Below are 72,089 nucleotides of genomic sequence, written 5' to 3' on the forward strand. Positions count from 1 at the left end.
TGCTGGTGTGAAATCACCAAGGTAATTATGCAGACTGATACTCTGGGATTTCTATGTCTACTTGAAAGGCAGAAAGAATTAGTGTTGGAACTGTGAAGACAACCAGTGACAGAAAAGAAAAACCAGAGAGTATAGTGTCCTAGAAGTCAAGTAAAGAAAGTATATCAGTGATAAAACAGTAATCAACGCTATCAAATTCTGCTGATATATAGCAAATTTTGAGAATTTATCAAGCATTTAGCAAATGCAGGTTATTGGGTACATCGCTGACAGCAGTTGCAGTAAAATAGCAGGGAAAGATTTTGTTTGCGCAATATTTAAGAGAGAATGGAAGAATAGAAATTGGTGACTAAAAGTCTCTTTCAAAGGAGTGTGATTTAAAATTGCAGAATAATGTAGTTGGTCTGTAGAAGGAATAGAAGGTCAAGGGAAATTTGTTTCAAAGAAATTACATGTGATATTGCTGGCTGGTTTGATTCAGTAGAGATTTAAAAAATAGGTGATCCAGAAAAATATTGAGGAATGTCTGAGAAAGGGATGGAATCCAGCGTATAATCAAGGAGTTAGACTCCTTAGTAACAAGAGGAAAGAAAGGCTGAGCATATGGGATTAGCAGCATGTAAGTGACTAGAAGTAGTTCTTATGTTCTCTTGTAGTTGTCCCATTTTTTTCAGAGATATAATAAGAAAAATCATTAACTGAGAGTTAGAATGGAGAGATATTATTGGTGTTTTCTAAGAAAAGAATAAGATAAGAAATACTAGACTAGGAAATGAAGCAATAGAAATATAATAATTTTGCTGGACTACACTAGTCAACAATTCAGCACTTACATATTTATTCAACAAATGTTTATTGTGCCTCTTCTGAATTCTAAATGCTCCTGTAGGCACTTGTGATATAACAGTAAACAAAAGAGATTCTTGATGTTATAGAGCCTAGGTTAGTGGTTATAAATTTTAAATAAGAGCAACTGTAATTTTCTTCAGATAGGTTCTGTTTGGTAGGTTTGTTCAAGTAGAAGGAATATAGAATTAACCAGAATTGAGATTGTGCTAGACAGTGACATGGAATAAGTGTAAACAGAAAAGAGTGATTTTAATCATGGCATGGAGTTTTAGCTGTTAGAAAGTGAAGAATTTAACGTGTGAGATACAACAATATCAGCAGTATTATGGCAGATTCTGATAAAAGTCAAAAGATTTCTCAATCTGGAGCAGTAGAGGAACTAGGCTAGAATAAAGTCGTACTTTTTAAATAACTGGATTCTTGAGTTTGAGATTACAATAATAACAATAATTGATAATGTGAATCACAGAGATTCTTGATTTTTTGTGAATTATAACAAATTAAAGCAGGTCAGAAAACACCAGCATGGGTCCTGAGGTTTCATATTTTTAGGTGCTCCACAGATGACTCAAGTTTACAATCCGAGTAGAAAACCTATGGTAGGATTATGACCATGAGAATGAATGGCTAAAGTAGGATAGAAGTCAAAAATCACTGGAGTATCTGAGAAACCAGAGAAAGAATAAGCTACGTGTCAACCAGGACTTTAAAAGTGCCAAGATTTATAGCAGCTCTAGTGTTGGAGAGTGATGGTGATCCAAGAACTCTACAGGAGAGTGATTCTAAAGTGGGTATTTAATAAATATGTAGTTGATGGCATGTGATTCAAAGCTGGGTGGTTTCCTTTTTGTTTTTGAGAGAAAATGGCTTTGAAATATCAATGAGGAATTTAAAGATTATTTTATCTACTGCCAACCCAGAGGTTTGAGGGATGTGGGCAGATAAAATAAAACAAACAATAATGATAACAATAACCAAAATACACGCCATAAGGAGGCTGCAGGAGGAATAATGCATCACCTCAAGGAAGAGCCAAAACCTTTTCTTTTTTTAAACTGATGACATTTCATAAGTTCTAGAAGGCACTCGGCGGCATTCCAGAATTTAGGGAATGTGAGAGTGTGGTCACAAAACAGATTGTTCAGAGCCAGATGAAGACGGGGGATGGAATGCGAGTCTGAACCTCTTATGGTAACAGATATGTACAGGGCTAAAAGGGCATAACTGTCCCTGGTGTCAGCCACTTAAGAGTACGAATAAACTGTTGTGTTTTGTTTTTAAATAATAAGCACACTCCCTAGAAGATCTGATTTTTATATTAAAGCTTAACAAGCAAATTAAATCAAAATTTAAAGTGATTACTATAAACCAATTATGTGGAGATTTAGATAGCTAGTGACCTAAAATTATGCATTTAAACTGTTTTCCCTGAGCCACAACCTCTCAGCCAAGTAATCCAGTGGTTTCTGTAATTGGTTCAAGCCCTGATAGAGACTTCAGGCTCTTTTCTGTTAACAAAGATAATATTATCATTTCTCCTCCACGAGTAAAGCAGCCTTTGTTGTCAGTGTTAAACAGTAACTGTGACATATAAATCCTCCCCTGTGCTACACATTGGCCAGAATAGTGATGAGGAAGATGGTCTTCAGTGTCTCAAATACCTGGATTTAAATTCTACCTCTGCTACTTCCTAACCAAGTGACCATGAGCAAATGACTCATTGTCTCTGGTCTTCACCTTTGTTTATAAAAATGGGTCATACTGTTGATAATTTCTTTTGCTGTGCAGAAGCTCTTAAGTTTAATTATATCCCATTTGCCAATTTGTGCCTTTGTTGTGATTGCTTTTGGCATCTTCATCATGAAGTCTTTGCCTGTGCCTATGTCCCAAATGGTATTGCATAGTTTGTCTTCCAGGGTTTTTATAGTTTTAGGTTTTGCATTTAAGATTTTAATCCATCTTGAGCTGATTTTTGTATGTGGTGTAAGAAAAGGGTCCAGTTTCAATCTTCTGCATATGGCAAGCTAGCTCTCCCAGCACCATTTATTAAATTGGGAGTCCTTTCACCATTGCTTGTTTTGGTCAGCCTTGTCAAAGATCAGATGGTCGGAGGTGTGAGATCTTATTTCGGGCCTCTCTATTCTGTTCTATTGGTCTATGTGTCTGTTTTTGTACCAGTACCATGCTGTTTTCATTACAGTTGCCCTGTAGTATAGTTTGGGTAATGTGATGACTCCAGCTTTGTTAGTTTTGCTTAGGATTGCCTTGGCTATGAAGGCTTTTTGGGGGCTGCATATGAAATTTAAAAGTTTTTTTTCTAGTTCTGTGAAGAATGCCATTGGTAGTTTGATAGGAGTAGCATTAAATCTGTAAATTACTTTGGGAAGTACAGCCATTATAATATATTAATTCTTCCTATCCATGAACATGGATGGTATTTCCAACTGTTTGTGTCATCTCTGATTTCTTTGAGCAGTGTTTTATCACTCTCATTGTAGAGGTCTTTCACCTCTCTGGTTAGCTGTATTCCTAGGTATTTTATTCTTTTTGTGGCAATTGTGAATGGGATTGTATTCTTGATTTGGCTCTTAGCTTGGCTGTTTTGGTATATAGAAATGGTAGTAATTTTTGTACATTGATTTTGCCTCCTGAAACTTTGCTGAAGTTGTGTATCAGCTGAAGGAGCTTTGGGGTCAAGACTATGTGGTTTTCTAGGTATAGATTCATGTCTGCAAACAGGGATAGTTTCAACTCCTCTCTTCCTATTTGAATGTCCTTTATTTCTTTCTCTCAACTGATTGCTCTGGCCAGAACTTCCAATACTATGCTGAATAGGAGTAGTGAGAAAGGGCATAATTGTCTTGTGCCAGTTTTCAAAATGAATGTTTCTAGTTTTTTTCCATTCAGTATGATGCTGACTGTTGGTTTGTCACAGATGGCTCTTATTGTTTTGAGATGATGTTGACTGTTGGTTTGTCACAGATGGCTCTTATTGTTTTGAGATATGTTTCTTCAATAACTAGTTATTGAGAATTTGTAACATAAAGGGGTGTTGAATTTTATCAAAAGTTTTTTTTTTCTGCATCTATTGAGATATGGTTTCTGTCTTTAGTTCCATTTATGTGATAAATTACATTGATTGATTTGTGTATGTTGAACCAGCCTTGCATGCTGGCAATGAAGCCTATTTGATCATGGTAAGTTAGATTTTGATGTGCTGCTGGATTCAGTTTGCAAGTATTTTATCGAGGATTTTTTCATCAATGTTCATCAAGATTATTGTCTAGAAGTTTTCTTTTTAGTTCTGTTTCTACCTGGTTTTGCTATCAGGATGATTCTGGACTCATAAAATGAGTTGGGGAGGAGATCTTCCTCCTTAATTGTTTCGAATAGTTGCAGTAGAAAGAGTATACAGACAATCTACAGAATGGGAAAAATATTTGCAAACTGCATTTGACAAAGGTCTAATATCCAGTACCTTTAAGGAGTTTAAATTTACCAGAAAATACAAAGAACCCTCTAAAATGTGGGCAATGGACATGAACAGACACTTTTCAAAAGAAGACATACATGTGGCCAACAAGCATATGAAAAAAAGCTTAATATCACTTATCACTGGATAAATGCATATCAAAATCACCATGAGATCCTATCTCACACAGTCAAAATGGCTATTTTTAAACTTTTATTGTAAGTTCAGGGGTACCTGTGCAGGTTTGTTACATAGGTAAACTTGTATTATGGTGTGTTTTTGTTATACAGATAGTTTCATCACCCAGGTATTAAGCCTAGTACTCATTAGTTATTTTTCCTGATTCTCTCCCTCCTCCCACTCTCCACCCCCAATAGGCTCCAGTATATTTGTTGCCCTCTATGTGTCCACGTGTTCTCATCATTTAGCTCCCACTTATAAGTGAGAACATGTGGCTTTCTGTTCCTGCATCAGTTTGCTAAGGATAATGGCATCCAGCTCTATTTATGTTTACACAGACAAACACACACACAAATGATCTCATTCTTTGTATGGCTGTGGTAGTATTCATGGTGTATATGTGACACTATTGCTTTATCCAGACTATCATTGATGCACAGGTAGGTTGATTCCATGTCATTGCTATTGTGAATAGTGCTGCAATGAACATACATGTAGATGTGTTTTTATAATTCAAAGATTTCTATTCCTTTTTGTATATACCCAGTAATGATATTGCTGGATTCAATGATATTTCTGTCTAGGTTTTTGAGGAATTGCCATATTGTCTTCTTTAATGGTTGAACTGATTTATCCTCCCACCAACAGTGTATAAGTGTTCATTTTTGTCCACAACGTTAACAGCATCTGTTTCTTTTATTTTTTCATACCGAATGGTTATTATTAAATAGTCAAAAAATAACAGACGCTGATGAGGTTGCAGAGAAAAGGGAATGCTTATACACTATTGGTGGGAGTGTAAATTAGGTCAACCATTGTGGAAATCAGTGTGTTGATTCCTTAGATAGCTAATAACAGAACTACCATTTGACCCAGCTATCCCATTATTGTATACATACCTTGGGGAATATAAATAATTCAACCATAACAGCACATGGACGTGAATGTTCATTGCAGCACTATTCGCAATAGCAGAGACATGGAATCAACCTAAATGCCCATCAATGACAGACTGGATAAAGAAAATGTGGTACATATACACTATGGAATACTATGTAGCCATAAGAAAGAATGAGATTATGTTTTTTGTGGGAACCTAGATGGAAATACAGGCCATTAGGGTTAGAAAACTAATGTAGGAACAGAAAACCAAAGACCAAATGTTCTCTCATAAGTGGGAGCTAAATGATGAGAACTCAAGGACACAAAGAGAGCAAAAACAGACACTGGGTCCTAGCTGAGGGTGAAAGGTGAGAGGAGGGACTGGAGAAAAAAAATTATTGGGTACTAGGCTTAGCACCTGGGTGATGAAATAATCTATACAACAAACCCCCAAGACACAAGTTTACTTATATAAAAAACCTGCACATGTACTCCTGAACCTAAAAAAAAAATAAAACCCAAATGGGTAACTATAATACTTACTGAATGTTGAGATTATGAAAATGAAAAAAAAATCCATGTAAAAGTGAATACTCAGCATGCACTACCTATTTAATAGATGTTGTCACCTTCTTATCTCTTTCTCCCCACAATAATCCTATTATGCAGATGCTATTAGAACTTTACAGATGAAGAAACTGAGGAAATACAGCTAACAAATGACAGAGCCAAGCTGGATTACTGTCTCTTCACACTGTACTTTACTTATTTTTAGTTAGCACAGTAGCATATTACCTTCTCTCTCAAGACTGACTCACAGGCATTGAGGACAATGAGGGCACTGGCCTAGAACTTCTCCAAGAGTCCCTTGCAAAGGAACCAAGAGTTAGCATAGGGAAAGAAGCCTCTATGTTCACCACCATATCAAACTTGGCAATAACCTAATATCCCTTTAATCCTGGTTCTTCAGAAAACCCAGAGGCACCCAGTCATACATTCTAATTAACTCCTAGGATAACCAAATACATACATACATACATACATATGTATATATATATGTGTGTGTGTGTGTATATGTGTGTGTTTCTAACGGGAGACTTTTCTGCTAAATTCAAATAATCATCCTGGTATGATCCCTACTAAAAATAAATAACATAGACTGATTTTTTTAAAACTATAGATTCCAAAGATTTTGTAATATGAAGAGTTACGAAGCAACTTAGCTGCTATGTTAGACTATGGATATTTGCTTCAGCAGTAGCTGTTTTACAGAAATCTATCTGGGAGAACAAAATAAAAACAAAAACTATTTTCATTCATGTTCAGCCTAACTTCTCTCTTCATATATTTAATAAAATTATTTTTAAATAAATAGGATAAGTTCGAACAGCTATATTGTCTTACATTTTCCTTTCTAAGCAGCATTCAAATTAATTCTTTTTTTTGGAATATGAAAATCTGAAACCTGCATACATTTATTTTTAGAACCAGTTCTAAAGGAATAAACAAAACTAAATAAAAACTGGTCTCTTCTGATAAATTTCACAGCTTCGCTGAAAGAGAAATATCTTTCTCTCATACAGAATCCAAAAATTCAATTGTAATAAGTGTGTGAGTATATAGTATAATGACTAAGAGCCTGTTGATCTGATGTGGGACAATCCTAAGTTGAAAGTATGACACTATCACTAATTTAAAGTCTCTTAGCTTTCATTTCTTCACTTTAAAATGATAATGATATAATTAACTCATAAAGTTGTTGTGATGATTAAATGGGATAATGTTTTAATATAGCAATTAGCATATGATGATCACTCAATATTATTAGCCATGAGTTGTAGTAGGGGTAATAAGGTGGCTGAAATGTTTTCATTAACAATAGTCTTTCTGGTTTATGGCTTTAGACTGGGAAAGAATAAGAGTCCCCGCAAAACTGCAGCACAAAAGAATTTCAGATCCACTCACTCAGAAGTCTGAAGCCAGTGTGGCTCACCCTCACTGATCTCAGGGTCTGCATTTGCAATGTGAGGTGCATTTTGTTTGTTGTAATGCTGCTACTTTGGTCTTTCTTTTTTCTATATTCATTGCTCTGAACAGAAGTAATTAAACAAAAACAAAACAAAAAATGCTAGCTTGGAGAATGCAAGACAGGTTGTGTTGTAAAAAATGCAGTCTAGAAAGCCATATTCAAAGCATTTCTAGTTTACAAAAACAAGACGTATGAATAGAGGGCATGGCCTACACCAAAGACTCATTCAGTGCTTACAAATTTCGTCAGTGGCAAGGAGTGTGTACACTGTCCTGGGCACAGGACTAGGCATTGTATACTGTTTACATGTTTTAATTCTAGAGGAAGGTTCTAGTGTCCTCTTAACAAAGAATGAAAATGAGATTCAGAGAGGTCAAGATGAGGAGGACCAAGGTCACACAATGGCTGAATAAGCATCCTAAACTGCCTCTTCTTGACTCCAGATACCAACTCCCTTTCTCTGTGCCAAGCTACCTGAAAATTTTCTGAAAGTGCTGTATGAGAGTTGTCGTTAGATAGCTGAATTTTCCATTTGAAAGATGGAAAACAGCAAAGGGAGGACATATGGTATATTTCTCATGGCAAAGATAACATTACACTTTTTGAAAAATAGAAAAAGAAATAAACTTTACATTATAATTACTAGGGTTTCTTACAATAATGAGAAACATCAAGTTTAGCATTTCTCACAAATGTAAATGTGTGTATGAAATTAAGTAAACAAAATGTGACATTTTCGTAAGTTAAAGTTATCAAACATTGGCAGCTATCTACAATCAAAAATATATTTGAGAATCACTTTTATTCTTATTAATTTCCAGACATGTAAAAATATTTCCAAAGTAAATTATATAGTGGATTAATATCTTCATTATTTGTTGTGTGACATTTGAAAATGTGATTATATCCCTTTAGCATAAAGAAAATAGGATACTACTTTTCATAAAGTTCAATTAAAACTTTATCTTTTTATCCAAAGAGATTTTTGATATATATGTCAGCTATAAGATTGAAGGGAAATTAGCACAAATGAAATATTTAAGGAAGGAAGAGAATCAGAAATGTTCAGCAAGAACTGGCTAGCAGTTATAGGACATAATATAATGTTTATGAGTAGATGTTGATAAAATTGTAATATTAATTAAGATATTCTCTTTTCCCCAAGTTGTGTTAATATCTTAAAATATATCTTATTATAAATGGAAAAAAAATGAAGGAAATTATCAATATTATTCCACAAACTTAAAGAGTAGAACCTAATAGGAGATTGTTGAAATTTTTTACCTAAATGAATAAACAATTTTGTGCTTAGAAGTTTATCAAGAAAAACATCATAAGCTAAAAATATGCCTTCATGTGATTCTGCAATAAAGAAAATGAGATGAAACACATAAGTCCTTTATAGTATACACTTATTATCATATTATTATAAAAATTATCATAGTATAAATTATTATTATAGTAGCAGTAGAAGTATCATTATTACTACTATCTTCTAGGCAGTGGGGCAGGAGCAGTAATGACCTCTGACTTTGTGTGTATTTTAAATTAAAAGATAGTGTAGGATAGCTACCTAAATTTATCGTGTCTCTTATATTTGTGAAAATCTCAAGACAGGAACACGTTCTGTGGCACATTATCCCATTAATGGATCATTTCTTTTGGCAGCAGAATATGCTCAATTATCCTCAGATTTGATCTCCTATTTCTGCTAGATAGAATATTGTATGCTCAGAGCTTGATAAGAAATTAGACATGTAAGCAATCTATTTGCATTATCTCTTCTTCTTAATTTAATGTGTAATTTAACTCTCCTGCAGTCTCTCTCTTAAAATCCTATTGACTTTCTTAAAGGGCTGGCAATGGAAAGAGAAAAGTCCGTGTAACCAACAGTTAAATCAAGTGGTGGAGAACTGTATTCATCTAGTGCCTTTAAACCCTTTCAGCCCATAAAAATCACTTTAGCAAGGGCCTGAGTTACTTTTCTTTACAAACAATGAGAACTCATGGACACAGGAAGGGGAACATCACACTCCGGGGACTGTTGTGGGGTGGGGGGAGGGGGGAGGGACAGCATTAGGAGATACACCTAATGCTAAATGACGAGTTAATGGGTGCAGGAAATCAACATGGCACATGGATACATATGTAACAAACCTGCACATTGTGCTCATGCACCCTAAAACCCTAAAGTATAATAAAAAAAAAAAAAAAAGCACAAAAAAAAAAAAAAAAAGATTCTCAAGTATTGATTTCAAATGTAATAAGACAGAATCCAGGTGAATTCAGTCACAGCCTTAGTATATCCAGATACTTCATTTCACAAATGATAATACTTAGGTATGTAACTATAGATTTTGGAAGAGAACAGATACAAATAATCAGATCTTTTTATTTTAATATATTTTTTAAACATTGGAGTGTATGACTGAGTTTTAACATAAATCGGTGTTATCTTACTTCACTTATTATTCACATTAAGTGGATGAAATTAAATCCTGGGAATGAAAATTTATTCCTCATATTTATATTCACCATAATGAGAAACAATTTGTTCATCTGAGCAGCATTTTGTTCTTAATCTCTACAGATAGATTACTATGTGGCCCCTCATGTTGCTTGGGAGCCTCCACTCAGGTACCTTCAGGACCTTCATTGACAAAATTACCAAAGAACATCCCACAAGAGGCATTTATAAAAATGCATAGTGACAAGTTAACTCAGAGCTAGCAACTTAACGATGCTATTAGTGGGCTTTAAAATATTAGAGAAACATTTATACAATTCAGGATAGAGTAATATGAGTCTGGCGTTTGTATGAGAATCATTCAAAGGTCTTATTTAAAATTGAAATTTGATATGATGATATTAATATGAGATCTCCATTCATCTTTAACTGACAGTCATGATAATATCTAATCAACAGAGACAATTTAATTGGGTGTGGGACATACAGTTTTAAACATAGGCATATAATTTAAATCACAATTGGGTAGAATAATGCAATAATATTCCAAATCTCTCAGGATTAATTCAGCTAGTATATGCTATAAATCTAAGAAGAAAAATATAAGCAATTCACAAATTTCAATTCCACAAGATGTAGAGAATATTTCTTCAATTTTATATAAAAGAATAAAATAATCATCAAGTAAATGAAGAATTTAATAAAAGGCAAATAAGATACTGTGCAAAGGATATAATCCATCTTCCCAATGGTATGTATTTTAAACCTTTATTATAGTATATAATCATTTGGACATTCAAAAGCAATGTAGAGTATCTATACCCTAAGCACTATAAATATAAAGATGTATATGTATATTGAAGGAACCCACAGGTCCTAAGAGTGATAAACAAGCCAGACATTATGATATTTCATGGTAAGTCGCTCAGCTATTTTATGTATGGGTGCTGTCAGGCCGCAAAAGTTGGTCATCAAACTCAATCTGTGAAAGAAATAATTCTAGAAGTATATGCTAAAAATGAGGCAGTTCAGACGATTAAGAATATGGTCTAGAGTAAAAAGGAAATATTCTTTTAACAGAGAGCAGCATATATAATACAATTATTCAAATTCTATGTCTTCTTTTAGTAGAAAATGGAGGTCAAGAGTTTTGTAATTTTCATTTTATTCCTCTGATATAGTAAGATCCTTATGCACGGTTAATGTGACATACAGATTATTAAATGAATTAAATATTACATCAATTGATGTAATTTATTTGCCACAGAATGTACACATTTGCCAAAACTGAAGATACATACTGAATAAGACACAGATTGAAAGCAGGTAAATTAACAAATAAAGCCTGATATAGGGAAGATAGAAAAGCAGAAATAAAGCAATGAAGAAGAATATTGTGCTAAATAAAACTGAGTTTTTAAAAGAGATGTCACATTTCAGAAAAAATGGTTTGAAGAAACACAGAAAACTATTTGAATTGAAATAAAATAGAGAGAAAGAGAAATAAAATTGCAATATGATAATAAACTAGAGAGAATATAAATGTATTTCTGCTATTGGTGACAGTACTACAATAGCATCAGACCAATGTTGAGCAATTTAAATGGATATGGAAAAAGACGGGGCGTCTCAGTTGCAAGATAGATCATTGTCATTAACACATTAGAAAATTAACTGGAAAGCTGAAGTTTAGAATGAGCTACTCTCCTGGAAAGCCACAACATGAGAAATTAATCTGCCCAGAGTTTGAGATAAATGCTGTTACAAAAGGGAATGACAGAGAAAACGTAATTAATTCCTCAGCTCCCATTTAATTTCTGACTATTCTGTCCAGAAGGAAACTCATAAAGCTGTGAAGGAGAGAACAAATGGTATTTGGTGAGACTTGAGTCCTAAGAAGAATACAGAGCCCTTAGAAAAAGACGCATGGATTTAAACACTCTGACTTGGGCAACTTATATTCCTACAGTATTATTACAATGTAGAGATGAGACACCTGAATTGATGCCAGTGATCTAAGGGGTGAGTAAGGAATGAGAGGGCTAAATGGAGAAAAATAATCCTGATTAAAACAAAAAAAAGTATATTAATAATACAAGTTTTGATATTTCCATTATAAAGCAGAATTCCATAGTGGACAATTTTAAATACTCTTCTCTTTACAGAGATTTGCCAATATGAAGAGAAGCCAGCTGGATTTTATCTTGAGGTGGTCACGAAAACAACTTTTTTAACTCTTTTACCCACTCACCTCTCTGCTCAGCAATATTTATTGACGTTTTCTTTGTGCTAACATGGGTAAGGAATTTAAAATTTCTCAAAATACAAAATTGTAATTCAGGTGAAATTCCCCATTTGGGTTCAATCAACCAATTGTAAGTATGAACAATTTTCTAGTCTTGGAGGTGAGAGTGGATATACAAAAAAGAAGAGAATTTTTGCAATGCATATTTTTTACGAGAGGGCCATTATAATATTAAGAAAATTTAAAACTTTGTTTATATTAGAAATAATTGTTTCAGATTTAGCCGAAGAAGAAATCTTCAGAGAAAACATGACAACTCTTCAAAAAAGTAGAGGGCTATCATGTGGAAAAGGGAGGAAACGCAAGATCTAGGAACCAACAGGAAAAAAGGACATTTGGTTTATTTAGAATTGAAAACAATACATAACCCTTAATTAAGCAATTCATGCATAAGCGAGATTACTTACTGATGATTTTTTGGTGCTATCTATGCATAGCATACTGGTCAAGTTTAAATGACCTCTCATGTTATTTTTTAACCTAAAATAATTTCTTCATATTATGTTACAATTTTATAGTTCTTTATTGCTCTCATGTTTAAAAAGGTATTTAGAGAAATAGTGACAATAAGTGGAATCATTTAAAAGGTTTTTATTGTAGATTATTGATTAAGAATTATATAATATAGGACATATATAACCAAGAGAGCAAATGATTTTCTACGGTTTTCAAAATGGATTATTTTGAGGACAAAGACTGGTTGTTCATATTTTATATGTGACAATGGGTTTAAACAATATAAAGGGTATTCTCCTAGAATAAACAGACTAATAGACTCCTATTAATTTTTAATGGTTCCATACGCTTCAGAGATAAATTGTGGCACTTTCATAACAGAGGAATTTTTATGATAGTAAAGTATGTCTTTTGGATGTCTTAGGAATTCTCACCACCTATGTTTCAGATAGTATATATTATCTGCATAGCTTCTTTGTCAGGGAAACTCTTTAAAAATCCAGAATTGCTGTGGTCTTTAAAAATTTCTTGTTGTGATATTTTCCTTTCCATTTCCTACTGCCACTGGAATAGCTTCTCCATTGATAAGTAGTATTTTGCACAATTTAATTTTATGATGGTTACTGGTACTTTGTTGATTCTTTTCTGTTAAATAAACAAAGTCACTAACTTTTATTTTTTGACATTAATTATATATGCTGAATTATTTCAATAAATAAAATTTCCATCTAGTAATTTTAAGTATTTTCTAACATATCATCTTTGCTGCTTTTGAGTGCTAGTATTAAATATTATAAATAATATTCTCAAGAATATAAAAAATATTATTGTTATAGTATTACAAAATATAAAAATCAATTTAAAACATTTCTCTGCCTTAGTAACAATATCATGGCTGAATCAAGCAGAGATAATTTAGAAATGTGTTTCTTTTGAATATTGCAAAATAGATCTTGCAATTTCTCATTCTATTAGATGCAATGTATACTATAACATTTTTCCTGGTTAAGATAAGACAGTCAATTAAGTTTTTGTTTTCTACTACTTACTTGCTCTTCCTGCATTTTTCTATCTTTCTCTTTATCTGTTAGGATTATGTTTATTTGCACAACACAGAAAAACATATCTTAACTCAATTGGATTTATTAGCTTACCAAATTAATTAGTCATCCAGGGTTGGTATGATAGCTTCATGATACAGGCTTTTATCTTCCTACTCAAATATCCTTAACTAGAAGGAGCAAAAAGAAAAGCCAGCTTTTTTTTTCCTTTAAAATGATGTCTTGAGCTTTAACCAATAATTTCTGCTAACATTACATTGTCAATAATGCATGATGGGCCACCTCCAGCTGCAAGAATTGTTAAGAGATCAGGAAACTTATCTAGACACAATGTCAGTCTGAAGAAAAAAATGGATAGTATTAGTAAGAAGAAAGAAACAAGTGAATATTGTATATGAAAATAAGTGCCTGTCATAGAATTAAACTCAAAATTTCAAAGAAAGCAAGAGTATATGAAGCTAGTATTTTGAGAGATAGGCCAGAAGACAATCTTTCCTTAGAAAGCTTTCTTGTATTCAATATTTATGGTGACTATAGTAACTGCTCTTTAATTCAAAATATTTTGTTCAAGAAGATATAAAGGCATTCAATGATATTAATTCAGCTGTTATATGAATAAAAATTGTTGGGGAAACTCCTTAAATAATGTTTATTGTTCCAGGTCCAGTTCAGCTAAGAAATAAAATTAATACAGGTAAAAGAAATAGTGATATATGTACTATGTCATAAAAATACTTATAGTACTCTATCAAAATATGAAAGAACAAATAATTTATCACTGGTATGGGGGCAGGTAAGATAAATTGAAGATAATGTAAAATTAAGGACTGTAAAATTTTTTCAAAGGGGTCAATGTTTTATGGAATTTGTTTGGCAGAAACCATTCATGTTTTAACAGATACATGTAGACATGATTTTATAAACTTTTTAAAAGAACCTTCATGACGGTAACTTCACAAAATAGATTTTATGTTTGGTGTTCACTGATGCATTAAATTCCATAGTCCCTCACATCCCCATGACTTAGTTTGTCATAATTAAAATTGAAGACTTTTCTGAAAACCTACATTATCATAATATTGAAATTAATGACACCATAGAGAAAATTACAGTAGAAGGCCACCCAATGGTTCAAGGGCTGTGAACTTGCTTAACAGAATAAGTCAACATTTATATTGGAAGGCATATAATACTAAATGATATCAAATGGAGATACGAACTCTCTGACTTTTCCCTCTTTAAATATTTTACTATTGTTCACCCTTCATCTCACAAATTGACATCCCTGTAATCACAGTTCATTACTCATTCATTTAATAATTAATACTTTGGAATCATCAGAAAAAAAATCACAATATCCTGTGATTGAATTTGATCACAAGGATTAAAAAAGAGACTCTGTCACTTTGATTATTAAGATTTTGTTCAGTTATTGCCACTTGTATGCAAGTAAGTAAAAATAAAATAGTCAACAACTATTATCATTCAAAGATATTCTTAAAGATGCATACTTATTTAAAAAAATAGAAAAAAGCAACAGAGAAATAAAAGAAAGGGAAAAGAGAAAGAAAAAAAGAATGTGATCCTATAAGGTAAAATTAAAATGTATTGAATTTCGAAAAAAACAAAAAATAATAAATGTCATAATTATTTAATATTTTTCTCAATATACAAACTAAGTGACATATAGGCCAAATGATGCTTAGATATTAGATTATTTTTATTCAGCAGTAATCAATTATTTTCAAATAATACTTTACATAGAAAAGTAATGCTACAGTGAGCCAAAAAAGTGTTACATTAGTTAAGATCTATTTGCACACATCCTTTCAGAGACTTGAGAAAAAGGAAGCTCACCACAGACAAGAAGAAGCTATACCTATAGCAAAGACTTTCAGAGAAAATAAGAAAGCAACATTTCTGAGTAAAGTATGTGTTTTAATATTAAATATAATACCTTACTATTGATTCCATCAGGTTTTAATTTGACAATGTTTACAATTATAATGCTTATGAAAATAAAAATGGTACAGATATTTTCCACTGAGAAGAAATCTTATTGCCATCTGCATTATGCACTTTCATAATGCATTGTCTTAGATATTTCTAAGAGTGGCACAATATTTAATAGGAGTTATTCGTTTTTAAGCCCCTATATTGTCCTGTAACGGAGAAGAATTTCATCGAAATCAAAAAAAAACAATCCAAAAGTCCACACAGATCAATTTTCTAGTTTTTATTTATTTATAAAGTTAGTTCCTTCAAACATTAAGCTAAGTGTGAAATGCAGTTTTTAGTAAGCTTGCTTATTAGTTAAAAATGGACAATAAACATTTACATTCATAAAGATTTCTTTTAATACTACCCTTTATCCATTTTATCTTTACCTGGAACATCAGTCACCTTGGACATGTCTAACATTTCTTACAGAGGTTCTGGAAAATCTAAATAAAATCGCTTGTCTCTGCCTCTGGCTTTGTTCACCTAACCTCACCTCTATCTTCTTCAGTTTGGGAAACAGGATTTTCCATTTTATGTACAAGTGAAAACGAAGGAGAGACAATTCAAAATAAAAAGCACGTTTTATTTCTTATTTCTATACTGTACCCAAAGTAAATGAAACAGATTATCTTGCCTTTCATGAAGCTGTGATAAGTACCTATAAATGTATTGGGTTTCTTAATGTCCTTCGAATATTAAGTTCGAAGTTGTGACTATTATAACCATATTTTGAAAATATGATTTCAAGTAACTCAAACAGAAACTTTAAAAGTACATCTTAAGAGGGCTGCATCACATCAAGACACTAATTTTTGAATCACACTTACTAGCACTTCTAGTTATAGATACAACCTATTGAACAGTGACTTATGTTTCCTAAGGTTTTGTTCTTCATCTGAAGGTACAGATGACATTTATTTTGCAAGACTTTTGGATTTTTAAAAGGATCAAACAAGGTGACAAATGTAAACTATCATAATGCATGACCTGATAAATATTAACTGTTACTCATCTTCTGTCCTGGCAACAAAAACCTAACTGATGTTTGCTATGCATTATTTTTGGACTAGGAACTAGAAATTAAAGTAAAAGTGTATATGTTGTGATTTCAACAAATCAACTATATATCATCTTTTGCATATAGAAAACTGAACATTTTGATGTGATTACTTTTTTTAATTTATTTTAATTTAATTTTATTTTTATTATGATTATACTTTAAGTTTTAGGGTACATGTGCACAATGTGCAGGTTTGTTACATATGTATCCATGTGCCATGTTGGTGTGCTGCACCCATTAACTCGTCATTTAGCATTAGGTATATCTCCTAATGCTGTCCCTCCCCCCTCGCCCCACCCCACAGCAGTCCCCAGAGTGTGATGTTCCCCTTCCTGTGTCCATGTGTTCTCATTGTTCAATTCCCACCTATGAGTGAGAACATGCGGTGTTTGGTTTTTTGTCCTTGCAATAGTTTACTGAGAATGATGGTTTCCAGTTTCATCCATGTCCCTACAAAGGACATGAACTCATCCTTTTTTATGGCTGCATAGTATTCCATGGTGTATATGTGCCACATTTTCTTAATCCAGTCTATCGTTGTTGGACATTTGGGTTGGTTCCAACTCTTTGCTATTGTGAATAGTGCCGCAATAAACATACCTGTGTATGTGTCTTTATAGCAGCATGATTTATAGTCCTTTGGGTATATACCCAGTAATGGGATGGCTGGGTCAAATGGTATTTCTAGTTCGAGATCCCTGAGGAATCGCCACACTGACTTCCACAATGGTTGAACTAGTTTACAGTCCCACCAACAGTGTAAAAGTGTTCCTATTTCTCACTTCCTCTCCAGTACCTGTTGTTTCCTGACTTTTTAATGATGGCCATTCTAACTGGTGTGAGATGGTATCTCACTGTGGTTTTGATTTGCATTTCTCTGATGGCCAGTGATGCTGAGCATTTTTTCATGTGTTTTTTGGCTGCATCAATGTCTTCTTTTGAGAAGTGTCTGTTCATGTCTTTTGTCCACTTTTTGATGGGGTTGTTTGTTTTTTTCTTGTAAATTTGTTTGAGTTCATTGTAGATTCTAGATATTAGCCCTTTGTCAGATGAGTAGGTTGTGAAAATTTTCTCCCATTTTGTAGGTTGCCTGTTCACTTTGATGGTAGTTTCTTTTGCTGTGTAGAAGCTCTTTAGTTTAATTAGATCCCATTTGTCAATTTTGGCTTTTGTTGTCATTGCTTTTGGTGTTTTAGACATGAAGTCCTTGCCCACGCCTATGTCCTGAATGGTATTGCCTAGGTTTTCTTCTAGGGTTTTTATGGGTTTAGGTCTAACATGTAAGTCTTTAATCCATCTTGAATTAATTTTTGTATAAGGTGTTAAGGAAGGGATCCAGTCTTGAAATTAGGAAATCTAAGAATCGGGCCAAGTCTGATTAACTATGTTCTTACACTTAATCTGGGCCTCATTGTTAGCCATCTTAATTTAAAAAGTTATCACTATTTACATAGCTCTCTAAAAATAATTAATTTAAAAATTAATCTGTTGGAAAATAAAGTACTAAAATATGAATAGGATTGAAAAAGACAAAACTCATGATCAGAAGAAAATAATAAAATTAATCATAATTTCCTTTTGTTTTTACCTTAAAAATTATCTACATTAATGGTTATTTGAGTGTCAGAGAAATGTATGTTTTTATAGCCATTATTTGTCTTGTGTATTCTAATGCAAATTAAACAAAATGAAAACAAAACTAATATTTCGAAACATAAAGGATGGAGACTTTCATATATACTATATAGTTAAGTGCTTAACAGTGCTTTTTATTCAAATGGAATTTTAAAAACTTGAATGTGTGCAAGTGTACATTAAATCCCACAAATTATTTGCTATTAGAATGGCTAGGATTCTTAGATGATAGTAGTTTTGACTTATTTGACTTTGTCAATAATGTAATAAATATATCAATTTATAAATTCTCAATGACTTTTAAAAATGTGTTTATTTTTAAAACTTTCTGATTACTAATTTTGCCATCTGCTGATAGGTGAATAAAGATCAACAGTATGGAGACCTGCGTTCATAATCAACTGAACAGAACAAAAAGGCTGATCCTCCATCCAGTAAGACAGAATTCTCTTACTTAGGTTAGAGAGGTTAAATTATTTCATTTAAAATAAAGTATATAGTTTTGTCAAATCAAGTTTATCCTAAAGCTGCCTCCTTCTGGAGTCTCAGGGCCTATTCTGGCTCAGGAGGCTGCCCGATTTGTGAATCTTTCATTACTCAATTAAACTCCTTTAAATTTAATTCAGCTAAAGTTTTTCTTTTAACAGTTTATAAGCCTGTTTCAAACAAAAATTTTTTCATTGATGAAGGGTTTAGCATGTGTGTGAACAAAAAAAAAGTGTAGTGTAGTGAGGAAAAATAAGTTTTAGAGTCAGAGGATCTAACTGCCTGCCCTTAATAAGTGTAATATAGCAGGGATAATGTATATTTACTGTGTTATCATCAGTAGGTGTAGCTGTGGCCAAGTATGCCATGTTAACACTCTCATTATCTTTGTGGTGCAATGGCTATTTAATAGTGCATGTCATAGACTCTTCATGGTCGCATGGCCTTGCCCTTATTACGTACCCTGCTAATGTAGGCTACCACTATAACTGGGCCTTAATATGTTTTTTTTTGTAAGAAGGAAGCTAACCTTTGTTTGATGTCCATTTACTAGAAACCATCCTATATGCATATATATACATAATGTCTTCCTAAAGTATTTGTATAATGCCATGAAGTAGTTATTATTGATTCTCATTTTTAACAAATAAAGTAAGGCTAAGAAAATTTTACTTTTTTTACTTCTGTCTCTCTCACTTTCTTTCTGTCTCTCATACACACCTGAGCATGTGCACACACACATACTGTAGGAAATCTTGTGGAGTTTATCTGATGTTTGCATCACTATCTTGAGCTAAATGCTGACTCTTCACCAGTTTTATAATATGTGCATTTTTCATTTAGTCATAATGAGAAAAATACGTGTAATTCTTACACATACACCATAAATGAAAAAATTGAGCACTAGAGAGCTTAAGTATCTTATTATTTAAAAAAAAATTACATGGTAGAACAGGGATTTCACCATAGGATCATTTGACACAAAAGCTTCAGCTCTAACAACTACTCTACTGGTACTTCTGATGAGACACAGGTTACAGTTCAAGCGTGGTCAGATATATGTAACTGCAATTCATCCAGATAAAAATAGGGCCCCTGTTCAATCTCAAATAAAATGAATTAATATCTCTGATATTAAAGGATATTAATCCTAATGGAATGTAGAATTTTTTATTCATATTGCATTAAAGTATAATAAAAGTAAAACTATTATAATATCTACATTCTGTTGTTATATAGTGATTGAATTAAACTTTTTTGGCGAATTCTAAAAGAATAGAACTTTGATTCTTATTTTCATTTATGTGGTGAGCAGTGAATATTAAAAAACACTTTAAAAACTTGTGCTTTTATGTTTGAGTCTTACTATATTTCACATTTCATTACTTTTTGTTAATTCTTATTTCAGAATGTAAATATTATTGTCATTCTGGTCAAAAGTAATTTTTAAAATTTCACCATGAATAACATTTTGCATGTTTTTCAATAGATTAATATTCTTTCCACTGTGTACATGCATATAAATAATTACTGTTAATGAGAAATATATTGAAATATGAAAAGAGGAAAATAAGAATGCCTTATCTGAGTCTATGAATATATTAAAATTTTAAGAATATGTTGGTTATTATATCTGACAATCAAATGGATAATTTAAGTATAAATATCTACTTTTCTATTCATTTATTCATCAATTTATACAAAAACATACACACATGCATACATATATATGTGTAGGAATCATAGATGTATATATGCATATGTCATATATAAACACATTTATATACAGTATGTGTGTGCTTGCAGATACACAGATTCACACACAGAGACACACACACAGACAGAAAGAGAAGACACAGATTAATTTAGTCCCAATAATTATTTAACTATCTAGGATAGCAGATTTTACAAATACTGCAAAGAAATAATGTTATCCTTGCCTTGTAGGGCATCATAATGAAGATGGGCAGACAACAAAATTATTGCTATCAAGAAATATTTAAAATATGCTTATATTAAGTTGGGCTTCTCCAGGGAAACAAACCTAATTGAATGTGCATACGTGTTTGTATGTATATTTGTGTGTGTATACATATACATGTGTGTGTTATATTATACACACGTATATCAATTTAAGGCATTGGCAAATTATTATGGAGGCAAGCAAGTTACAAGGTCTGCAGTATGAGCTGGAAACTGAAGATCGAGAAAACTGTTGTTTTATTTCCACATGAGTGTGAAGATCTGTAAACCGAGAGAGCTCATCACGTTTTTCTAGTCATAAGGCCCCAGACTTGGGACCTGAGAAGAGCCAATGTTTCAGTTAAGTCTAAAGGAAAGGAAAACGCCAATACCCCCATTTGAAGGCCACCAGGCAGGAAGAATTCTTTTTTACTGGATGTGGGATCAGCCTTTTTGTTCTTTTCAGCCCGTAATAATTATTTGGAAGGCTACTTTAGGTTGAAGGACACTTCAATATCAAGAGAACTATCTAACCAACAAAAATTGCTTTCCAACATGATCTAGTAGATTGAAAAACTGGCCACAGTTCTTCATTCCTTCTTATGTTTATGCCCATTTAATGTGGCTTTTATTTATTTTTTGTTTTTTGCCTCAAGTGGTGGGGTTTCTTTTTCCTTCTCTTTAATTTGAGTTGACTATGTGATTGGCTGGCAATAGAATGCAATATAAATGACAGTCTGTCAATTCTGATCCTAGAGCCCAAAATCTGGAGTCGCTTCCACTCTTTACTTTGAATTTTGTGCAGTTGCCACTTAAAAAAGTTTTAGCTGGCCTGCTGGGGATTGAAAGACCACAGAGGGCAAACACATTTGCCCAAATAAGGCCAGCCCAACTGCCAAATCACAGAAGCATGAGTTAAACAAATGGTTATTGTTTTAAACCACTTAATTTTGGAGTGGTTTGTCACAAAGCAAAAGCTAACTGATATACATGGTCAGTATCTTCCTGGCAGAGGAGTAGGACATTAGTTTTATCATGTAGGCAATCTAAATTCACTTATACTATATATAAAATTAGTTTGACACTTTATTTAATTATAAGATGAACTTCTTTTCACCCAAGTATATTAGACAAGCCACAGGTGTCAAGTCAGTCTTGCCTCTTTATAGTCTATCTTAACATGAAGATCCATTGTGGTTTTAGTCTTTCATGAGTTCTAGCTTTCTGATGCTGCCGTATAAGCACCACGAGACTTTGATTATCCAGCTTACTTTTGAAATAATCACTATAAACCTGACTCCTGTTTAATTTTTTTTTTTACATTAGAATGCCACACAGTTGTCTAAGGCAGGGCCCATGGAATGATACAGGTCTGTGGCCTGTTAGGAACTGGGCCACACAGCAGGAGGGAGAGCAAGCATTATGGTTTGAGCTCTGCTTCCTGTCAGATCAGTGGCTGCATTAGATTCTCATAGGAGTGAAAACCTTATTGTGAACTGCGCATGTGAAAGATCTAGGCTGCGCACTCATTATGAGAATCTAATGCCTGATGATCTGAGTGAGCTGAAGTACAACGGTTTCATCCTGAAACCATTGCCCCCACCCCAACCCCCACCTCCATGAAAAAATTTTCTTCCACCTTTCAGGAAACTGGTCCGTGATGTCAAAATCGTTGGGGACCAATGGTCTAAGATGTCTAAAGGAAGAAAGAAATTCTTCTGCATAAAACATTTGGTATATTTTTAGGTAGACCTAGTGTAAGTCCAGATTGAGAGGCTTTGCAGTGTTTCACATAGTTGCCTTTTTTTTGTGTGTAGACTCTGTGTATGTGTGCAAGTATATGAGTGCATCAAATAATGAATAGTAATATAAAACAAATTGCCTTTCTTATTGTCTAATGTTAATTAAAACCAAATGTCTCTTCCACAATGCAGCTAATGTGCTTTAATTATTCTGTATTGTGCAGATGGGACAAAAGGGAACATGCAATTATTAAGCGGAAAAAGTACACATTGTACCAATAATTGTCCATAACGTGAAATAGTATTGCTTTTCCCCTGTGAATAACTTGAATCCTTGTCAAATAATCCACTCCATGACATTTAAATAATGTAAATTATTCTTTCACAATAATATGTATTTAAAATTACCTTTTATTGAGTTTAACAGAAACATGTTTATTTCTATTTTCCTTCTTTCCATAGTTTGAAATAATACAAAGCCACAGTATGTTTTTAATGTTTTCTACTGGCATAAATTTTAATCATAAAAATGGGTGTTACTATACAGAATATAGAGCTTTGGAAGCAGTTAGAATTAGATTTCAATGCTAATATTTTCTATTTAAATGTAAGCAAATCTCTTACCTCACTGAGATTAATTTTCTTGGGGTAAGAATATCTATACCTACAAGGATATTGGATGTGAAGGGGCTGATGAACAGATAACAGGTACAAGGTGGCCAAGTCACAAATAACCTTTCTTATAATGCTTAATGATTAGGAAATAGAAACAAAATCCATTAAGATAAACTCAAATTCTCAGATATCTGAATTATTTCTCAATCTCTCACTCTCTTAAATTATCTTCCTTTGCCTTTTCAATTATCTATTCTATCAGTGAACCCTTACTTTCCTTCTAGTGAAATCATATGAGAAATACTTGAATAATATTTCTCACTTAATTAAATGCTGACATATCAGAAAGAAACTCTAAATAAAATACAAGGGTTTCCTGAAAGACAGCTACTGTCTTCCTTAGACTTTTTTCTCTCCAAAGGAGGAAGCTGATTTTCTCTAAAATGATGTTGAAAAAGATCATTGAAAGAAGACCATGAAACAGAGACTGCTTTTCAGCCCAATTTTGGTGGTCATTTTTCTGCAGCTCTGTTCCCTTATCCATTTTTTAGTATCCTGAAAGTCAGGTGTCAACTCTGGGAATGGCTTTTTGATTCTGACATAAATTCTCATGGTGGTTTTGAATATACAGGCTTAGTTAATCAGTTCATTATTCTTGTGGGAATTATTTGTGGACCCCCAGTTAGAATCTGGTTTTTAGCCATCAGTTTGCAATCACTTAATTCCCAGAACTGAATTACTTCCTTTTTTAAACATCTAGGATGTTTTCTGTTTTTTGCACTACACCCTGACAGATAAGGTTTCAAAATGTTTTTGAAAAGGCAATGTGTTTGCCCAACATAGTGGGATTGTAGGAAAGAAATGAGGATAGAGAGGTAGGCTGGATTCAAATTAAAGGGATTGTTCACTGTGTTGGTAAGGAATTAATTTTAAACTCATGACAAGCCACAAGAAGCTTTTGAACATAGTGGCAGCATGATCAATGTGTGTTTTAGAAAAGTGATTCTAGAATCTGCACATGGAGTAAATGGAAGGATGCCAGACTGAAAGCAAGTGGTCTGATCTGATGGGACCTGTTGGAGCTGGCATCAGCTATCATTGGATCAAAGATAATCTTCTGAGATAACAGTCCTTTCAAAAATGATAGGCATAAATTGCTTTCAATACAGCTAAAAAAATCCAAGAAGAAAATTTTTATTTGATACCATAGCCAATAGTTGCCATTTTACTTAACGCTTAAAAGAAATATCCATAACAGGCATTTTAAAATAAACATAATATACTGTTCTAAAGAGAAGAAATACATTTTCAGGCTGACAACATGGGCACGGAAATACGTAAATAAATGATGTAGAAGATACATATATCAAGTGTTCTCTCTGACAGAGTTCTTGGCAAATATATCAGTTCTTAAAGCTTCAGCATATCAGTTGTCTTCAATAAACCAGTAGAGCATTTGCAGAATCAAAAAACATTCAATGAAACCAAGTGCCTGACCTTTTATAAGTCTTTGGTACACACTGGTTCTTTTATTTTCCAGTATCCCTACAACACAGAAAGACTCTGATATTCCAAGCCAAAGCTAGGCATATTCTGAGGTAGAATGTGTCCATAGGTACAGATATTTTGTCTGTGGAGTACCAACAACTATATGGCCTTTGAACAAGCTGACATAAGTGTCATAAAAGAAAATAAGTACTCCCTGATGATTCGGGAAAAGGAAGAATTCTATAAATCTAACCAATCCTACTGAAACTATTCCCAAAACTCAAGGAGGAAAGACTCTTCCCTAACACATTTTACAAGGCCAGCATCAATCCTCATAGCAAAAACTGGCAGACACACAATGAAAAAAAGAAAACTTCAGGTCAATATCTCAGTGAACATAGAAAAATCCTCAACAAAATACTAGCTAACTGAATCCGGCAGCATATCAAAAAGATGATTCACCACAAACACGTAAGCTTTATTCCTGCGATGCAAGGTTGGTTCACCATACACAAATAAATAAATGAGACCCACCATAAAAACAGAATCAAGAACAAAAACAATGTGATCATCTTAATAAACGCAGAAAAAGCTTTTGATAAAATCTAACATCACTTCATGATAAAAACCCTCAGCAGATTAGGCATTGAAGGAACATACCTCAAAATAATAAGAGCCATCTATGACAAAACAACAGCCTGCTTTATACTGAACAGGCAAAAGCTAGAAGCATTCTCCTTGAGCACTAGAACAAGACAAGGATGCCCACCCTCACCATGCCTATTCAATGTACTACTGAAAGTTGTAGCAAAGCAATGAAGCAAAAGGAAGAAATAAAAGGCATCCAACTAGGAAAAAGAGAAAGTCATACTGTCTTTCTTTGCTGATGATATGATTCTATACCTAAAAAACCCTATAGACTCTGCCAAAAGGTTTATAGCTAATAAAAGCTTCAGTAAAGTTTCAGGATACAAAATCAATATGAAAAATCAGTCGTACTTCTACACACCAGTAACATTAAAGCTAAGAGCCAAATCAAGAATGCAATCTAACTTACAATAGTCACAGAAAAAAATAAGTCACCTAGAAATACAGCCAGCAAAGGAGATAAAAGATATCTACAAGTAGAACTATAAAACATTTCTAAAATAAATCAGAGATAACACAAATAAATGGAAATATATCCCAGGCTCGCCAGTTGGAAAAATCAGTATCATTAAAATGGCCATACTGCCCAAAGCAATTTACAGATTCAGCACTATTCCTAATAAATTACCAATGTCATTTTTCACAGGATTAGAAAAAACTATTCTAAAATTCATGTGGAACCATAAAAGAGCCTGAATAGCCAAAGCAATCTTAAACAAAAAGAAGTAAGCTGGAAGTATCATATGACCCAACTTCAAACTATACTATAAGGCTACAATAATCAGAACAGCATGGTACTGGTAGAAAAGCAGACACATAAGCCGAAAGAATACAAAACTCGCAAATAAAGCCACACAACTACAACCATCTGATCTTTGACAAAGTTGACAAAAATAAGCAATGGGAAAAAAAGTCCCTGTTCAACAAATGGTGCTGGGAAACTGGCTATTCATATGCAGAAGAATGAAACTGGACCCCTACATCTTCACTATGTACAAAAATTAACTCAAGATAGATTTAAAACAACTGTAAGACCTTGAACTATAAAAATTCTAGAAGAAAACCTAAAAAATACCCTTCTCCATATTGGCCTTGACAAGGAATTTATGGCTAAGTCCTCAAAAGCAATTGCCACAAAAACAAAAATTGACATGTGGGACCTAATTCAGCTAAAGAGCTTCTGTGAACAGCAAGAAAAACTACTGAGAAAGTAAACAGACAACCCACAGAATGGGAGAAAATATTCACAAACAATGCATCTTAAAAAGGCCTAATATTCAGAAGATATAAATAATTTAAACAATCCAACAAATAAAAACCAAATCACCTCATTAAAAGAGGGCCAAAGACACGAACAAACAGAAGATATACCAGCAGCCAACAAACATCTGAAAAAAAAATTCATCTTCCCTAATCATCAGAAAGATGAAAATAGAAAACACAATGAGATGCCATCTCAAACCTGTCAGAATGGCTTTTGTTAAAAAGCCAAAAAAAATAGCAAAACTCCTAAAACCCAAGGATGAGGTTGCAAAGAACAAGACTGATGTAAATTAGCTCAGGCACTGTGGAGAGAAGTTTGGAGATTTCTCAAAGAGCTGACATGAATTACCATTCTACCCAACAATGCCATTACTGTGTATATACCCAGAGGAAAATAAGTCATTCTACTAAAAAGAACAGGTACCCATATGTTCATTGCAGCATTATTCACTATAACAAAGACATGGAATTAACCCAGTTGCCCATCAATGATATCATGCCTAGTGCCAGGTTCCAGCCAATGATGGGGTCCGAAGGGAGTGGTGGATGAGTGGCAGATAACTGAAAGAACACTTGGGGCATAGACAGATGAAGTATGGTTTTATTCAGCAGCTCTCTCATCAGCAGCTCACTCACACTAGCTCTCTCATCAACAGCTCTCTCACATTTTACATCTCTGTCTCGGCCACCTGCTCTGGCTCTGTGATTTCTGCTACTCCCACACACAGCTGCACAACCAGCTCTCCCTTACAGGGTCAGCAGCTTCACTCTCTCCCTCTCAGGGCACAAGCTGAGCCATGTCCTGCCTTTCCACTGTCTCTCTGCAAGATGGACATCTCTGACTCTCTCTCTTTCTCTGGGAGTGCCCTGAACCAAGCCCGGACAGTATCAGCAGGGCAGTTATACCTTTTACAAATAATAGGCTCTGAGCCAGGTATGAACTTACACAAGCAGGTTATATAACAAGTGGAATTATGCACCTGTGCTCCAATCCCATTGAGTCATGCAGGATGTTATCTCAGCATACTCTTGACCAAAGCACATCCATGTACCTTACATATGGTGCATTGGATAAAGAAAATGTGGTACATATATATCATGAAGTACTACAAAGTCATACAAAAGAATGAAATCATTATCCTTTGCAGCAACATAGATGCATCTGGAAACCATTATCCTAAGTAAACTAATGCAGAAATAGAAAACCAAGTACTTCATGTTCTCATTTATAAGTGGGAGCTAAACGTTTGGTATGCATGGTCATTAACAATGGGAACAATAGACACTGGAGAATACAAGAGTGGGGAGAGAAGGGGTAAGAGTTGAAAAAACTACGTATTGGGGATAAGAATTCTGGAAGATGGCCGAATAGAAACAGCTCCAGTCTGCAGCTCCCAGCGAGACCAACGCAGACGGTGGGTGATTTCTGCATTTCCACCTGAGGTACCCAGTTCATCTCATTGGGACTGGTTAGGCAGTGGCTGCAACCCATGGAGAGTAAATATTTGCCGACAACAAATCAAACAACTCAATTCAAAAATGTATGAAGGGGGCCTGGTGCAGTGACGCACGCCTGTAATCCCAGCACATTGGGAGTCTGAGGTGGGTGGATCACGAGGTCAGGAGTTTGAGACCAGCCTGACCAACATTGTGAAACCCCGTCTCTACTAAAAATGCAAAAATTAGCTGGGCATGGTGGCGTGCGCCTGTAATCCCAGCTACTCAGGAGGCTGAGGCAGGAGAATCGCTTGAATCCGGGAGGCAGAGGTTGCAGTGAGCCAAGATCATGCCATTCCACTCCAGCCTGGGTGACAAGAGCAAAACTCTGTCTCAAAAAAATAAAAAAAGAAAAAGAAAATAAGTGTTGTAAGGATGTGGAGAAATTGGAAACCTTGTGCACTGTTGGTGGGAATGGAAAGATACAGCCACTGTGGAAAATGGTATGGAGGCTCCTCAAAATATTTAACATAGAATTATATGTAGTAATTCCGCTTCTGTGTATATACCAAAAAAAACTCAAAGCAGTTTTTTTTTTTTTTTTTTTTTTTTTTTTTTTTTTTTTTTTTTTTTTTTTTTTGAGACAGGGTCTCACTCTGTCACCTAGACTGGAATGCAGTAGTATGATCATGGCTCACTGCAGCCTTGAACTCCTGGGCTCAAGCCATCCTCCTGCCTCAGCTTCCCCAGTAGCTAGGACTATAGGCATATACCACTGCGTCTGGCTAATTATTTTATTTATTTATTTATTTATTTATTTAGAGATGGAAGCTCGCTCTGTTGCACAGGCTGGAGTGCAGTGATGCAATCTTGGCTCACTGCAACCTCCGCCTCCCAGGTTCCAGGGATTCTCCTGCCTCAGCCTCCCGAGTAGCTGAACTACAGGCGCCTGCCACCACTCCTGCTTGGCTAAGTTTTTGTGTTTGTAGTAGAGACGGAGTTTCACCGTGTTAGCCAGGATGGTCTTGGTCTCCTGACCTCGTGATCCGCCCGCCTGGGACTCCCAAAGTGCTGGGATTACAGGCGTGAACCATTGCGCCCAGCCATTTTTTTTTTTTTTTTTTTTTTTTTTTTTTGAGAAGAAGTCTTGCTCTGTAGCCCAGGCTGGAGTGCAGTGGTGCAATCTCAGCTTACTGCAGCCTCCACTTTCTCGGGTTCAAGCGATTCTTCTGCCTCAGCCTCCCAAGTAGCTGGGATTACAGGTGCATGCCACTGCACATGGCTAATTTTTTACATTTTTAGTAGAGACAGGGTTTCACAATGTTGGCCAGACTGGTCTTGAACTCCCAACCTCAGTAATCTGCCTGCCTCAGTCTCCCAAAGTGCTAGGATTACAAGTGTGAGCCACTGCACCCATGCATCTGGCTAATTTAATTTTTTTTTTTTTAATAGAGACAGAGTCTCAATTTGTTGCCCAGGCTGGTCTCAAACTCCTGGGTTCAAATGATTCTCCTGCCTCAGGCTCTCAAAGTGCTGCGATTACAGGCGTGAGGCAGCTTTATTTATAATAGCCAAACCTGGGAACAATATAAATAATTTCCATCAACGGGTGAATGGATAAACAAATTGTAGTATTTATTTATTTACTATTATCTGAGACAGAGTCTTCCTCTGCTGCTCAGGCTGGAGTGCAGTGGCACGATCTTGGCTCACTACAACCTCTGCCTCCTGGGTTCAAGCAACTCGTGCCCCAGCCTCCCAAGTAGCATGTGCCATCACACTTGTCTAATTTTTGTATTTTTACTGGAGATAGGTTTTCACCAAGTTGCCCAGGCTGGTCTCGAACTCCTGGCCTCACGTGATCCACCAGCCTTGGCCTCCCAAAGTGCTGGGATTACAGGTGTGAGCCACCATGTCCAGCCTTTTGTTGTTGTTGTTTTTTGAGACAGGGTCTCACTCTGTTGCCCAGGTTGGAACATACTGGCAGGATCACAGCTCATTGCAGCCTTGACCTTCTGGATTCAAGCGATCCTCCCACCTCAGCGTCCCGAGTAGCTGGGAGTACAGTCTTGTGCCATCATGCCTGGCTAATTTTTGTGTTGTTAGTAGAGTTGGGGTCTCACCATGTTACCCAGGCTGGTCTCGAACTCCTGACCTCAAGTGATTCACCCACCTTGGCCTCCCACAGTGCTAGGATTACAGGTATGAGCCACCGCACCTGGCCCCAAATGATTTTTCTGTATCTATTGAGATCGTATGGCTTTTCTCTTATTTCTCTTTTCTTCCTTTTCTTTTTTTTTAAGAGAGGGTCTTGCTTTGTTGCCCAGGCTGAAGTGCAGTGGTTCAATCATAGCTCACTGCAGCCTCGACCTCCTGTGTTCAAGTGATTCTTCCACATCAGCCTCCCAAGTAGATGGGAGGCACATGCCACCATGCCCGGCTAATTTTTTTGTAGAGATGGGGTTTCGCCATGTTGTCCAGGCTGGTCTCAAACTCCTGGACTCAAGTGATCTGCCCACCTCAGCCTCCCAAAATGCTGCGATTACGGGTGTGAGCCTCTGCACCCAGCCTGCTTTTTCTCTTTTAATCTGTTTATGTATATATTATATTTATAGATTTTTTCCTAACATTAGTCACCTTTGTATTCCTAGGATAAACTCAGCTTGCTCATGACAAATTGCCACTTCAATACATTGTTGAATTTGGTTTGCCAATAATTTGTAGAGTTTTTTGCATTTGGCTTTCTTGTTCCTGACTTCAAATTAAATTGCTTCTATCTTTCTGAGGGAACTGAGGGTGATTTTCTTTTTTGTTTTTTTTTGAGACAGAGTCTCGCTCTGTCACTCAGGCTGGACTGCAATGGCGCGATCTCAGCTCACTGCAACCTCTGCCTACCAGGTTCAAGTGATTCTCCTGCCTCAGCCTCCTGAGCAGCTGGGACTACAGGCACGCACCACCATGCCCAGCTAATTTTTGTATTTTTAGTAGAGGTGGGGTTTCACCATGTTGGTCAGGCTAGTCTTGAACTCCTGACCTCAGGTGATCTGCCTGCCTCAGCCTCCCAAAGTGCTTAGATTACAGACGTAAACCACCACGCCCAGCCAATGAAAAAAAAATTTTTTTTTCTTTTTTTTTGAGAAAGAATTTCACTCTTGTTGCCCAGTGTTGCCCAGGCTGGAGTGCAATGGCACGATCTCAGCTCACCGCAACCTCCGCCTCCTGGGTTCAAGTGATTCTCCTACCTCAGCCTCCTGAGTAGCTGAGATTACAGGTATGTGCCACCATGCCTCGCTAATTTTGTATTTTTAGTAGAGACGGGCTTTCTCCATGTTGGTTAGGCTGGTCTCGAACTCCTGAACTCAGGTGATCTGCCTGCCTCGGCCTCCCAAGGTTTTGGTATTACAGATGTGAGCCCCTGCCCCCAGCCTGAAAAACATTTTATTATGGAAAATATCCAACCATAAACAAAATTAGTGAGAACAGTATTATAAACCCTCATGTACTCATCACCCAGTTCCTTTTCGGTTTTTTTGTTTTTTTTGAGATGGAGTCTCGCTGTGTCGCCACAGTGCAGTGGCGCTATCTTGGCTCACTGCAACCTCCACTTCCGGGATTCAAGCGATTCTCCTGCCTCAGCCTCCCAAGTAGCTGGGACTACAGGCACCTGCCACCACGTCCAGTTAATTTTTTTGTATTTTTAGTAGAGACGGGGCTTCATCATGTTGGCCAGGATGGTCTCGATCTCCTGACCTCGTGATCTGCCTGCCTTGGCCTCCCAAAGTGCTGGGATTACAGGCACTCATCATCCAGCTTCTACAATAATTGATGACCAAATTTTTTCCTATATAGACCCACCCATTTTCTCTACTCACTTCCCAGACTACTTGGAAACAAATGGCAGACATCATATCCCTTTATCTGTAAATTAGTAATATCTCCAAAAGATAAGGATAACAAAATCCTATAATCCTAATCTATACATGTCATACATGCATCTAACAATATTGCAATAGAAATCTAAGAATACTGCAATAGAAAATATTTGGTCCAGCCGGGAACGGTCGCTCATGTCTGTAATCCCAGCACTTTTGGAGGCTGAGGCAAGCTCAACAGGAGGTCAGGAGTTTGAGACCAGCCTGGCCAATATAGTGAAACCCCATCTCTACTAAAAAATACAAAAATTAGCCGGGCGTGGTGGCGTGCACCTGTACTCCTGGCTACTTGGGAGGCTGAGGCAGGAGAATAGCTTGAGCCCAGGAGGTGGAGGTTGCAGTGAACCGAGACTGTGCCACTGCACTCCAGCCTGGGTGACAGAATGAGACTGTCTCAAAAAAAAAAAGAAAAAAAGAAAAAAAAATATTTGGTCCATTTTCACTCTTCTCCAGTTGTCTTATGTGATGCCTTTGTTGGTGGTATATGTTGTTCTGTTTTGTTAGGTTTGTTTGAATCAAGAGGCAAATGAAGACCTCGCATTGTGACTGGTTGATCTCTGTCTCCCCACAGGTCGGCTTGAGGTTTGCAAGTCCCAGCTCCCACTGCCCCTGCCACCTGCCTTTCCCTTCTCAGGACATACACAGGACTGGGAGAAAACAGACTAAGTATTTGATATTACAGTACTCTTAAGTTTTTATATGTGCGGTATCTTAGGAGGGAACAGAAAGCAGCAGACACACCACTGATGATGGCTCCCAGTGCAGCAGGAGCCAAAGCCCTTGCTCTGTGGCTCCAGGGGCAGCCTGTGCAGGCCCAGCCTGGGGCCACTCATGCTCCCCAGCCCCACACGAGGCTCATGCCGTCTCAGCATAGGCTTCCTTCTTTCCACTGTTCCTGGAGACCCATCAGGCTGTCATGGGCCTTTGGTCCCTTCACAGTCCACTCCGGTGGCCACCAGGCTTCTGTGGCCATCATTTCCCATGTGCACGTGGGAAAGAGCTGGGCCAGGCTTCTAAGTTATCTAGACCTTCCTTTTTTTTTTTTTTTTTTTTTTTTTGAGACACAGTCTCACTCTGTCGCTCAGGTTGGAGCGCAGGTGGTACGGTCTCAGCTCACTGCAACCTCTGCCTCCTGGGTTCAAGCAATTCTCTGCCTCAGCCTTCCAAGTAGCTGGGATTACAGGTACACACCAACACACCCAGCTTATTTACCTGAAAGAGACAGACAGACTGGAACCAAGTTGGAAAACACACTTCAAGACATTATTCAGGAGAACCCAGATTCATAAAACAAATTTGTAGAGATCTACAAAGAGACTTAGACTCCCACACATTAATAGCAGGAGACCTTAACACCCCACTGCCAATATTAGACAGATCAACGAGACAGAAAATTAAAAAGAATATTCAGGACTCGAACTCAGCTCTGGATCAAGTGGACCAAATAGATATCTACAGAACTCTCCCCACTAAATCAACAGATTATGCATTCTTCTCAGTGCCACATGGCACTTATTCTAAAATCGACCACATAATTGGAAGTAAAACACTCCTCAGCAAATGCAAAAGAACTGAAATTATAACAGTCTCTCAGACTACAGGGCAATCAAATTAGAACTCAGGATTAAAAAACTCACTCAAAACAACACAACTACATGGAAATCTAACAACCTGCTACTAAATGACTCCTGTGTAAAGAAAGAAATTAAGACAAAAATCAAGAAGTTCTTTGAAACCAATGAGAACAAAGAGACAATGTACCAGAATCTCTGGGACACAGCTGAAGCAGTGTTAAGAGGGAAATTTATAGCACTAAATGCCCACACCAGAAAGCTGGAAAGATCTCAACACCCTGACACCACAATTTTTTTTTTTTTTTTTTTTTTTGAGACGGAGTCTCGCTCTGTCGCCCAGGCTGGAGTGCAGTGGCGCAATCTTGGCTCACTGCGAGCTCCGCCTCCCGGGTTCATGCCATTCTCCTGCCTCAGCCTCTCCCAGTAGCTGGGACTACAGGCAACCGCCACCACGCCCGGCTAAATTTTTTGTATTTTTAGTAGAGACAGGGTTTCACCATGGTCTCGATCTCCTGACCTTGTGATCCGCCCGCCTCGGCCTCCCAAAGTGCTGGGATTACAAGCGTGAGCCACCGCGCCCAGCCCACCCTGACATCACAATTAAAATAACTAAATGCCCACAACAGAAAGCTGGAAAGATCTCGACACCCTAACACCACAATTAAAATAACAAGAGAAGCAAGAGCAAACTAATTCAAAAGCTAGCAGAAGACAAGAAATAACTAAGATCAGAGCAGAACTGAAGAAGATAGAGACTCAAAAAAAAACCTTCAAAAAATCAATGAATCCAGGAGCTGGTTTTGAAAAAATTAACAAAATAGACTGCTAGCTAGAATAATAAAGAAGAAAAGAGAGAATAATCAAATAGACACGACTTTAAAATGACAAAGGAGATATCACCACTGACCCCATAGAAATACAAACTACCATCAGAGAATACTATAAATATCTCTATGCATATAAACTAGAAAATGTAGAAGAAATGGATAAGTTCCTTGACATATACAACCTCTGAAAACTAAACTAGGAATAAGTTGAATCCCTGAATAGACCAATAACAAATTCTATAATTGAGGTAGTAATTAATAGACTACCAGCCAAAAAAAGCCCAGGACCAGGTGGATTCACAGCTGAATTCTACCAGAAGTACAAAGAGGAGCTGGTGCCATTCCTTCTGAAACTATTCCAAACAATTGAAAAGGAGGGACTTCTCCCTGACTCATCTTATGTGGCCAATGTCATCCTGATACTAAAACCTGGCAGAGATACAACAAAATAAAGAAAACTTCAGGCCAATATCCCTGATGAACATTAATGCAAAAATCCTCAATAAAATACTGTCAAACCGAATCCAGCAGCACATCAAAAAGCTTATCTACCATAAGCAAGTCAGCTTCATCCCTGGGATGCAAGGCTGGCTCAACATACACAAATCAATAAACATAATCCATCACTTAAACAGAACTAATGACAAAACCAAACGATCATCTCAATAGATGCAGGAAAGGCCTTTGATAAAATTCAACATCTATTCATGTTAAAAACTCTCAGTAAAATAGGTATTTATGGAACATGTCTCAAATTAACAAAAGCTATTTATTACAAACCCATAGCTAGTATCATTCTGAAGGTGCAAAAACTGGAAGGATTCCCTTTGAAAACTGGCACAAGGCAAAGATGCCCTCTCTCACCACTCCTATTCAACATAGTATTGGAAGTTCTGGCCAGGGGAATCAGGCAAGGAAAGGAAAGAAATGGTATTCAAATAGGAAGAGAGGAAGTCAAATTGTGTCTGTTTGCAGATGACATGATTCTATATTTAGAAAACCTCATTGTCTCAGCCTCCAAACTCCTTAAGCTGATAAACAAATTCAGCAAGTCTCCAGATACAAAAACAGTGTGCAAAAATCACAAGCATTTTATAAACCAACAATAGACAAGCAGAGTACCAAATCACGAATTAATCCCATTCACAATTAGTAAAAAGAGAATAAAATACCTAGGAAAGCAGCTTACAAAGGACGTGAAGGACCTCTTCAAAGAGAACTACAAACCATTGCTCAATGAAATAAGAGAGAGCATAAACTAATGGAAAAAAAATTCCATCCTTATAAAAAGGAAGAATCGTGAAAATGGCCATACTGCCCAAAGTATTTTATACAGTCAATGCTATTCCCATCAAACCACCATTGAAATTCTTCAAAGAATTAGAAAAAAACTACTTTAAATTTCATATGGAACCAAAAAAGAGCCCGTATAGCCAAGACAATCCTAAGCAAAAAGAACAAAGCTGGAGGCATCACACTACCTGACTTCAAACTATACTACAAAGCTACAGTAGCCAAAACAGCATGGTACTGGTACCAAAACAGAAATATAGACCAGTGGAACAGAACACAGACCTCAGAAATAACACCGTACATCTACAACCAAATGATCTTTGGCAAACTTGACAAAAACAAGCAATGGGGAATGGATTCCCTATTTAATAAGTGATGCTGTGAAAACTGGCTAGCCATTTGCAGAAAACTGAAACTGAACCCCTTCTTTACATTTTATACAAAAATTAACTCAAGATGGATTAAAGACTTAAATGTAAAACCCAAAACCTTAAAATCCTAGAAGAAAACCTAGACAATACCACTCAGGACATAGGCATGGGCAAAGACTTCATGGCTAAAACACCAAAAGAAATTGCAATAAAAGCGAAAAATGGCAAATGGGATCTAATTAAACTACAGAACTTCTGCACAGCAAAAGGAACTAGCATCAGAGTGAACAAGCAGCCTACAGAATGGGAGAAAGTTTTTGCAACCTATCCATCTGACGAAGTTCTAATATCCAGAATCCACAAGGAACTTAAACAAATTTACAAGAAAAAAACAACCAACCCCATCAAAAAATGGGCAAAGGATATGCACAGACACTTCTCAAAAGATGACATTTATGCAGCCAACAAACATGTGAAAAAAAGCTAATCATTACTGATCATTAGAGTAATGCAAATAAAAACGACAACGAGATATCGTTTCATGTCAGTCAGAATGGCGGTTATTAAAAAGTCAAGAAACAACAGATGCTGGCGTGGCTGTGGAGAAATAGGAATGGTTTTACACTATTGGTGGGAATGTAAATTAGTTCAACCATTGTGGACAATTCCTCAATGTCCTAGAACCACAAATACCATTTGACCCAGCAATCCCATTACTGGGTATATAAATCATTCTACTATAAAGACACATGCACACGGTTTTTTTTGTTTTTTTTTTTTTCTTTTTTTGCAGCACTATTTACAATAACAAAAACATGAAGCCAACCCAAATGCCCATGGATGATAGACCGGATAAAGAAAATGTGGTATATATACACCATGGAATACTATGCAGCCATAAAAAATGAGATAATATCCTTTCAGGGACATGGATAAAGCTGGAAGCCACCATCCTCAGAAAACTAACACGGGAACAGAAAACCAAACACCATATGTTCTCACTCCTAAGTGGGAGTTGAACAATGAGAACACATGGACACAGGGAGGGAAACAACACACACAGGGACCTCTTGGGGGTTGGAGGCAAAGGGAGGGAGAGCATTAGGACAAATACCTAATGCATGCAGGGCTTAAAACCTAGATGATGGGTTGATAGGTGCAGCAAACCACTATGGCACATGTATACCTATGTAACAGACCTGCAAGTTCTGCACATTTATCCCAGTACTTAAAGTAAAATAAAATAAAAACAAACAAAAAAACTACCTACTGGGTACCATGCTCACTACCTGGATGACAGATTCATTTGTACTTCAAATGTTGCATCACACAATATATCTTTGTAACAACTTGCACACACCCCCCATTCTAAAATAAAAGTAAAAATAAATAAATCACTACCGCATAATTTAACAAAATAAATAAAATGTTGAAAATACAAAAAATTATAGAATCAGAAAAAAACCCTTGTAAATAATATAGCATTTGATGTGGGCCTTGAAACAAAAACTGGAAAAGTGAACTTCGTGGAATTATTATGAATAAAGACAGGAAGGTAATTAATAGAATACAGAGAGAGTGATGCAAAGATTTAAATACAGGAGGAAAAGGAATAGCATGCTAAGAAATCGATACTTACTTGGTGGACTATATAAAATCTTGAAAATATTTTTGGTAAAGAAACAATCAAATAAATAATTTACAAAAATTTCTGACGTCTAAACATCATTCGCAGGCCGGGCGCAGTGGCTCATGCCTGTAATCCCAATACTTCAGAAGGACGAATGGGGCTGATCACTTGCATTCAGGAGTTTGAGACTATCCTGGGCAACATGGTGAAACCCCAACTCTGCTAAAAATACAAAAAATTAGCCAGGCATGATGGCACGCACCTGTAGTCCCAGCTACTCAGGAGGCTGAGGTGGCAGAATCACTTGAACCTGGGAGGCAGAGGTTGCAGTGAGCTTAACTCACACCACTGCAATCAAGCCTGGGTGACAGCTACACTCCATCTCAAAAATAAAAATAATCTTAAAAAATCAAATAAACATCATTCCCAGATAAAATTCCTCAGAAAGTTTAGTTTAATTTTGCCTGATTGGGTTGTTCTATACAAAGGTTTTCAAAACTTATTTTTTGCCAAAATTGACAAAGTTGGATATACTATAATTGTAAATGGCAGATTTCTGGCTTTAAGAAAAATAAGAAGGCAGGAAGCATGACAGGAAGCACAGAAAACAAGGAAGGAGCGGGAAGGGAGGAAGCCTGCTTGGCCGTGCCACTTAATCTTTTGAATTCCAATGATCTCTCTCAGATGATCTACTCAAAGTGTGATCATCTGCTCAGTATTTTGCAGCTTCTTTGTGAATGAAACAAGTACCAGGTGCATCTAGTCAACCATCTTGATTCACCTCCTTCAAAATAATTACCTTTTTGATATAGAGTAGTTTAGCTAAATGAGTGTCTGTGTCTCTGTATAATTTAGCTAAATGAGTGCCTACTTGATTAGGCACATATGGGTTCTTGATCGAAAATCAGGAGGTTTTTGAAAGTTTGGAAGTATATAGCTGAAACATTTAGAACATGATAATTTTGACACTGCTGAGCTTATGTCCTGACTTCCTGACTAACTCCAAGGTGAAGTCAATTGAAAGGCAGACATTAAAAAGGACACAGCTGAGCATGATGTTCCTGCTGGATGCAAAATCAATCTCTGGCACCTGAAGTGAGCAAAGAAAGAGAAGGGATTTCCATATCTTAGAGATGTGCTGTATCAATCATAAACTCAAGCAAACACAGGTGAAATAAAAGTGTTTTGAATTTTCCAACTTTTAACTTGGTTTGTTTGCACCAACTGTTTACACAAATATTGGGTGACACACACATGCTTAAGGATAATTATTTACTCCCTGAAATAATTTCGTACAATAAACCAAACCTTCAGCCAATAATTGAAAATAATTTAGTGTTAAAGCCATTGCTGAGTGTTCATGTAAAGTCTGTAGAATTAAGGTTTTATGTTATTTTGGCTGAGGATATCAGGAACATCTGACTAATAATCTCTGATGGCCCTCACTTAAACACACCTATGCGCACACATTCACATGTGCACGTGCACACACACACACACACCCTTATCATAAAGAGAGGACTATAGCCCTCATATATGAAAGGAAGAACATCCAAATTAAAATTCCACAGTAGTTAGCAGATGATCTAAACCCACACTATGACACAGGGGCTGGTAAACGCTATGATACAGTGCATAGTTTAATGGAAATCCTTATTTCCCTTGGTTTTTAAACTCGGTCTATATTTGTCCACCTCTCCTACCAAAATCAAAGAAAAAGGAAAGTAAGATAATCAGATAAGCACAGCTAAGTTTAGCACACCTTAACCATATGAAAGTGAATGATATATAATGGAAGTAGAAAACAAACAAAAAAAAAATGAAAAAAGAAAAATGGCTTTAGGAGATTCCCAGGCAAGATGGCCAAATAGGAACAGCTCAGGTCTGCAGCTCCCAGGGAGACCAATGCAGAAGGCAGGTGATTTCTGCATTTCCAACAGAGGTACTTGGTTCATCTCATTGGGACTTGTTAGACAGTGGGTGCAGTCCACGGAGGGCGAGCAGAAGTAGAGTGGGACATCGCCACACTGGGGAAGTGCAAGGGGTCAGGAAACTCCCTCCCCAAGCCAAGGGACACCATGAGACCCCATGCCATGAGGGATGGAGGTATCTGGCCCTGACACTACACTTTTCCCACGGTATTTGCAACCCACAAACCAGAAAATTCCCTCAGGTGCCTACTCCACAAGGGCCGTGGGTTTCAAGCACAAAACTGGGCAGCCATTTGGGCAGACAAAGAGCTAGCTGCAGGACTTTGTTTGTTTGTTTGTTTTACCCCAGTGGTGCCTGGAATGCCAGCAAGACAGGATGATTCACTCCCCTGGAAAGGGGGCCGAAGCCAGGAAGCCAAGTGGTCTTGGTCAGCTGATCCCACCCCAACGGAGCCCAGCAAGCAAAGATCCACTGGCATGAAATTCTCGCTGCCAGCACAGCACTCTGAAGTCAACCTGGGACACTGGAGCTTAAGGGGGGAAGGAGCATCTGCCATTACTGATGCTTGAGTAGGCGTTTTTCCCCCTCAAAGTGTAAACAAAGCCACTTTTAAGTTCAAACTGGGTGGAGCCCACCACACAGCTCTGCAAAGCCACTGTAGCTGGACTGCCTCTCTAGATTCCTCCTCTCTGGGCAGGGCATCTCTGAAAGGAAGGCAGCAGCCCCAGTGAGGGGCTTAGAGATAAAACTCCCATCTCCCTGGGACAGAGCACCCAGGGGAAGGGGCAGCTGTGGGCGCAGCTTCAACAGATTTAAACGTTCCTGCCTGCTGGCTCTGAAAAGAGCAGTGGATCTCCCAGCACAGTGCTCAAGCTCTGCTAAGAGACAGACTGCCTCCTAAAGTGGGTCCCTGACTCCCGTGTCTCCTGACAGGGAGACACTTCCCAGCAGGGGTCAACAGACACCTCAGACAAAAGGGCTCCAGCTGTCATCTGGCAGGTGCCCTCTGGGATGAAGCTTCCAGAGGAAGGAGCAGAGGGCAATCTTTGCTGTTCTGCAACCTCTGCTGGTGATACCAAGGCAAACAGGGTCTGGAGTGGACCCCCAGCAAACTCCAGCAGAACTGCAAAAGAAGGGCCTGTTAGAAAGAAAACTAACAAACAGAAAGCAATAGCATCAACATCAACAAAAAGGATGACCATGCAAAAACTCCATCCGAAGGTCACCAACAGCAAAGATCAAAGGTAAATAAATTCCCAAAGATGAGGAAAAACCAGCACAAAAGGCTGAAAATTCTAAAAACCGAATGCCTCTTTCCAAAGGATCACAACTCCTAGTCAGTAAGGGAATAAAACTGGATGGAGAATGAGTTTGATGAACTGACAGAAGTAGGCTTCAGAAGGTAGATAATAACAAACTCCTCTGAGCTAAAGGAGCATGTTCTAACCCAATGCAAGGATAGGAATCTTGATAAAAGGTTAGAGGAATTGCTAACTTGAATAACCAGTTTAGAGAAGAACATAAGTGACCTGACAGAACTGAAAAACACAGCACAAGGACTTTCTGAAGCATACACAAGTATCAATAGCTGAATCGATCAAGCAGAAGAAAGAATATCAGAGATTAAAGATCAACTTTATGAAATAAAGTGTGAAGATAATATTAGGGAAAAGAGAATAAAAAGGAACTAACAAAGCCTCCAAGAAATATGGGATTATGTGAATAGACCAAACCTATGTTTGATTGGTGTAATTGAAAGTGACAGGGAGAATGGGACCAAGTTGGAAAACATACTTCAGGATATCATCCAGGAGAACTCCCCCAACCTAGCAAGGCAAGACAACATTCCAGTTAAGGAAATACAGAGAACACCACAAAGATATTCCTTGAGAAGAGCAACCCCTGGACACATAATCGTCAGATTTACCAAGGTTGAAATTAAGGAAAAAATTTTAAGAGCAGCCAGAGAGAAAGGTTGGGTTACTCACAAAGAGAAGCGCATTCGACTAACAGTGGAACTCTCTGCGGGAACCCTACATGCCAGAAGAGAGTGGGGGCCAATATTCAACATTCTTAAAGAAAAGAATTTTCAACCCAGAATTTATTCCCAGCCAAATTAAGCTTCATAAGCAAAGGAAATAAATAAAATTATATAAACAAAATCCTTTCCAGACAAGCAAATGCTAAGGGATTTTGTCAACAACAGGCCTGTCTTACAAAAGCTCCTGAAGGAAGCACTATATATGGAAAGAAAAATCTGGTACCAGCCACTACAAAACCAAACCAAAATGTAAAAACCATTGACACTATGAAGAAACTGCATCAACTAATTGGTAAAATGACCAGCTAGCATCATAATCACAGAATCAAATCCACACATAACAATATTAACCTAAAACGTAAATAGGCTAAATGCCCAAATTAAAAGGCACAGACTGGCAAATTGGATAGAGTCAAGACCCAGTGGTGCGCTGTATTCACAAGACCCATCTCATGTGCAAAGGAACTCATAGGCTCAAAATAAAGGGATGGATGAAGATTTACCAAGAAAACAGAAAGCAAAAAAAAAAAAAAAAAAAAAGCAGGGGTTGCAATCCTCATCTCTGATAAAAGAGACTTTAAACCAACAAAGATAAAAAAAAGCAAAGACGGGCATTACATAATGGTAAAGGGATCAATGCAACAAGAAGAGCTAACTATCCTAATCATATATGCATCCAACACAGGAGCACCCAGATTCATAAAGCAAGTTCTTAGAGCCCTACAGAGACTTAGACTCCCACATAATAATAGTGGAAGACTTTAACACCACACTGTCAATATTAGAAAGATCAATAAGACAGAAAATTAACAAGGATATTCAGGACTTGAACTCAGCTCTGGACCAAGTGGACCTAATAGACCACCCCAAATCAACAGAATATACATTCTTCTCAGCACCACATAACACTTAATCTAAAATCAACCACATAATTTGAGGTAAAACATTCCTCAGCAAATGCAAAGGAACGGAAATCATAACTAACAGTCCCTCAGACCACAGTACAATCAAATTAGAACTCAGAAATAAGAAACTCACTCAAAACCACACAACTACATGTAAACTGAACAACCTGCTCCTGAATCACTACTGAGTAAATAACGAAATTAAGGTGAAAATCAAGAAGTTTCTTGAAACCAATGAGAACAAAGACACAACATACCAGAATCTATGGGACACAGTTAAAGTAGTGTTTAGAGGGAAATTTATAGCACTAAAGGCCCACAGGATAAAGTGTGAAAGATCTAAAATTGACACCCTAACATCACAATCAAAAGAACTAGAGAACCAAGAGCAAACAAATTCAAAAGCTAGCAGAAGGCAAGACATAACTAAGATCAGAGCAGAACTGAAGGAGACGGAGACATATAAAACCCTTCAAAAAATCAATGAATACAGGAGCTTGTTTTTTGAAAACACTAATAAAATACACCTCTTCCCAAATAAACTAGAATATTTAGAAGAAATGGGTAAATTCCTGGACACATACACCCTCCCAAGACTAAACCAGGAAGAAGTCGAATCCCTGAATAGGCCAACAATGAGTTCTGAAATTCAGGCATTTAATTAATAGCCTACCAACCAATCAAAAAAAAAAAAAAAAAGCCCAGGTCCAGACAAATTCACAGTCAAATTCTACCAGAGGAGCTGGTACCATTGCTTCTGAAACTGTTCCAAACAGTAGAAAAAGAGGGACTCCTCCCTAACTCACTTTATGAAGACAGCATTATCCTGATACCAAAACCTGTCAGAGACACAACAACAAAAATTTCAGGCCAATATCCCTGATGTACATTGATGCAAAAATTCTCAATAAAATACTGTCAAACTGAATCCAGCAGCACATTAAAAAGCTTACCCACCACGATCAAGTCGGCTTCATTTCTGAGATGCAAGGCTGGTTCAACACATGCAAATCAATAAGTGTAATCCATCACATAAACAAAGCCAATGACAAAAAACACATGAATATTTCAATACATGCAGAAAAGGCCTTCAATAAAAATTCAATACCCTCCATGCTATTTAAGACACACACAAAGCCAATATCATACTAAATGGACAAAAGCTGGAAGCATTCCTTTTGAAAACCGGCACAAGACAAAGATGCCCTCTCTCACCACTCCTATTCAATATAGTATTGAAAGTTCTGGCCGGGGTGGATCACAAGGTCAGGAGATTGAGACCTTCTTGGCTAACATGGTGAAACCCCGTCTTTACTAAAAATACAAAAAAAATTAGCCAGGCATGGTGGTGGGCGCCTGTAGTCCCAACTACTCAGGAGGCTGAGGCAGGAGAATGGTGTGAACCCGGGAGGTGGAGCTTGCAGTGAGTGGAGATCTCGCCACTGCACTCCAGCCTGGGCAACAGAGCGAGACTCTGTCTCAAAAAAAAAGTTCTGGCCAGGGCAATTGGGCAAGGGAAAAAAATAAAGTGTATTCAAATAGAAAGAGAGGGCATCAAACTATCTGTTTGCAGATGACATGATTGTATATTTAGAAAACCCCATTGTCTCAGCCCAAAAACTCCTTAAGCTGATAAGCAACTTCAGCAAAGTCTCAGGATAGAAAATCAATGTGCAAAAATCACAAGCATTCCTATACACCAATAATAGACAGAGAGCCTAATAATGAGCGAACTTCCATTCACAATTACTACAAAGAGAATAGAATACCTAGGAATACAACTTACAATGGATGTGAAGGAACTCTTCAAGAAGAACTACAAACCACTGCTTAAGGAAAATAGAGAGGACACAAACAAATGGAAAAACATTCCATCCTCATGGATAGGAAGAATCAATATCGTGAAAATGGCCATTCTGCCCAAAGTAATTTATAGATTCAATGCTATTCTCATCAAGCTACCATTGACTTTCTTCACAGAATTAGAAAACACTACTTTAAATCTCATATGTAACAAAAAAAAGGGTCCTTAGAGTCAAGACAATCCTAAGCAAAAAGAACAAAGCTGGAGGCATCATGCTACCTGACTTCAAACTATACTACAAGGGTACAGTAACCTAAACAGCATGGTACTGGTACCAAAACAGAGATATAGACCAATGGAACAGAACAGAGTCCTCAGAAATAACACCACACATCTACAACCATCTGATCTTTGACAAACCTCATAAAAACAAGCAATGGGGAAAGGATTCCCTATTTAATAAATGGTGTTGGGAAAACTGGCTAGCCATATGCAGAAAACTGAAACTGAATCCCTTCCTTAAACCTTATACAAAAATTAACTCAAGATGGATTAAAGATTTAAATGTAAGACCTAAAGCCATAAAAACTGTAGAAGAAAACCTAGGAAATATTATTCAGGACATAGGCATGGGCAAAGACTACATGACTAAAACAACAAAATCAATTGGAACAAAAGCCAAAATGGACAAATGAGATCTAGTTAAACTAAAGAGCTTCTGCACAGCAAAAGAAACTATCATCAGAGTGAACAGGGAACCTACAGAATGGGAGAAAACTTTCGCAATCTATCCATCTGACAAAGGTCTAATATCCAGATTCTACAAGGAACTTAACCACATTTACAAAATAAATAAATAAATAAACAATCCCATCAAAAAGTGTGCAAAGGATATGAATGGGAACTTTTCAAAAAAAGACGTTTATGCAGCCAACAAACATATTTAAAAAAAGCTCATCATCACTGGTCATTAGAGGAATGCAAATCAAAACCACAATGAGATACCATCTCATGTCATTTAGAATGGCAATCATTAAAAAGTCAGGAAACAACAGATGCTGGAGTGGATGCGGAGAAATAGAAATGCTTTTCCACTGTTGGAGGGAGTGTAAATTAGTTCAATCATTGTGGAAGACAGTGTGGTGATTCCTCAAGGATCTAGAACTAGAAATATCATTTGACCCAACAATCCCATTACTGAGTATAATCAAAGGATTATAAATCATTCTACTATAAAGACACATGCACACATATGTTTATTGCAGCACTATTCACAATAGCATAGCCTTGGAACCATCCCAAATGCCCATGAATGTTGACTGGATTAAAAAAAAAATGTGGCACATGTACACCATGAAATATTATGCAGCCATAAAAAGAATGAGTTCATGCCCTTTGTAGGGACACGGATGAAGCTGAAAACCATCATTCTCAGCAAACTAACACAGGAAAAGAAAACCAAACACTGCTTGTTCTCATTCATAAGTCGGAGTTGAACAATTAGAACATTTGGGCACAGGGAGGAGAATATCACACATCGTGGCCTGTTGGGGGATGGGGGGAAAAGGGAGTTATAGCATTCGGAGAAATACCTAATATAGATGAGGGGTTGATGGGTGCAGCAAACCACAATGGCACATGTATACCGATGTAAAAACCTGCACGTTCTGCCCATGTATCCTACAACTTAAATTAAAAAAGAAAAGAAAAGAAAAATGGCTTTAGCACAGTGATCTCATCTTCTAAAAAATATAACCCTATCAATCCTTAAGGCTCAGGCAATTTGATTAGCTGCTGCTTCTCTCTAAGGAAGTACCAGGTGGGAGATGATGGGGAGAAGCAAGCAGAAATACTATTCTGTCTTCTTTTTGCCCTTCTCCCCTCATTTGGCATGTTTCTACTCATTTTATAATTTCTGTTTATGTCTTAATTGATAAGACCAACTTCCTTAGAATAATCAGCACAGAATTGTTATCCAGGTTTAAAATATGTCATCTGAGAATATACCGTTTCTAACACAAAGCAAAACAGAAAAAAAATTATTTCGGAACAAGGCCCATGGTGAAGAGATATAATATTCTAGCATTTCCCCATCTTCCTTTGAGATTCAGTTCTGGACTTTAGGAATCTCAAATTACTCCTCTAAATCGCAGACAAAGCAAAGTTCAGTGAGGCAGTATTCCTCATTAAGAAACATTTAACTCAGTAATGGTCTGGGCCAACTGAAGAATGAAGAAAAGAATTTAAAAGAGCACAGGATCTGTTTTAAGAATAATCATTTGTTCACCATATAAAATGAATAATTTAGGTGGCCATTAGCCACAATTATTATAGGTGGGCAAAGGCAAATGGAAAATTGTATAATTTCATGGGTGCTAATTGCATTTTGGTTGAGGAAGAGAAATTAATGCACTTTCTGAATTAAACTACAATGTTCAGTTGAATTACTTATTTCATTGCTTTTGAACACATCAGAGTTTTAAATTGCATGCTGATCTATTTTTTCTAATTTTTAACATTTTTATGGACATTATGTCAGTATACCAAACATCCAGCTTCAACAAGTCATGGTCAATATTATTTTACCTAAATCTCCTATTCAATTACTCCAACCACCTTACCCAGATTATTTTGGTACAAACCTTATACATTCTATCATTAAATCTGTAAATTTGTATACTGATTTATCTTTATGTTCATTTTTAATGTCAATTCTGAGTTCTTCATGTTTTCCCAAATAGCAAAGGCAAAGAAAGTAACTCAAATTTACTAAAATATAGCCATTCTGCTTTCCTTTCTTTCCTATTGTATATATTTAAGGTATATAATATCTTGATATATATGTGTGTGGAAATAATAACTATAGTTAAGCAAATTATTCTATCCATCACTTTCCTTTATAAACACAGCACTGTTATTGTTGCAGGAACTTATTGGTGACATAAAAGTACTGAATATATTTCAGGTTACCTCAAGTATGTGCAATAATTATTAGGACTTTTTAAATAAAATAACTCAATGCATGGTTGTTGAATGAATTAAGACTATTGGCCAGGCGCGGTAACTCACGTCTTTAATCCCACCACTTTAAGAGGCCAAGGTGGGCGAATCACCTGAGCTCAGGAGTTCGAGACCAGCCTCATCGACATGGAGAAACCCCGTCTTTACTAAAAATAAAAAATTAGCCAGGCATGGTGGTGCATGCCTGAATCACAGCTACTCGGGAGGCTGAGGCAGGAGAATCGCTTGAACCCAGGAGGCGGAGGTTGTGGTGAGCTGAGATTGCACCATTGCACTCCAGCCTGGGCAATAAGAGCAAAACTCTGTCTCAAAAAAATAAAAAATAAATAAAAACAAAAAAGACTATCTATATTTTATGCCTAATTGCTCTCATAAAATTCATATCCATTATTACATGTGACTAATCATTCATAATATAAAAGCTATACAACAGTACCTACCACATGTTGTTTTAAGAAAATGTGACAGTGCATGTAGAACACAAAGCACAAGGGCCAATGACTAATATTTGAATTTAATGTTAGTGTTGCTGTTTATTATTAAAAGTGATTTTGTAATAGTAACCACAAAGCAATTAAGAGCTACAAACTTTTCTGGGGCAGACTTGCCTACCTTATTATTTGTAGAGAAAGAATCATTCTAAATTATATAATCATTCTAAATTATAAAAATTGGGCTTGGATTGATTTATTTTTTACTCACTGGTATCAAAACTTGTCTTTGACCAATTATACTTTAAACTATAAAAATACAATCTTTGTTTTATTTCCTTAGTGTGGGACCTCCAAATACACTGAATAACAACTATGTTGATATTCAAACTGTGATGACTAATAGCTATGGCATTCTTCCCCCTGAAAATCTGCCTAGAATACCACTATTTACTGAACCAGTACTTTTTTGTTCTTTAAAGGTTCTAAACTTGACATGTAGGAGCGTTGAGTGAGGAAAGAAAGAGAAATTGCATAGAGAAGTGGGAGGGTGAATTTAATTCATTATTAAGAAGAGTGCACCAATTAATCAAGAATAATTATTGAGACTATTAAATGTGTAGCTTCTGTTAGACATTTCAGTTGCTATGAGATAGCACAAACCATTTCCCTTCTGTATGACACCAACAATCTAGTTTTGTAAGAGACTAATTCATATGAAACAACTGGACAGCAATGTAACACTACCTACTTTAGCATCAAAATACCAAAACTTATCTAAATCTATAGAAAATATATTTAGTATAAAAATATATATTTATAATTTTACATTCTTATGTATAAGAAATAAAATTTATAAAACTGCAGAAAATAAAACTAGGGATACACACATACACACACACACGCACACACACGTGCACACACACACACATATATATGAAAGAAAGTAAAATTATAAATGGATTCACAATAAAAATCAGTTGTTCTTAATGAAAGTATGGCGAAGATTCATCCCTAGATATTGGGATTATGTAACTCTGAAATAGGTCTTCAAGAAATCGAACTTTTAAAAAAATCTAGAGGAAATTTTGATACGCATTGTTTGTTGAGTGATACTAATGTCAAGCTATAACGTATGTAAAATGTAGAATGTAATATTATATTCTGCAGAAGTGGAATGTTATCTTATGACTCCATGGTTCCCCTGAAAGGACCCATCTCCACTGACACCCCAAAGCAATGTAAGTGACTCACATATATGAAGAACTTATTTTATATTTAAATAATTCACTTTTATTTATAAAGCAATGAAAGAGAAGTAATATTTAAATGGGCCTGTTAAGTTGAACATAGGTAAGAAAATTGACCAAATATCATTATTCACGGCATATGAAAGAAAAAAAAATATGAGGTAAATAGGAGAACAAAAATGTAACACTAAGGTTTATTTCATGAGATATATTGAATTTAGGTGAAAGCTAGAATGTGTGGACTCAAGGTAGGGCCAGAATAGAGACATACATAGTTTCCATGTATGTATGTGTATGGGAAATGGAGTCTTCTCCTATCAAAGAGTAAATGTTTTTGTTTCATAATTTCAGCTAAATAAAGGACTATTTCATAGTAACTGGTAATCCTATTTTGTGACACCAAGTGTCTTAAATGTTGAAATTTAACTATTTGTTCAGAGGCCATTTTATCTCACTGTGAAAATGTGCATTGATAAGTGACAAAACAATCAAGGCTCTTTGGTTTCCAGGGTATGAACCTTTTCCCTTGTGATGTCCAAATTTTCAGATTTTATCCGCTGCCCAGAATTAACAAATATTCCTCAAGTTAAAGTCATCTGCAGATCAACAGTGAAAACTTCTTATTTCTCTTGAATTTGTCACTGCAATTCTTTCTGCTTTTTCAGTTCTCTAACTAAAAAGAACTCATCTTCTCTTTCAGTTCTGCTAAGCTAAAAAGCTCATCTGTTTTTTGTTTTTTTTTTTGGTTCTACTAAGTTGGAGTGTTGGCTTGCAATGAATTATTCCATCCAGTAGTGGAAAGATTGTTGCCAAAATTTAAATATGAATGTGTAGCATATCAACAAGAATTTTGAATAGGGGCAGGAATCACACTAACATAATGTTATTTAATTTAGACAATAAATTTTATAATGACTGCAGATTAATTTGAATCAGATCGAAGTATGGGAAAAAATGGAGCACATACAGGGAGCTGTCATGTGAAGAAGAACTGAAGGCTGTTGGATGTTTTTTGTACATACAGCAAAAATATTAAGGCAAGCCATGATAACATAATAATGCAATTTACATATTTTACTGTTGGTCATATTAAAGACAGATGATAAGAGCAGTGTGTACATGAGCTGCTTCTAGTTTATTGTTTATTTATTTTGATTATTATATATTTTGATTCAAAAAATAAATAGAACCCATAAATAGAAATGGTAGAGATACAGATTTAATCTGAATGTTAGAAAAATCTTTCAGTGGCACTGGGCATGGTGGTTCATCGCCTGTAATCTCAGCACTTTTGGAGGCTGAGGTGGGTGGATCATGAGGTCAGGAGTTCAAGACCATCCTGGCCAAGATGGTGAAACCCTGTCTCTACTAAAAATATAAAAATCAGCCTGGCACAGTGGTGGATGCCTATATCCCAGCTACTCAGGAGGCTGAAGCAGGAGAATCGCTTGAACCCAAGAGGCAGAGGTTTTAGTGAGCCAAGATCACGCCACTGCACTCTAGCCTAGGCAACACAGCAAGACTCTGTCTCAAAAAAACTAAAAAAATAAATAAAAGTTTCAGTGATGCCTTATATGGTAGCAACTTTCCAAAGACTGGATACAGTCAAGAAAATGTCTAAAGATAACTTCCTAGAAATGTCTCTCTACTATTTGGAATGTACAACCAGATAATTTCCAAGAATATTTTCTTAATGATTAATACTAAAGAGGAACATGCCCTAAGTATTTAAATAAATAGATGATTTATTGGCCTTTGACAATTAAATACTACTTTGGTAGTTTCCACTGAATCTTTCTCTCTATTCTTTTCATTTATAATAATTGACAAGGTTTTTTTCAGTTTCTTGTGATGTACATTTAATTGACGATCAAATACAGATATAAAATTGAGGATAACAAGCTCATCATAAGAAGGAATTAGAGCTTTCAAAATGACTTACAGGAATTTTAAGTAAATATGTATTTACTCATTTCTTAAGGAAAATGATTTTATGCATGGGAGCCTTCTTTAATTAAATAAAGTTTTATATAAGATTCATAGGCAGCATATATTTGAATAAGCTATATTAGTTATGGGAAAGTTTACACTCAAAGCAATTTTTAACTAAAAGAAAGAGACTTCAAATATTTTTCGAGCATATATTTTCCTGTTTCTCATTTTCATCACTTTTATACAACTTTTTATTTATCTTGATACTTTTCATCTAGATTTCAGCATATTTTCATCCACTTTCCTTTTTTCTTTATTTTCCAGTGACATCTTCAGTATCCTACAATGCTCTCTCGAGCTTTGATGATATATTAAGAAATTATTGGCTGGGCACAGTAGCTCACGCCTGTAATCCCAGCACTTTGGGAGGCCGAGGAGGGCAGATCATTTGAAGCCACGAGTTCAAGACCAGTCTGGCTAGCATGGTGAAACCCCATCTCTACTAAAAATGCAAAAATTAGCAGGGTGTGGTGGTGCACACCTGTAGTCCCAGCTACTTGGGAGTCTGAGGCACAAGAATCACTTGAACCTGGGAGGCAGAGGTAGCAGTGAGCCACATTATGCCACTGCAGTCCAGCCTGGGCAACACAGTGAGACTCTGTCTCAAAGAAAAAAAATATATATTTCTTACATTTTCAGTGTAATGTCCAGCTTGACTCTTCTATCTTCTAGCATATCTTCACAACTCTTCAGGGCTGTGTTAGTCCATATTACACTTCTATAAAGGAATACCTGAGACTGGGTAAGTAATTTATAGAGCAAAGAGGTTTATTTAGCTAACAGTTCTGCGGGCTACACAAGAAGCATGGAACCAGCATCTGCTTCTGGTGAGGCCTCAGAAAGCTTTTAATCATGGCAGCAGGAGGAACAGATGTGTCACCTAGTTAGAAAGAAAGCAAGAGAGATGTCAGGCTCTATTAAACAACTAGCTCTCACATGAGCTAATAACAATGAGAACTCACTTATTAACATGGGGGAGGGCACCAAGCCATTCACATGGGATCCACTCTCATGCTCCAAATACCTCCCACCTTGCCCAACTCCAACACTGGGAATCACATTTTAACATGAGATTTGGAGGCGACAAACATCTGTGCTATATCAAGTGCTATTAACTTAAAAATTTTTGTCTGATAAATATGCAAATATTTTATTTCCATGGAAAGGGATAACCCTATAGGTTATATTGTACGGCCGTATTGGACACTAACCAGTTTTGTATCTAACTGAGCAATCTTATCCTAACTTTACCTATAAATACCTAACTTTTCAAATAATCTCTGAACCTATCATAGTATCTTACTGATTCCATATTAATTAATGAATTTGATAGGATATTTGAAAGTTTATGTTTACAAGAAAGTGATGATTTTTAGTTTTAAAAATTGTACTTTAACATTGTGATCTTTTTCCATAACATTAGCTAGTGTCCTTTTATCAGGCCTTAGAGGACAAAATTCCTCCAGGCCTTCAATCTCTTGTCCTTATCCATTCATTGGCTTTCATTTTATGGGCATCAAACTAATATATTTCATTGATTTATTTGCTTCATCTATTAAAAAACCCAAAGCAAGACATTTAGCAACTTATCCTTAAGCATGTGTGAATTATTAGCTCACTTACTTGCTGGTACTGAAATCTCATTTTTTTTCTTTCTTCCTTTATTTTATTTTTCTGTAGTTATGTGATCTCTTTGCCGAACTACTTTATATATTTTATCTTGCTGATTGGTTATTTATCTGAATTAACAACAAATTTATTTCAGATATAGGCTGAAAATATAAATAAGCATATAACTAGATAGACGGATCTACAGATACAAAGATGAATAGTTAAGTAGGTTGAAGGATGGATATCTGGGCCTCACTCTGGTATTCTTTCATTACATGTACACAACAGAAGTCCATTAAGTTTATTTAAAAAACTTTTACACAGAAAAATAGTGCCATGATCTCCAAAGATAAGAAGAATCTGAAATAAATAACTAACCACATTTCCTTCCCAAATTCAGACTCCTTAACCCAAGGACCCTTGAAATGAGTGAGTTGAAGGTGACAAAATTTTAAACTATGTTTAAAGTTTTAATTATTATATTGAGTTAAACTTTTAATTTCTAGTTTAATAATGTGTTTTGCAATGTTAAGCAAGCACAAAACTTTGTATGTGCTAAGAATGATCAGTGAAAGCATTGGGCTGCCTGAATTACTTTATTATCATGATCTATAAGTCACACTTGCTCAGAGTGGAAGTTACCTATTGAAAAAGCTATATGTATAAATAGCATCAATATATCATCTCTATATGATGTTATTCATGTTTTATTTGAAGAAAAAATTTTTAAAAATCCACATGTACAGTCATTTACTCACACTCTCATCTTTTACGCTACTACCAGGGTGAGGGTGATGGGAAACACATATTAATGGAAAACACATTTTTCATGAAGACAACCAAGTCACTTAGTGGGCTTCATGGATTAAGGACTACGTATATTTATTCCTTCCACAACCTCCATTTTTTCATTTCTGTTGAGCACTTACTTCAGGACAAAGGGTATAGAAAATAATAGTGAATACATGAGAAACAACTGAAAAAGAAGTTTTAAAGATTTAATTTAGAAAAAGTTTTTTTTACATATAAAATTATCTACGAGTAATATAACCAAATATCAGTTGAGGTGAATTGATTGTATATACAATTATGACCCAATCTGTTAATAAAGTCAGCTATAGTTCTCTGGAGAATTATTGGTAACTGCACTGTTTACAGAATACCGTTTTATTAACTTGTAAATTGCAAATGGGATGTAATTACAATTGAGTAAAATAATATTTGCATAGAGAGAAAACTGTAAGAAAGTATGTTAATTTATTGCAACAAGTCTAAAGTATAATTTGTTGCATTTTACCAGCCTCTGATAGAGGGCTTAACTAGCATGCAAACTGCTTTAAATAAACCTACAAGGAATTTCTACTGTGAACATGTTTGACAATTAAGAAACAATTTAACCTTGCTTCTCCTGTCTCATATTTTTTTCCCTTTGTGTGTTACAAGTATCTTTCTACTTGAAAAAGGAATGATGAATAGCCACAATATTCTACCCTTAGGAAACAGTAACCTCTAAGAGGATCACATTTGTTTCATATATAAATTTATTTATTTATTTTTTATTATTATACTTTAGGTTTTAGGGTACATGTGCACAATGTGCAGGTTTGTCACATATGTATACATGTGCCATGTTGGTTTGCTGCACCCATTAACTCATCATTTAGCATTAGGTATATCTCCTAATGCTGTCCCTCCCCCCTCCCCCCAACCCACAACAGTCCCCGGAGTGTGATGTTCCCCTTCCTGTGTCCGTGAGTTCTCATTGTTCAATTCCCACCTATGAGTGAGAACATGCGGTGTTTGGTTTTTTGCCTTTGCGATAGTTTACTGAGAATGATGTTTTCCAGTTTCATCCATGTCCCTACAAAGGACATGAACTCATCATTTTTTACGGCTGCATAGTATTCCATGGTGTATATGTGCCACATTTTCTTAATCCAGTCTATCGTTGTTGGACATTTGGGTTGGTTCCAAGTCTTTGCTATTGTGAATAGTGCCGCAATAAACATACGTGTGCATGTGTCTTTATAGCAGCATGATTTATAGCCCTTTGGGTATATACCCAGTAATGGGATGGCTAGGTCAAATGGTATTTCTAGCTCTAGATCCCTGAGGAATCACCACACTGACTTCCACAATTGTTGAACCAGTTTACAGTCCCACCAACAGTGTAAAAGTGCTCCTATCTCTCCACATCCTCTCCAGCACCTGTTGTTTCCTGACTTTTTAATGATGGCCATTCTAACTGGTGTGAGATGGTATCTCATTGTGGTTTTGATTTGCATTTCTCTGATGACCAGTGATGATGAGCATTTTTTCCTGTGTTTTTTGGCTGCATAAATGTCTTCTTTTGAGAAGTGCCTGTTCATGTCCTTTGCCCACTTTTTGATGGGGTTGTTTGTTTTTCTCTTGTAAATTTGTTTGAGTTCATTGTAGATTCTGGATATTAGCCCTTTGTCAGATGAGTAGGTTGCAAAAATTTTCTCCCATTCTGTAGGTTGCCTATTCACTCTGATGGTAGTTTCTTTTGCTGTGCAGAAGCTCTTTAGTTTAATTAGATCCCATTTGTCAATTTTGGCTTTTGTTGCCATTGCTTTTGGTGTTTTAGACATGAAGTCCTTGCCCACGCCTATGTTCTGAATGGTATTGCCTAGGCTTTCTTCTAGGGTTTTTATGGTTTTAGGTCTAACATTTAAGTCTTTAATTCACCTTGAATTAATTTTTGTATAAGGTGTAAGGAAGGGATCCAGTTTCAGCTTTCTACATGTGGCTAGCCAGTTTTCCCAGCACCATTTATTAAATAGGGAATCCTTTCCCTATTGCTTGTTTTTGTCAGGTTTGTCCAAGATCAGATAGTTGTAGATATGTGGCATTATTTCTGAGGGCTCTGTTCTGTTCCATTGATCTATGTCTCTGTTGTGGTATACCAGTACCATGCTGTTTTGGTTACTGTAGCCTTGTAGTATAGTTTGAAGTCAGGTAGCGTGATGCCTCCAGCTTTGTTCTTTTGGCTTAGGATTGACTTGGCGATGCGGGCTCTTTTTTGGTTCCATATGAACTTTAAAGTAGTTTTTTTCCAATTCTGTGAAGAAAGTCATTGGTAGCTTGATGGGGATGGCATTGAATCTATAAATTACCTTGGGCAGTATGGCCATTTTCATGATATTGATTCTTCCAACCCATGAGCATGGAATGTTCTTCCATTTGTTTGTATCCTCTTTTATTTCATTGAACAGTGGTTTGTAGTTCTCCTTGAAGAGGTCCTTCACATCCCTTGTAAGTTGGATTCCTAGGTATTTTATTCTCTTTGAAGCAATTGTGAATGGGAGTTCACTCATGATTTGGCTCTCTGTCCGTGATTGGTGTACAAGAATGCTTGTGATTTTTGTACATTGATTTTGTATCCTGAGACTTTATTTAAATAATTTAAGGTTTGTGAGCATGGAGTAATGAGCATTTTATGTATAACACCTTAAATGAATAAACCAACCATACAGTGTACTCACTTTACCAAAAGATGGGATTATATCCAAAATGACTGCATTTAACTTTTGATGAACTGAGTGTTTGAGAAGGCAGCAGAATCTTATCATGTGTTTAAGTCATAATTATGTAGTAAGAAAATAAAGAGATTTTACAAAATTTAGCTAAGCATTGATTTTCATAAATCTGTCTTCAAATACATTGCAATACAGAATCAGTAATAATAGGGTAATGATTTATATTTTTGCCATAGCATTTTGTCAATAGAACTTCAAACAACTGGATCACAACTACTGGATCATTTACTAGCCTTTACAATCAAGTAACTTCGGATTCAGAAATTATTTCACATTATCAATGTTTAATAGATAATAGTGAAATTTTTCTATTATTCTTCTCTAGATAAATAGTAACAAGGGACTCAAAATGACACAATGGAAAGAGCTTAGTTTTAATATACAGTTGACTTTTGACCAATGCAGGTTTGAAGTACGTGAGTCCACTTATGCATGGATTTTTTTTCCACAGAACGCAGATCAAAAATACAGTATTCTCAGGTTGTAAAACCCACTTATATGGAGGGCCTACATTACCTAAATGTGAGTTCTGCAGGACTGACTGCTAAACATGAGTCTGTGGATTTTGGTGTTCGGGGAGGTACTCCGGCATCAATTCCCCATGTACACCAAGGAACAGCTATAGTATATGTGCTGTCAGTAACTGAGTCTATGTCTTGGGGCAGAGTTTCTAAAAGGTAAGTTAATGTACATGCACATATTTCTTTAGGAAAACTTCTTGCGAACTTTCCTTGTTAATTTAAATCATTACAAGTAATATTTACATGTAATAATATAGTAAATACAGATTCTTCACGTTTATAGCTCACACAGGTTTAGAAAAAAAAACAAAATACCCTTTGAATATGACCTTAATTTAAAAATCAGTAAAATTTAAATCAATAACATGATTTAATTTGTTGGACAATATAGAGTTAGATATGAAATAATGTAGATTTGCTAAAACTCAGACGCTTATCCTATGATGGATATTTAAAAAATTAATCATTCCACTTTTTTCTAATTAGACTACTCAAAAACTTCTTTATATAGCATGTCATAACATAATATCACCTGATCTTATCATGTTGTATAAGTATACAAATATTTTTCCTTTGTTTTTTCTTTTATTCTGAAGAATTAAAGAAGTACATCACGTGCCAGTGTGATTGTACATGCAAATGATAAATATCAGTCCTAACATCATATGGCAGCATGCTTTTATAGTTATTTTCTGTATAATCAGAAAATTTATTGATATGATTTAATAATTACTCATATATTACTAAACATTCACAAAAATATATTTGAAGCGTCATTTTAGAGGGTGTCACAACTTTTCTGAACCTCTGATTCCTAATATATGAAATGGGAGAATTTTAGACCAGATCATTGATTGGGCTTTTAGTTTTTTTTTTTGTTTTTTTTTGTTTTTTTGTTTTTTGTTTTTGGCATTCATAGTTCATATCTATGAGTAACTAATTTCAAGAAAAGTACAGTGTCTGAGGTTTTCCTTTATTTGAATGCTAATAAGTTAGCCTGTCATAGTTTCATGAATGCTAATAGAAGAGATCTGAGATTCTGGAGACAGAGACAAAGGATTTATATTAATTCACGGCACAAAGAATCTGATGAATTTCATAGCTGTATTTCTTTTTCTTCAACATTAAGTCCCATGGGGACAACATGGAGTAGTCCAAGTTGATAACTGCATGCAGTGTGTTTGAATCATAACTGAGGAACTCTGGGTTTAGGGTAGGCAAACATTTTATAATGGACTGCAAGCAAACTGATCCTTTGCCTAGGAGAGTGATGTTGCCTTTACTATTCTGGACAATTAAAAAATATACTCTTGTTCTATAAGTAGACACTATATCTATCTTCCACTGCTTTTTGGTATAAGAACATTATTGAGAAAAAGAGTCTGAAACAAAAGGCTGTCAGATGTACTTGTCACTGCATTTGGGCACTTGGAAGAACAGACATGAATAATTCATAATCTTTATTCTCAAGGAGCTGACTAGAGAAGGAAAAAAATACTTAAATTATTGTACTGCATTGATAAGTGTTAACAGAGTGCTATGAATTAATAGATTTATCCTGACATGGAAAGTGAAGGACTTTAGACAAGACAGCAATTGGGGCTGGGGTTAGGAATAAAGTAGAAGTAGAGAGGATGGGACAAAGGAACAAAATGATACAATGCAATGTTTGGCTTTCATATATTTTGAATTCTGTCATTAACTGGCTGTATGGCTTGAAGTAGTCTGAAATAACAAACACAGGAATCATTAAAACATCTTTTCTGCTGAACTTTCCCTGTTACTTTAAATTATTGCATTATAATGTAATTTACAAAGGAAAATTTTCCACACAAAGGTCCAGACTGAAAGATCTCATCCTAAATAATCACCATTCACCTTCAAGATCACACTGTCTCACGGTCTGTAAGTTTGCACAAAAAGGGTAGTGAAACACATTTGAATCCTGAATAACACGTCAGAATTTGAAATGGCTTTTCTAATAGAATGGTTCTCATATTTAGCTCAATATTTATTTATAACAAATAATTAACACTTTTCTTTGTTCAATTATTTTATCTTAACAATTTTAACTTGATTTGATTTTGAAAAGTAAATTATACACTTCACATATGAGATCAGTTTGCAATGTACTAAAACTGCTTTTAATGTTTAGTGAGTTCTACCACAGAAGTGAGGCAATTTAATCTGTACAACATCTTTTGATATTCTGTCATTGAAGACACTAGATAAATTTAGGGTACAATTTTTGATATTAATATGTACGCTATGATAAGTGGGAAAAAGTGTCATTTAAAAATTTATTGTAAATCTGTTGTGATTGAGATTAAGAATAATTCAAAATTATAATTCATGACTCATTTCTGCAATTAGAAATTCAATTCTAATTAGAAAATAGTATCATCCTTCTTACAAACAACCCGTAACCTGAGTTGTGATTCTTTTTTCTTTGCAGTTCTGTTCTATTGTTACAGCTTTATTTCCCTTATGACATTTTGATTCCATCTACAGAGATCTTCTCTGAAAAGAATTATCAATCCTAATCATACTAAATTCTCAATGGTAACATATCTTGTGTTAAGTTTCAGGTGGACAGAGAAGGAGGAATTTCATTTCTAATAAAGCAGACAACTGCCAGTCAGCTACCTTAAAATAACTTGGCTTTAAACCATGAAGAACTCCCTCCATACATTTTAGAAAATAAGAAAGTTTTAGTAGGCAAAATGATGTTAAAATAATTCTTTTAGTAATAGCATATTTAAAACACTTTAAAGGACACATTACAATTGAGAGAGAGGGAGAGTGTGTGTGTTTGTGTGTACATATATATCCAGTATTTTCAATGCTAATGATTTTCCCTTTACAAGATTCTATTTTGTCCATTTTGTAAAAGATTTGTGCAAATACAGAGATTGCTTATGTTCCATTTTATTTTTAGGATAAAGTTTCTATGATCTAAAAAAACCTTTAATCATTCTATTGTCCTCTTTTTAACTAAAACCATTAAATACACATAAATCAGTTTGAGGATAGAAAGGAGTTTTGACTACGTAAGATGCAATATGACACTTTATAATTAATTTGGGTCTTAATTTAGCTTCATTACACAGACAACAACACTCTAGGCCTAATATTTAAATCAGGAACAGTCAATAAAACAATCACTCTCATTCTTACAATCTTCTGAGAAAATGTATAAACTCTTTGACAATATAAGCAATTTATTATACTACAGGACACATGACTCAGGACACATTTTAGTAATTATCAATGTTTCCTCTTTTTTGAAGAGGCATATAGCATTGTTTTTGTAATAGATACAATATAAAGTGAGGAATATATATAATACATATATATGTATATATACACAAACAGAGACATAAATAGGAGAAAGTTGTTGTCATCTGTAAGAAAATTATTAGACCCATTTCTAAACTTTTGTTTTGAAATAATAATAAATGCACAAGAAGTTACAAAGATAGTACGGAGAGGTCGCAGGTAGCTTTTAGCCTGTTTTCCCCAATGGTTACATCTTCTGTAATTATAAAATAATATCAAAACCAGAAAAGTGTGTACTTGCAGTTTTATGCCATTTTATCATATGTGTATATTTGTGTAACTATCACTACAACCAAGATACAGAACTATTTCATCACCATAAGATATGGTTCATACTATCCCACTAAATCATACTCACCTCATTGCCCTTCACCATCATTTCCACTCAAAACCTTGGAATGCGAGCTGTTTTGGATATAGGGTTTTTTTTGCAGATATAATTAGTTAAGGACCTTGAGATGAAAATATTCTAGATTTAGGATGGGACCTAATCACAGTTACTAGTGTCCTAATAATAAGAGGAAGAGCATCCAACATTACAGAGAAGGCTGTGTGAAGACAGAAACAGAAATTGGTGCTAAGAAGCAACAAACCAAGGAATGCCAAGGGCTGTCAGCAGCCACTAGAAACTAAGAGAAGCAAACAACAGATTCTCAGGGCCTTTGGAGGAACTCTGTTGACACCTTAATTTCAGAAAGTTAGCCTCTAGAACTGTGATATAGTACATTTTTGTTGTTTTAAATCATCTGATTTGTGGTACTTCGTTATAGCAGCCCTAGAAAAGTAAATGCACCATCATCTTTAAACCCTGACTACTACCACTGTGTTCTCTATCTCTACAATTTTGTCACTTAGATTTTTTTTTTTTTTTGAGATGGAGTCTTGCTCTGACACCCAAGCTGGAATGCAGAGGCACAATCTTGGCTCACTGCAACCTCCGCCTCCTGGGTTCAAGCGATTCTCCTGCCTAGGCCTCCGAAGTAGCTTGGATTATAGGTATATGCCACCACACCTGGCTAATATATATATCTGGTATACATATATATATATATGCCAGATAGATCCATCGATCGATCGATCGATCGATAGATAGATAGATAGTAGAGAAGGGGTTTCACCATCTTGACCAGGCTGGTCTCACACTCCTGAGCTCCAGTGATCTGCCCACGTCAGTCTCCCAAAGTGCTGGGATTACAGGCATGAGACACTGCGCCCAGCCAAAAATGTTTTTACAGACTGAATAGAACAGTATGTGATCTTTTGAGATGAGATTCTTCATTCAGGATAATTTCCTTGAGATTTATCTAAGTTATTTCATGTGTCAGTAGTTCATTCTTTTTTATTGCTGAGTAGTACTCCTTGGTGTAGATGTAGCAAAGATTGCTTAATCATTTATTTATAGTGGATATTTTTATTATTTCCAGGTTTCAACTAGTATAAATAGATTTGTAATAAATATTCATTTGTGTGCTTTTATTTCTAGTGAATAAATGTCCGAAATAATATATTATATAATATATAATATATATTATATCAGACATTACCATGTGGCCCAGTATAATACCTGGGCCACATAGTAATTGCATGCTTAGTTTTGTTGTTTTTTTTTTTTAACTGCAAAATTATTTTCCAAAGTGACTATCTCATGTTACAGTCCCACCAGCAGTGCATTAGAGATCTAGATTTTCTGCATCTTTTTTAGCATTTGATATTGTCACCACTTTTTTAGATGATTTAATAGATGTGTGGTGATATCCTTGTGTTATCTTAATTTACATTTCCCCAGTGGTTAGTTATGTTAAACATCCTTTCACGTGTTTGTTCTCCATCTGTATAGCCTCTTTGGTAAAATGTCTCTTCATGTCTTCTGCCTATTATTTAACTGAGTAATTGAGTTGCTTTTGATTTTGCTTTTAATTCTTTTCTTTTGAGTTTCTAGAGTTAAAATACCCTGAACATCTTAATAGATATCATAAGAAAGATGCAACGAAAATGGTAGATTAGGTGGGTTTCTCAGAACCTGAGGACAGTGATGATTTCTCTGGATTTTCTTTTTGGCTTATATAAATCAAATTGGATGCATGGATACTGGTGAAGGCATCAACTCCAAAATGCCAATAGGTGCAGACATAAAAAGTCTAAATGCCCCAATAAAATATTATATCTCGATTCAAAGGACGAGGAAACAGCAGCCCAGCAAGACAAATAACATTTAGATAATAACTACTCTACTTCAGAGAAACACCAAAGAAAAAAACTGTTGAACCACCACTAGTCCCCCAGAAAGGCCAAGGAGAGAGGCAAAACTTCCACACGCATTAGGCTGCAATGACTTACTCCATATTTCTGCCAGTAGTGTCAGATTATGGATCTGGGACTTTCATTCAAGCTGGGTGGCAGTGAACCCCCATTATAATGTCAGTGGGACAATATGGAAAGGCTTGCCTAGTACTAGGCTTCTACTACCATCTGAAAGTAAGGAATCACCCTTCCCCTCCTGAAAGTGACAGTTATTGGGGAGGCATAGGGAAAATCAGAATTTTACAACTTCCAAGCAATAATGAAGCTACCTGCAACTCTCAGACAGGATGATATCAACAGAGGTCTAGAGAGGAGCCTGATTTAGCAAATCAGTCCAGAAATCAGTCCAGCCACCTGCCCACCTGTGATGAAGAGCCTCTCCCCTGCCGACCTGAGAAGTGAGAGAGGGCAGTGGAAGACCTAGATTCTAACCACATCTGCCAGTAATGAGCAAGTGTTATCATCTTCCTCAATATGAAGTAGGGCCAGAGAGGGCCTTCTAAAACACAATATTGAAATAATATTGACAGTCTCATAATACAATGCCCCAAAATGTACAGGTTGTAATAGAAAATAATCATTCATTATGTCAAAAACAAGGGATATCTCAATTACAATGAGGAAAGACAATTGACTGACTACAAGATAACAAATATATGAGAATTATCTTCCTTAGGCATCATGAAAGTCCTTCAAAAAGCAATTATAAATATCTTTGAAACAAATTAAAAACTGGAATGTGTCAGCAAAAAAGAGAAGATATAAGAAGATGCATGTGGAAATCTCAGACAGAAAGTTTCAACGGTTAAAATTTAAAAACTCAATGAATAAGGTTGGCAGCAGAATAGAAAAGACAGATGGAAGAATCAAAGAACTTGCAACAGAACAGTAAAAAGTCCTCAATGTGAACAACAGCTAAAACAGACTGAATGGAAAAAAAAAAGATGAACAGAGACTCAAGGACATAAAAGACTGTAACAAAATATCTAACACTGGAGTTTTAGAAAGATAGGAGAAGGAGATTTGGCCTAAAAAAGTATTTAATAACAATGCCTGAAATTTTCCAATCTTCAAAAAAGACATAAACCTATAGGTTCAATAGTTGAGAGAAACCAAAACAGAGTAACACAAAATAAATACAAATTAAGATATAAGTCAAACTTTTGAAAAGCAAAGACCAAGGAAACTCTTGACAACAGTCAGGAAAACAAAAATAGTGCCTAGAAGGAAAAAAAAATCTGAATGAAGAACGTGGATAACCCTTAGAGGGTTGCTCCTGAGAACCCACTGAGGCCAGAAAGAAGTGGTACATTTTTCAAGTGTTAAGGAAAACAACAACAACAACAACAAAATAAAACAAAACAAAAATAAAAAAAACTGTCACATGGGATTCTCTATGTCAAGTGAAAACATACATACAAATGTAGAAAAAATCTGTACATTTTCAGGTGAAGGAAACATAGGAGGTTTTTTATTTTATTTTATTTTATTTGTTTATTTATTTATTGCCAGCACATCTATCCTGAATAAACGGATGAAGGAAATTCTCTGAGAAAAAATGAAATAATAAAAGTAGGATATTGAAATGTTAAAGGGAAAGAAATGAAAATAACAAGAGCAAAATATGGGAAGATACAGTCCCTTTCCTTTTTACTTTTCTAAATTATGCTAACTAGTTTAAGCAAAAATTACAAGTCTTAAATGTATATCCCTAGGTATGCAAAGAAAAAATTGAAGACAATTTGACTAGAGATGAAAGAGGATAAATGGACCTAAGAAGGTAAAGTTTGAACACTTTACTTGAGGTTTTATAAATTTTGAATCCAGCAGACTGTGATATATTTTATAAATATTAATATAATATGGAGTAACCATTGAAATGTAAAATGTTCATTAATAATAAATATAAAATAGAGATCCATGTAAATATTACAGATCAAAAGGAATAAAGCAAAATAAAATTACTAAAAAGTTACACTAACCTACAGGACTTTAGAAAAAATATAAAAAGAGAAAAACAAAGATCAGAGAACAAAGAAAATAACATAACATGGCAGATTTATGCTCTAACTTATCAATAATTGCATTAAAATAAACTATGTAAGAGCAAATTGGCAGAGTTTGAAGTCCTGGACTCTTCTTTTCCGCACAAATAAAATGATTCATCAACAATACATGGACAAATTCCCTTTGTAAGAAATCTAGAATCCAATTGAAAGGCTCCTATATTTAGGTGAATGTGAAACTAGACTCCCCGAAGCTGGTAGGGAAATTTAGGACCTTCTCTCATTAGAATCTCTGCCCTAGCACAGTGCCATATCCTCAGAAGAGCTCCTAGTTTTCAACTTCTCCCAGGGGAGGAAATGGGTTGATTCATGTGTCCAGTGTCCAGATTTTCCAAGGAAGCTCCCAGGGAACTAAATCCTATTTTACCAGCCTTGGAGCTCTGATCTGTGCAACATGGTTTAGCTACCTGACAGGGAATGGAGGTGGCAGCCTAGGCTGGCAGACACCTTTGATTTTTCACCTTTGCTCAGCACAAAGTAAACAGATGAAAAACTCCAGATTCCAGCTTCCCCTTTGGTAAGGAAAAGAATCGATACACATATCCAACACCCCAACATTTCCAGAACTTCCCAAAGATCTGACATCTACTTTGTCAATCTTGGACCGCTGATGTATCTTAGCTGCATAGAGAATGACAGAGATGGCAGTTTAGACTGAGAAATGCCATAGTTTCTCTTCTGGCTCAGCACAGAGTGAGCAGAAAATAACCACAGATGCCTGCTTCTTTCTGGAAAGGGAGAGGCATGGTAGAGAGCTCTAGAATCTCTGGACTGATTGGTTCTTTCTTGTATAAGGCTAGTTTGTGAAGTCTATGAGAGGTTTCTGCTCTATCTAACATGCTGACATCAACATGCAAAATAAAGAAAAATGAAGAAACAGACAAAGATGGTACAAACAAATGAAAACAAGACATATATTCAGAAAATAACCCTAATGAAACTGAGTTATATTATTTCCACGATGGAAAGTTTAAAATAAACATAATAAAGGTGTTTATGAGGTCACAAGAACAATGCATGAACAAAGAGACAATTTTATTTTTTTATTTTTTTCATTTTTTTAAATTATACTTTAAGTTCTAGGGTATGTGCACAATGTGCAGGTTTGTTACATACGTATACATGTGCCATGTTGGTGTGCTGCACCCATTAACTCGTCATTTACATTAGGTATATCTCCTAATGCTATCCCTCCTCCCTCCTCCCACCCCACAACAGGCCCCGGTGTGTGATGTTCCTTTTCCTGTGTCCAAATAAAGAGATAATTTTAATTAAAAAATAGAAAATATAAAAAATAACAAACAGACATCATGGAGCTGAAGAGCACAATAACTGACCTAAAAAATTTACTAGAGGAGTTCTACAGAAGACTGGATTAAGCAGAAAAAAGTATGACCAAATCTCAAGACAGGTCATTTGCAATAATTTAGTCATATGGGCAAAAAGAAAAAAAAGAAGGAAAAAGAATGAATAAAACTGAGGAGAATTATGAGATATCATCTAGCAACCCAATATACACATTTTATGAATCACAGTAGAAGAAAAAAACAGAAAATTTATTTAAAGAATTAATGACTGAAAACTTCCAAAATATGAAGAAGGAACTGTACTTCCAGATCCAATATGCCCAAAGGGCAACAAATAACACGAAACCAATATATCTACATTGAGAAATACTATGATCTAATTGTCAAAACTCAAAGACAAATAATTTTTAAAGCAAAGTGGCTCATCATGTAAAAGAGAACCCTGCATAAGACAACGAGGCTTTTCACCAGAAACTATGTAGGGTGGAAGGAGTGAGATATTATATTTAAGTGCTAAAAAAGAAACACCTACACTCACACATGTGCATACACACACAAATGCACACACAAACTTGCAAAGAGTACAATATCTGACAAATCTGTTTATCAAAAATTCAGGCATAAATACTTCTCCCAAAAACAAAAGCTGAGAAAGTTTATCACCCATAGACCTGTCTTACAAGAAATGTTAAAGAGAGTTCAAGTTAAAATGTAAAACAGCAACAGGATAAGAAAAAGCATAAAACTCAATTGTTGAAGACAAACATATAGAAAAAAATACTATATTAGTGTAATGGCAGTGGGTAAGTCACTTTTAATTCTAGTACAAAAGTTAAAAAAACAATGGTTTTTAAATGTCCATGATACATTTTTAAGAGGTGTAATTTGTAGGCACACACACATGCATGAACTCACATGTATTTTATAGATTATCATAGTACTCAATTTTTTTGAAAATAAAAGACTATGCACTTTTATTTACAAGTAAATTATAAACCTCCAGAAAGTTTAAAAAATATCAAAAGTAAGCAACAGCGAGATGCAGTGGCTCACATGTATAATCCCCCACCCCAAAAAGTTAAAAAACAAAAGTTTAAAAAATAACTGTATTATATTCAAAGGTACACAACATGAATAGATATAAATTTTGACAACAATAAATAAAGTGTGGCAGGGAGGAAGAAAAAGTGAAGAGATTTGCATATACTTGAATTTAACTTGTTTTCAGCTTAAAATGAACTCTTAATTATAAGATATATTGCATAATTCCCACGGTAATCACAAAAAATACCAATAGTAACTACACGAATTAAGAAACAAAAACAAGCAAAGCATATCAATTCACAAAATTAACAAAACACAAAAGAAGGTAGCAAGATTGGAAGAAAGGTACAAAGGAACTGCATATATACCATGGGACACTTATATTGGAAAGGAGAGTCTCAAATCACAAAATCTAAGCTACTCAATAAGCTAGAAGAAAAGCAACAACAAATGCAAAGCAAGCTGAAGGCGTAATAAGAATAAGAATAGAAATCACTAAAATTGAAAAGACTAAGGCATCAGAGAAAAGTCAATGAAAAAGGAAATACCCCATAGACCCTACACACAACAACAGTGTAATAAGGTAATACTACAAGTAGTTACTCACTTTTGACAACTTAGATGTAAAAGACTCACTCCCAGAAAAGCACAAACTACTATAATTCACCCAATTTAAAACAGATAATTTGAATAGCACTATAACTATTCAAGAAATTAAGTTTTTAATTTAAACAAACCGAAAAAAAATATCCACGCCTAGATGGATTCACTGGAAAATTCCAGCAAACATTTAAAGAATAATGAACAATAATTCTACACAATCACTTCCAAAGGTAAAAGAAGAATAAACGCTTGCTTAGTCATTTTATGAAGCCAGTATTATTTGATACACAAAAAAGGGAAAGATAGTAGACACAAATGATAGTATAGATAATATCTTGATGGAACTAGATGTAAAAAATAACAAACAAAATATTAGTAAATAGAATTGAGAAATATATTAAAAGTCTGCATCATGTCCAAGTGGTATTTATTCCAGGTATATAAAACTAGTTCAATTTTGAAAAATTAATCAAGTTCATTGGATCAACAGGCTAAAAAAGAAAAGTTATGCAGTAATATCAACTGATATAGACAAAGTATTTAGACAAAATGAAGACATATTCATTTTATCATGTTTAATATGCTATTCACTTGATCATAAAGGGGTGTAGCTTTTGTTAAAGGAAGCATAATTAAAGCTAGAAAGAAATAAGTTATCTTGTTCTATAGCAGAGTAGGATGACCATTCTTAATAATAACATATAGTTTCAAATGGCTAGAAGGAGGATATGGAACATTCTCCAAATAAAGGATAAATGTTTGAGATGATGGATATGTTAATTACCCTTACCTGAACATTATACATTATATGTATCAAAACATTACTATGGACCTCATGAATATGTACAATTATTATGAATTAATTAAAAATAATAATACATAACTCAGAAAAATATAAATATAGAAGAACTTTCTGAAGTTGATAAAGAATATTTGACAAAATCATAGGTAATGTCATAATTGGGAAAAACAGAAATGTTTCCACCTTTGATCAGGAAGGAAGCAAGGGGACCCACAGTCAACACTGCCATTAAAGTTTATAACGAGCACAATAAAGCAAGAAAATAAAATAAAAGGCATACAGGTTTGAAGGGTGAAAAAAAAAAGCCTCCCTATTTGCAGATGTTATAATGGTCTATAGAGAAAACTTTAATGAATCTATAAACAAACTCTTAAAACTAATAAGTGAATTAAGCAAGCTGTCAGTATATAAGATAAATATACAAAAATCTATTCTAGATTCTGAAAATACATTCCTGGAACCAGAAACCGAAGTAATGCCATTTATGCTAGCTCAAAAAATTGTAAATACTTTTGCATAAATTTAACAAGACACTTACAAGACTTAAACACTGAATATTATAAAATACTAATGAAACAATACTTAAATAAATTTAGAGGAATGCAATTTAAATGGATTGGAAAGCTCTGAATAGTAAAGATGTCTATTCCCCTGAAATTAATATACAAATTTAATGTAATTGCTATCCAAGATTTTTTTTGTATCTATAGGCAAGATTATTTTAAAAATTATATAAAAATATAAGGGAACTAGAGTAGCAACACAATTTTGAAAAACAAAATAATTTGGGAGGATTATTCTACTCAATTTCAAGATTCACATAGGTAAAACAATCAAGAGTGTAATATTCATAGAATGTTAAACACATAAATCAGTGGAACACAATAGAGAATCCAGAAACAGTCTCATATAAGTATGGCCATCTGATTTTTGACAAAAGTGCAAAAGCAATTCAATAAAGATGTCTTTTCAACAATTGGCACAGGAGCAATTAGCTATCCATAGGAAAAAAGAATGTACCACAAAATGTAACATAGATTTAAATGTATAACATAAAACTGTAAAACTGCTAGAAGATATCACAGAAGAAAATTTCTGGATCTAGGACTTCATGAAAATTTATTAGATTCTTCACAAAGAAATGATCAAGAAAGAGAAAAAAATCAATAAATTTTATTTAATCAAATTGAAAAAAACCTTTTTTTCTGTGAAAGATCCTATTAGGAGATGAAAAGACAAACTACAGACTTGGAGAAAATACTAAACCTAACAAAAGACCCATATCACAAACATAAACATAATTTTAGATCTTTATTTTTAATATCTTTTTAATAGCTTACTGTATTATAATTCTTTGTTTAAAAATGAGAAACTGCACAGCTAATTAGCTCATGCCTGACATAAATGTACTGTTTTTATGAGTGCAATGGGGAAGTGAACTTCAGAAAGAACTGAAGTCTAGAAAATGGATACTTTGTCTCGTGTTACTAGAAAGTAGTCAAATGAATCATTTATTAAACTAAATGTTAAAAATGTTTTATGACTAGCCTTTGGACACGCTTTAGCTCAGTATCCCTGGAAAGTTGCCCTGTATAAAGGATCAAACACATTTGGTTTTCATTCTGACAAAACCTAGACTAATAGACTGTTTGTCTTATACCATTTACTTTCTTCAATGCTACTCTCAAGCCTTTGAGACAACGACTTGGCTTCATATTCTGTGACTTCTTTTGATTAGGAATCTAGCTGTCTTCCATTATATGAAGTTTTGGAAGAAGAAGAGACAATTAATGGTCAAAGAGCCCAGATCTTTGGTAGCTTAGGGCTACAGTGTGAAAAAGGATTGATTGCGAAGAGTGATGAAGAAACTGGATGACCAGTTCTATATCTTAATTACAGTGGTGTTTAAATAGGGGTATGCATGTGTCAAGCTTTATCAAGTGTTAAAACCTAATGGCCTATTAAGTTTGGGGCTTTCATCGTAATTTTGAAGATCCCCTTTGCTCTCCTTCAGTATTGGAAAACATTCACTTGCATCATTTCTTTCAATCTTGGGTAATTAATCATCAATGTACAGTCACCTACATGTTAAGCATTTGATACAACCTCATGAAGGCTTTTTCCTGTGTTCCCATTTCACCTCCAGGCAAAAAATCTGATGCTAAATCTTCCTCATATAACCCACTCTTGACCACAGGAAACACACACCATTTAGTCCAACAAATTCTGAATGTCATCAGACTTACCTTTTATTTTCTTATCAGAGTACGAGGTTCTAAAAACAGCCTCTGGCCTTTCAAATTGTCAGGTGTGAATCAGAAGTGATCCTACTGTATCTTTCAAACAAAAGAGGATGAACTCTCTAAGAAGTCACACTGAAATTTTTCTCAAATTAATTGAAGGATTCTCCCACCATTTCTACATATTTAACAACAGTCTTTAAAGAAATTCTTTTTCTAATATACAATCCATCTCTTGTCTAGGTACAGATTATAAAACCAGTTCTTGTTTACCTCTTTTGCAAGTCTTACTTATATGGTTTAGCATTTCATTTTGGAATATGAGAGAATCTGGCCTTCTTTCTTACAGATTTAGACTAAACTGATATCATAAAGATTCCTATTTTAATATTTCATTGTATTTTAACAGAAATAAAATATATAATAACAATTCAAATATTAAAAATTAAACACCAAAAATGTCTTTATCCCATCCCATACCATTAAGTTTTCCCTCCCATATAAAACTGCAATTAACAGTTCTTGTGTGAGAGATATATATCTACAGATAGGCATTAAATAGCTATACTTGTGTATATCTATACACATGTATATGCAAGTAAATCTATCTATAATTGTATAGCAAGTATATACATCTTGCGATATATTTTATATATATATATAAACACATGCACACACATATATATACACACATATATATACACACACACATATATACATACACACACAATATACATGTAGTTTTCCAAATATATATACTTGCTACACAAGTATAGATGGATATACTTGCATCTGTGTGTATATTCATATACATATTGCCAAATAAATATACACACACACAAATATACACAAGTACACACATGAATAAAACACATATAGCAACATATGTTGTTATAGATTAATTTACAACTTACTTTCTTCAAATATATATATGTATTTTTTTAATTATTATACTTTAGGTTTTAGGGTACATGTGCACAACGTGCAGGTTTGTTACATACGTATCCATGTGCCATGTTGTTTTGCTGCACACATTAACTCATCATTTAGCATTAGGTATATCTCCTAATGCTGTCCCTACCCCTTTCCCCCACCCCACAACAGTCCCAGAGTGTGATGTTCCCCTTCCTGTGTCCATGAGTTCTCATTGTTCAGTTGCCACCTATGAGTGAGAACATGTGGTGTTTGGTTTTTTGTCCTTGGGATCGTTTACTGAGAATGATGGTTTCAGCTTCATCCATGTCCCTACAAAGGACATGAACTCATCATTTTTTATGGCTGCATAGTATTCCATGGTGTATATGTGCCACATTTTCTTAATCCAGTCTATGGTTGTTGGACATTTGGGTTGGTTCCAAGTCTTTGCTATTGTGAATAGTGCCGCAATAAACATACTTGTGCATGTGTCTTTATAGCAGCATGATTTATAGTCCTTTGGGTTTATACCCAGTAATGGGACGGCTGGGTCAAATGGTATTTCTAGTTCTAGATCCCTGATGAATCACCACACTGACTTCCACAATGGTTGAACTAGTTTACAGTCCCACCAACACTGTAAAAGTGTTCCTATTTCTCCACATCCTCTCCAGCACCTGTTGTTTCCTGATTTTTTAATGATGGCCATTCTAACAGGTGTGAGATGGTATCTCACTGT

The sequence above is a fragment of the Nomascus leucogenys genome, chromosome 2 (genome assembly GCF_006542625.1).
Source record: "Nomascus leucogenys isolate Asia chromosome 2, Asia_NLE_v1, whole genome shotgun sequence".
Taxonomy (NCBI): Eukaryota; Metazoa; Chordata; class Mammalia; order Primates; family Hylobatidae; genus Nomascus; species Nomascus leucogenys.